The 60,948-nt window shown below is 32.1% G+C and overlaps 1 protein-coding gene across 2 annotated transcripts; it reads right to left on the bottom strand.

Annotated features, from left to right (window-relative positions):
- Window positions 1-24,397: 24,397 nt before the first annotated feature.
- Window positions 24,398-57,177, bottom strand: LOC139510636 (uncharacterized). 2 transcript variants are annotated; one of them, XM_071297186.1, is made up of 5 exons: window positions 57,018-57,177; window positions 28,304-28,400; window positions 26,131-26,200; window positions 25,686-25,793; window positions 24,398-24,706 (listed from the first exon to the last, which is right to left on the bottom strand). In XM_071297186.1, exons 2-5 carry the CDS (start codon window positions 28,392-28,394, stop codon window positions 24,484-24,486), a joined length of 492 nt encoding a protein of 163 aa, XP_071153287.1. In that variant the 5' UTR covers window positions 28,395-28,400; window positions 57,018-57,177; the 3' UTR covers window positions 24,398-24,483. The 2 variants fall into 2 exon arrangements, with proteins under 2 accessions (XP_071153287.1, XP_071153288.1); XM_071297187.1 differs by having other exon boundaries at window positions 25,710-25,793; window positions 57,018-57,176.
- Window positions 57,178-60,948: the final 3,771 nt, after the last annotated feature.

A 60,948-nucleotide genomic window follows, 5' to 3' on the forward strand; every position in this document is an offset into this window, starting at 1 on the left:
GCAGGGCATTGGGGTTGAGAAAATCGCTTCACCTTACCATAATGGTAGAGTTCCATGCATTGAAATCATCTCCACCGCTTTAGATCGGTCGAAGGATCATGCAACTGCATTTTCAACATGGAACCCACTCAAAATTGCATTTGCAGGGCCATTCGAACTGGCGGAGCTTGGGTTCCTCTGTGTCCAGATATTATCTATTTATATTATCTTATACCTCAAAGATCTCATTTAATTTGCATATTTTCCATTTGTCTTGGTGCTTGTAAAATCGATGGTTACAAATCCATACGGCTTGGACCAGCAATGCTTACACAGAGCGTCAAACTGTACTGTTCCTTGATGAGCGCGTCGGATGTGGTCGATATTCTTAGCATTCTGCTGAAAGAGGCAGGGGAAGTTGTCATTCTCCCGGATAGACTGGCGGGGCCGTGTGAAGTAGTTCTGGCACAGGTAGAAACAATCGACGTTGTCTTCACACGTGTTCTGTTTTCTCAGCATCAAGTCGTCGAACACCATGAGGTTCACCATGAGGTTCTTACGGCTGGGATCAAGTTCTCGGGGGTTTGGTACATCGCTCCCTTGATCGAAAAAAAAAGTCTCGATACCACTCGGATGTCGTGGTGGTGATAAGGTGTTGACCACATCGATCAACGAGTAGGGTGACTTGCCTTTGCACTGTAAGAGGTCTCGATATCTTCTTTAGGGATGCTTTTTTCCAGCGCTTGCTCCAAAAGCTGGTAGATAGGTTGGTGAAGCGATTATCCGTAGACGTACAATCGATTGTAGTCGGAGCCATCCATCGCGCAGGAATAGGTTATTCAGCAGCGTCGTCTTACCACAGTCCGATTTCCCAATGATCAACCGTCTTATCGATCGCTGAAATAGGAGGTAGTGATTACTCCTCGTGGGGGCGTTGGCACTGTAGGAAATGTCTTCAACGTTCATTTATTAAAATAACATAGCGATGATTTTCTGCGTGAAAGTCATAGAAAGACGGACACAGTTAACACAAGCGAGGTATTGACCATCAACGGGCGACAGAGAAATGTTGGCAACTGCAAGGTACGCGATGCCAAGAAGTCTCAGTTCGTTGCTACAACCGGTACAGGGTTCATGAACAAACTAATCAACCGATTACCCATGGAAATGCATGTACCCGGACACAACTTCACGAGGGACTAGACTTAGAAAGCGACTACTTCCCGATGGCACCCGAAGGCTAGGTCAAAACCCATTATTCAAGTTGACCAGGCAGCATATCACCACGATCTTTGTTATGCCCAGCACAAGGATGCAACCGCATGCAACACCATCTGTGACGAAGCTATGCTAGCCTCGCTTAACAGTTCGACGTTAGTTTCATAAACGCTGTGTAGCGGTGGGTGGTGTGGATGAGACCTGGGTGGCCGACCTCGTTGATATGAGTGACTTCTTCAGGGACATCAAGGGAAATAAATTTATCCTGAGCATTATCGATGTCTTCTCGAAATATGACTGGCTGATACCACTCAAAAACAGGAAGGGGTGATGGTGCGGGAAGCCTTCAAAGCGGTGTGCCCAAGAAGCTATGTACAGACAAAGGCACTGAGTTTTACAACAAACATGTAAATCAGCTGCTTCAAAAGCATGGTATCGATCTCTACTCCACCGGGAACGAAGATAAGTCGAGTATTGTCAAACGTCGAAACCGCACCATGAAAGAGAAAATGTTCAAATACTTTTCAGCCAACTCCACACGCACCTATATCGATGTCCTGGACGATCTTGATCGCCAGTGCAATACCACCAAGCACCGCTATCAAGATGGCCCCTGTTGCCGCAAGTCATAAGGAGCATGAAAACAAGTTGTATTGGAACCTTTACGGCAGCATACCTCCCATTAAACCACCGCGATATCCAAATCACCAAGAAGAAAGGTACTTTCGAGAAGGAATACACCCCCGCTGGACCAAGGAAGTATTCACCATTTCCCTAGTTTTGTCGGAGGTTCACCGGACAATCTTTTCTACGATCTTTTCATCTATCTCCTCAAGGGTTTCAACCAAGTCCGTGGCCGCGGTGAAAATCTAGTTTCCAGAGTGAAAGTATCTCTCGTTCTCATCATCCGCCTTACCTGTTGGATTAATCTTTTCAAACAAAGGTACAGTGCATGATCACATTGGTTTGCCCCTTACAATGCCCATATTCTATAAGTTCCCCCCGTGACACCCGAGAGACCTCAAGGGAGGTCTGCATAACCATGCTATGATGGGGGTCATATTCCAGGTAGTAAATACATCTTTAAAGGCTTTCTTCGGCGAATGTACCTCAATGTTATCCCCAATGACTTTCCTATCTTCCCAAATCTTTTCCTGCACCTTCTTTAGCAGTCGATCTTTCGACAACCTGCTAACCCCTTTCAACCCAAGTTGTTTTGTCTGGGTGATAATCTCCTTCCTTGTATGGGGTTTGGGACGACGATGAAATTTAAGATTTGTCTTCGTTTCTATCACCTCTCAACCAACTGATCTTTCCTCAACCGGGAATACTCTCGAAGGTGCTTCATTTTGGCTATACCTCTCAGGGCTTTGACATTTTCAACTACTAACTCCATGTTCACTATTGGATTCATGTATTTATCCTAACAATAAAAAAATCAATTTAGGTCACCCCAAAATCACCATCCCCAGTTCACTGGTTTTCAGACCCAGTTTTGGGGCCTACAAAACATATCCTAACACTCTCGATCCTACAATCCTTATGAAAAATAAGAAAGTCGTGAAACGTACCCGGTGTGTCTGGATTTTTTAATCCCATAGCTCACAAATTGCACAGCTCCATCGGTCTCTCTCTTTACCAAGACGGTAGAAAGCTGCTTGTTTAATCTCTCACATTCCCATGTGCGAATAGTTTCCCCTTTCGAGCACAAGGTTATAATTTTGCAGACCTTTACTTCGTGTCAACATCTTTAATGTCTTCGACAATCCATGTTGAGTCCGGCCCTACTCCTTGTCATTTGAGAATTTCCTCATCATTGCAGCGCTGTTCTCGATTGGCCTTAACAGCGTCCACTTTTTTTCAGAATTTCTACCTCTTGCGCCGTATTTTATCTCTGATCAGACATATTTGTAATCGTAAAATCCATTGTGTTTATTCTATTTGTGAATTTTTATTGTCGAGCCTGCAACTTTTGTTGCAGAAAGCTCGACATAGGGATAGTGATCCTGCGGCGGCGGCGGCGGTGTTAGCTTACTTTTTAAAGCTTTATATTTTAGAAGGTAGAAGACCTGGATGCTTCAAACTTTATATATAGATGCCTCATGTTACGAACTTTCCGTCAGCCACATGTCCAATGTCATTGACCTCATTTTCATGGTTCAGTGACTACTTGAAAAAAGTTAAGATTTTTTGTAATGTTAAATTCTCTCTTATTATTAGTAATAAGATAACTATATTTGGTATGTGCATACCTTGTAAGGTCCTCATGCCCGTCAGACAGTTTCACTTGACCTCGACCTTATTTCATGGATCAGTGAACAAAGTTAAGTTTTGGTGGTCAAGTCTATATCTCAGATACTATAAGCAATAGGTCTAATATATTTCGTGTATGCAAGGACTGTAAGTTGTACATGTCCAACTGGCAGGTGTCATCTGACCTTGACCTCATTTTCATGGTTCAGTGGTTATAGTTAAGTTTTTTGTGTTTTGGTCTGTTTTTCTTATACTATATGCAATAGGTCTACTATGTTTGGTGTATGGAATGATTGTAAGGTGTACATATCTAGCTGACAGGTGTCATCTGACCTTGACCTCATTTTCATGGTTCAGTGGTCAAAGTAAAGTTTTTGAATTTTGGTCTATTTTTCTCATACTATATGCAATATGTTTACTATATTTGGTGTATGGAATGGTTGTAAGGTGTACATGTCTAACTGACAGGTGTCATCTGACCTTGACCTCATTTTCATGGTTCAGTGGTCAAAGTTAAGTTTTTGAGTTTTTGTCTATTTTTCTAATACTATATGCATAAGGTCAACTATATTTGGTGTATGGAAATTATTTACATACTTATCTATAATATGTCAGTCGCGCAGGTTTTATTTGACCTTGACCTCATATTCACGGTTCATTGCTAAGTGTTTGTGTTTTGGTCGGTTTTTCTTAATCTATAAGCAATAGGTCAACTATATTTGTTGTATTGAAGAATTGTTAGATGTACATATCTACCTGGCATGGTTCATCTGACCTTGACCTTATTTTCATGGTTAATTGGTCAATGTTTCATTTTCTTGGTTTATGTTGAGTGTATGTGACAGTTGTAATAAAGCTTTATATTTAAGACTATCAAAATAATATCAATGATTAGTAAAGAAGGCGAGACATTTCAGCGTGTGCACTCTTGTTTTTTGTGTGTGTGTTTCTTTCTTCCACAAAAATTGTCTTGATTAGCGACTGAATGGTTGCAGCAGTTAACTCAATTATTCAAAATAAGCTATTTCTTCAAGCGTATTTTAATATTTAGGTCCTTCGTTTCTCCTCTAATATGTGTTGCGGAACATGATGACTATATACATTTTGTTCCTCTCGTAATAAGCTTTCTAATGAGGTATAATGTTTATCTATAATTAAGGGCTAAAGGGTCACAGCATTCCATTCCATTATTCAAAATATCTATTTCATTATTCAAAATTGGCTATTTCTTAATTTTCACGCGTATTTTGGCATTTAGGTCCTCCGTAAACCCTCTAATGGTCATTGCGGCACATATCGTTTATACTCAGTTTATTCCTCAATCAATCAGCTTTAATTTGGTGTATAAATTTTGCCTTGATTAGGGACTGAAGGGTTGCAGCAGTCCATTCCATTATTCAAAATAAGCTATTTCTTAATGTTCAAGCGTATTTCGATATTTAGGTCCTACGTTACTCCTCTAATATGCGTTTCAGAACATGTTGACTATATACATTTTGTTTCTCTCGTAATATGCTTTCTAATAAGGTATAAGGTTTCTCTATAATTAGGGGCTAAATGGTCACAGCATTCCATTCCATTATTTAAAATATCTATTTCATTATTCAAAATTGGCTATTTCTTAATTTTCACGCGTATTTTGGCATTTAGGTCCTCCGTAAACCCTCTAATGGTCATTGCGGCACATATCGTTTATACTCAGTTTATTCCTCAATCAATCAGCTTTAATTTGGTGTATAAATTTTGCCTTGATTAGGGACTGAAGGGTTGCAGCAGTCCATTCCATTATTCAAAATAAGCCATTTCTTAATGTTCAAGCGTATTTCGATATTTAGGTCCTACGTTACTCCTCTAATGTGCGTTGCAAAACATGTTGACTATATACATTTTGTTTCTCTCGTAATATGCTTTCTAATGAGGTATAAGGTTTCTCTATAATTATGGGCTAAATGGTCACAGCATTCCATTCCATTATTCAAAATATCTATTTCATTATATAAAATTGGCTATTTCTTAATTTTCAAGCGTATTTTGGCATGTTAGTCCTCCGTAAACCCTATAATGGTCATTGCAGCACATATCGTTTATACTCAGTTTATTCCTCTATCAATAAGCCTTAATTTGGTGTATAAATTTTGCCTTAAGTAGGGACTGAAGGGTTGCAGCAGTCCATTCCATTATTCAAAATAACCATTTCATTATTCAAAATTGGCTATTTATCAATGTTCAAGAGTAATTCGATATTTAGGTCCTTCGTTACTCCTCTAATATGCGTTGCTGAGCATATTGACTATATACATTTTGTTCCTCTATTAATAAGCTTTCGATCGAGGTATAATATATACCTGTAATTAGGGGCTGAAGGGTCCTGCCAGTCCATTCCATTATTCAAAATTTCCATTTCATTATTCAAAATTTGCTATTTCTCAATGTTGATGCGTATTTCGATATTTAAGTCCTTCGTTACTCCTCTACTATGCGTTGCGGAACACATTGACTATATACCTTTTGTTCCTCTCTTGATAAGCTTTCGATCCAGGTATCATATATATCTGTAATAAGGGGCTGAAGGGTCCTGCCAGTTCATTCCATTATTCAAAATTTCCATTTCATTATTCAAAATTGGCTATTTCTCAATGTTCATGCGTATTTCGATATTTAAGTCCTTCGTTACTCCTCTAATATGCGTTGCGGAATATATTGACTATATACCTTTTGTTCCTCTCTTGATAAGCTTTCGATTGAGGTATAATATATATATCTGATATCAGGGGCTGAAGGGTCATAGCAGTCCATTCCATTATTCAAAATATCCATTTCATTATTCAAAATTGGCTATTTGTCAATGTTCTATACGTATTTCAAAATTTAAGTCCTTCGTTACTCCTCTAATATGCGTTGCGGAACAAATTGACTATATACCTTTTGTTCCTCTCTTGATAAGCTTTCGATTGAGGTATAATATATATATCTGTAATTAGGGGCTGAAGGGTCCTGCCAGTCCATTCCATTATTCAAAATATCCATTTCATTATTCAAAATTGCCTATTTCTCAATGTTCACGCGTAATTCGATCTTTAAGTCCTTCGTTACTCATCTAATATGCGTTGCGGAACAAATTGACTATATAACTTTTGTTCCTCTCTTGATAAGCTTTCGTTTGAGGTATAATTTATATCTGTAATTAGGGGTTGAAGGGTCCTGTCAGTCCATTCCATTATTCAAAATATCCATTTCATTATTCAAAATTGACTATTTCTCAATGTTCACGCATAATTCGATCTTTAAGTCCTTTGTTACTCCTGTTATATGCGTTGCGGAACAAATTGACTATATAACTTTTGTTCCTCTCTTGATAAGCTTTCGATTGAGGTATAATATATATCTGTAATTAGGGGTTGAAGGGTCCTGCCAGTCCATTCTATTATTGAAAATATCCATTTCATTATTCAAAATTGCCTATTTCTGAATTTTCACGCGTAATTCGATCTTTTAGTCCTTCGTTACTCATCTAATATGCGTTGCGGAACAAATTGACTATATACCTTTTGTTCCTCTCTTGATAAGCTTTCGATTGAGGTATAATATATATATCTGTAATTAGGGGCTGAAGGGTCCTGTCAGTCCATTCCATAATTCAAAATATCCATTTCATTATTCAAAATTGGCTATTCCTTAATGTTCACGCGTATTTTGGCATTTAGCTCTTCTAATTTTCGTTGCGGAACATATTGACTATATACATTTTGTTCGTCTTGTCATCAGTTTTCGAATGAGCTATAAGGTTTATCTATAATAGGGGCTAAAGGGTCGCCGCACTCCATTCCATTATTCAAAATATCCATTTCATTATTCAAAATTGACTTTTTCTTAATTTTCACGCGTATTTTGGCAATTAGGTCTTCTAATATTCGTTGCGGAACATATTGACTATAAGCATGTTGTTCCTCTTGTAATCAGCTTTCGAATGAGGTATAAGGTTTGTCTACAATGAGGGGCTAAAGGGTCGCCGCACTCCATTCCATTATTCAAAATATCCATTTCATTATTCAAAATTGGCTACTTCTTAATTTTCACGCGTATTTTGGCATTTAGCTCTTCTAATTTTCGTTGCGGAACATATTGACTATATACATTTTGTTCCTCTTGTAATCAGCTTTTGAATGAGGTATAAGGTTTATCTATAATCAGGGGCTTAAGGGTCGCCGCAGTCCATTCCATTATTCAAAATATCCATTTCATTATTCAAAATTGGCTATTTCTTAATTTTCACGCGTATTTTGGCATTTAGTTCTTCTAATATTCGTTGCGGAACATATTGACTATATACATTTTGTTCCTCTTGTAATCAGCTTTCGAATGAGGTATAAGGTTTATCTATGATTAGGGGCTGAAGGGTCGCCGCAGTCCATTCCATTATTCAAAATATCCATTTCATTATTCAAAATTGACTTTTTCTTATTTTCACGCGTATGTGGCAATTAGGTCTTCTAATATTCGTTGCGGAACATATTGACTATAAGCATGTTGTTCCTCTTGTAATCAGCTTTCGAATGAGTTATAAGGTTTATCTACAATGAGGGGCTAAAAGGTCGCCGCACTCCATTCCATTATTCAAAATATCCATTTCATTATTCAAAATTGGCTATTTTTTATTTTTCACGTGTATGTGGCAATTAGGTCTTCTAATATTCGTTGCGGAACATATTGACTATAAGCATGTTGTTCCTCTTGTAATCAGCTTTCGAATGAGTTATAAGGTTTATCTACAATGAGGGGCTAAAGGGTCGCCGCACTCCATTCCATTATTCAAAATATCCATTTCATTATTCAAAATTGGCTATTTTTTATTTTTCACGTGTATTTTGGCATTTAGTTCTTCTAATATTCGTTGCGGAACATATTGACTATATACATTTTGTTCCTGTTGTTATCAGCTTTCGAACGAGGTATAAGGTTTATCTATGATTAGGGGCTGAAGGGTCGCCGCAGTCCATTCCATTATTCAAAATATCCATTTCATTATTCAAAATTGGCTATTTCTTAATTTTCACGCGTATTTTGGCATTTAGGTCTTCTAATATTCGTTGCGGAACATATTGACTATAAGCATGTTGTTCCTCTTGTAATCAGCTTTCGAATGAGGTTGAAGGTTTATCTACAATGAGGGGCTAAAGGGTCGCCGCACTCCATTCCATTATTCAAAATATCCATTTCATTATTCAAAATTGGCTTTTTCTTAATTTTCACGCGTATTTTGGCATTTAGCTCTTCTAATATTCGTTGCAGAACATATTGACTATATACATTTTGTTCCTCTTGTAATCAGCTTTTGAATGAGGTATAAGGTTTATCTATAATCAGGGGCTTAAGGGTCGCTGCAGTCCATTCCATTATTCAAAATATCCATTTCATTATTCAAAATTGGCTATTTCTTAATTTTCAGGCGTATTTTGGCATTTAGGTCTTCTAATATTCGTTGCGGAACATATTGACTATATACGTTTTGTTCCTCTTGTAATCAGCTTTCGAATGAGGTATAAGGTTTATCTATAATAGGGGCTTAAGGGTCGCCGCAGTCCATTCCATTATTCAAAATATCCATTTCATTATTCAAAATTGGCTATTTCTTAATTTTCACGCGTATTTTGGCATTTAGGTCTTCTAATATTCGTTGCAGAACATATTGACTATATACATTTTGTTCCACTTGTAATCAGCTTTCGAATGAGGTATAAGGTTTATCTATAATAGGGGCTGAAGGGTCAGCATTCCATTCCATTATTCAAAATATTCATTTCATTATTCAAAATTGACTTTTTCTTAATTTTCACGCGTATTTTGGCAATTAGGTCTTCTAATATTCGTTGCGGAACCTTTAATAGCTGACTATGCGGTATGGGCTTTGCTCATTGTTGAAGGATGTACGGTGAGCTATAGTTGTTAATGTCTGTGTCATTGTAGTCTTTCTACATATGTGTCTCATTGGCAATCATACCACATCTTCTTTTTTATATTTCCTCATTTTTATGCATATTGTGGCATTTAGGTCCTCCGTAAACCGTCTTATGGTCATTTCGAATCAAAATATAGCTATAGTGTCACAGTCAATCTTTTTAATATTTTTTTCACTATTCACCGTTTCAATTTGAATAATGAAACATAAACCATTTCATTATTCATTATTCATTGTTTAATATTGAATAGTGAATAGTGAACTATTTCATTATTCATTATTGAATAATGAATAATGAACTATGAATAATGGACGTACTTCAGCGCGGTATATTCGGGGCCATTTATGGTTGACTATGCGGTATGACTTTGTTCATTTTTGTAGGCCGTACGGTGACCTGTAGTTTTTAATTTCTATGTCATTTGGTATCTTGTGAATAGTTATCACATTATCATACCATATCTTCTTTTTATATAATATCTATGTTAGATTTTTATTATTATTTTATTCTCAAAGACTTTAAGTTGTTGAGACTTCAATATTAACACTACTTTAAAGCCTAGTTTTTGACCTACCGAATTAGACTATTTACCGGATTTGTTATAACATATACAACACGACGGGTGCCACATGTGGAACAGGATTTGCTTACCCTTCCGGAGCACATGAGATCACCCCTAGTTTTGGTCGGGTTCGTGTTGCTTATTCTGCTTGTTTTGTCATGTGTACTATTATTTGTCTGTTTGTCTTTTTCATTTTTAGCCATGGCGTTGTCAGTTTATTTTCGATTATAAGTTTGACTGTCCCTCTGGTATCTTTCGTCATTCTTTTGTCGATTTGTCGAGATCATTGGGCAAGTGCATGCACTATCATCGTTGTATCTCATCAGCTTTGTATCTCAGCAGCTTGGAATTTCGATGTGGAAATGGTTCTACAATTTGAAGGTTACAATCTTTTAAGGAGCCTGTGTCGCTCACCTGATATTTTTATTTACAATTGATGCATGAAATAATGCAATCATTATACTTTTGCTTTAGTTTCAGAGATATAAGTAAAAAAAACTGCGTTTTCAACTTTGTTTTATTTTTAGCCATGTCTGCCATGTTGGTTGGCAGGCAGGGTCACCGGACACAATTTAAAACTAAATACCCTAATGCGGATTGTGGCAAAATTTGGTTAAATTTGATTCCGTTGTTTCTTGAGAACACTTTTATAAAAGATTACAAAAATTTACAAAAATATTGTTAATTAGACTTTTAAAGTGTAATAACTTCTTATCGGGTCAATTGACCATTTTGGTCATATTAACTTAATTGTAGATCTTTCTTTGCTGAACATTATGGCTGTGTACAGTTTAGCTCTATCTATAATAGTATTCCAGATTATAACCAAAACATGCCAAATTTTATTAAAATTACTATTTCAGGGGCAGCAACCCAAGTCTTGTCTGATTCATCTGAAAATTTAAGGACTGATTTATAATAACCAGATTAAAAGTTTTGCCTGTTGTCAAATTTGCTCTAAAAACTTTAGTTTCAGAAATATAAGCTAAAAACTGCATTTTACCCGTATGTTCTGTTTCTAGACATGTCTGCAATGTCGTTTGGCAAGCGGGGTCATCGGACACATTTTGTTAACTTAATACCCAAATAATGATTGTGACCATGTTTGGAAGATTACAAAAATTTGTTAATAATTTACTATAAAGGACAATAACTCCTGAAGGAGTCAATTGATCATTTTGGTCATATTGACCTATTTGTAGATCTCACTTTTCAAAACATTATTGCTGTTTACAGTTTATCTCAATCTATATAAATATTCAAGATAATAATCCAATACTGCAAGATTTCCTTAAAATTACAAATACAGGGGCAGCAACCTAACAACAGATTGTTCGATTTGTGTGAAAATTTCAGGGCAGATAGATCTTGACCTCATAAGCAACAGTGATATTTGCTCTAAATGCTTTGTTTTGGAGATATAAGCCAAAATCTACATTTTACCCCTATGATCTATATTTAGCCATGGCGACCATCTTGGTTAACTAGTTTGCCTGGTCGTCGGACAGATTTTACAACGAGATACCCCAATGATGAGCGTGGCCAAGTTTGGTTAAATTTGGCCCCGTAGTTTCAGAGGAGAAGATTTTTGAAAACGTTAACGGAGGACGGTGACGACGGATGACGACGGACGCATAGTGATGAGAAAAGCTCACTTTGCCCATTAGATCAGGTGAGCTTAAAAGGAGAGAGAGACAGATATAGATGATCATTGCATAAAGCTTACTATGCACTGTTGATTTGCTGAAGTTCTTGAGCACCGTACAGTGACCTGTATTTGCTATCTTCATTCGGTCTCTGGTGGAAAATTGTCTCATTGGCAATTATACCACATTTTTTGCTGTCTTGCCTGCAACTGTTACTTTCCGGCAACGTCTGCTTCACTTTTTGCATAAAGCTTTCTTTTCAAAAGTTTGAAGACATGGATGACTCAAAGGAGTTGCCTGTTGTTACATAGTTTCAATCTGTTGTACGTCAATTGTCCTTGATCTTGTTTTCATTGTTTAGAGACAGTTTAAAATAAAATATATTTTTTTTTGTCATATGAAACCCCGCCACATTTTGTCTGTATGTGCTTGTAAATTCAGTGGTTGTTGTCTGTGCGTTACAGATTTTTCTTTCATTTTTTGTTATATTAATTAAGGCTGTTAGTTTTCTTGTTTGATTTGCTCCTTCTATCCAAAAAAAAAAACCCAACCCAAAACACTAATTGAAAATGCAAAAACAGGAACATTAGAAATGTTTAGTTTTGAAAACTGATGCAATAGCTGAACATTTACGACATTTCAAAACTGTGTCATCACAATAAGCAACATAAAACGGAATTTTGGTGGTGGTTTTATATCAGGTGTTCCAATACGGTAACTAAATTATTGAAAGAACTGTACATGATAATGTTTTATTTTACGAAATGATACATTACACTTGTCTTGTAAAGAAAGCTTATATACAGAAGTTGTGTGTGCACTATTACCGAAAGTACCCTGTATAATGATACTATTGAAACAGTTTGTTCGGATAACTGTCATTCTTCGGAATATAAAACTTTGAATTGTTAGGAAAACTAAGGATTTTCTTATCCCAGAAATAAATGATTTTAGCCGTATTTGGCACAACTTTTTGGAAGTTTGGGCCCTCGATGCTCTTCAACTTTGTACTTGTTTAGCTATTTAACTATTTTGATCTGAGCGTCTCTAATGAGTCTTATGTAGACGAAACGCGCGTCTGGCGTATTAAATTATAATCCTTGTACCTTTGATAACTATTTACAAACTAAATAAAATGACGACCCCACCAGTCAAGATAGATATAAGAAAACTCCCTGTTATAGCATTCGATTTATTTAACTTTGTGACCATATAATTTTTTTTAACTTGTTGTATGTTGGTCCCCTTGTAATGTCTACAATGCTACCTACTAAAGTTTTTACAAAGTTACATAGCAATAGAAAGTTCAATATTTTTTCTTTCTTATCTAACATGGTTGAAATTTCATTTAAACATGTTTTAAAAAGTTAATACAATCAAAATTATGTCAATTGTTTTACATTCTAATTGCAGGGCCTTCTTTAGCTGACTATGCGGTATGGGCTTTGCTCAATGTTGAAAGTCCTACGGTGACCTATAGTTGTTCATTTCTGAGTCATTGTGGTCTCTTATGGCGAGTTGTCTCATTGGCAATCATACCACATCTTCTTTTTTATATATGTTGATTGTTATCTCTGTTCTACTAATTATTATTGCATAACTGTTCTGTGTTTGCTATACGACTTCATTGTATTGTTCTATGTTTACTGTCATTATTGTCGACCTATAAATATTATTTTGTTATGGCATTATATTTGCTATTGAAATAGAATATTCATTCATTCATTTATTCATTCAATTATTTTTTTCGAAAATAAGTAACTATTTTAATCAAATCAAAGTGATTGAAACAAACCACATTTCAATACTTCCCCATCAAATATCCATTAGTTCTGTGTCGAGGCGATACAAAATTTCTTCATGCTTAATGTATATTCCTTTGCATGTTTGTATGTTTATAGTTATGGTGTATTGATATCTCTTTTACAAAGTGTTTCTTTTATAATCTGTAAGTTTATCAATATTTGTATGTTGTCTATTCGTATTATGGCCTATTTTACAAATTTCCTAATGTGCTTTATAGTTGTTTAAGTGTTTGCATTATCACACTATTTCAAATAAACTTGTCGAGCAAATCATGACATCATTTGTTATATTTCTTTGCGTTTTATAGTCTTTAATGGATCACCGCCTGCATATATTCTTTGATGCAAGATCAGTTACCGGAACACACATCTAGGAAAGAATTGACCGCTAATTAGTGCTTATCACGAAATAAGGTTTAATCTTTTGTTCCGTGTTTATTACAGTGAAACCTGTTAAAACCGAACCTCTTCTGGACTTAAGATTTTGTTCGGTTTTGGCCGATGTTCGGTTTAATCAGGTTCACAACGCACTTTATTTGATATGACGGTGCTTACGAACATGTTTGGTTTATACAGGTTTTCGGTTTATACAGGATTCGGTTTAGTCAGGTTTCACTGTACATGTACCTAAATTTTTTTTCAAAACCAACATCAATAATCATACATTGAAATTTAGATGATACTTTTTTTGTATGTTTTGTCTCCATTTTGTTACGTTTATATTTGGTTCCTCAATTTCACAATTTTATGACGTCAATTAATACATCATTACACTATTGCCCTAACGTATAAATCAATCAGTATACGTATAAGGATGGATTTATTAAAGAATTTACTTCAAACGAACAATCCAAATTAATAGGTTCGGTTAAATAAAACCAAAACGAATTTTATACCAACTCAATTCAATCAAAATCATCATTATATTATAGTATGGTTTAAAATTATTATACTAGTAATTATTATAGTTTGGCCTCTTATGTATTAATACCAATACACCAACTTGCATCAGGTATATATATTATAATGCACATGCTCATAAAACTAAAGACATCTTTTATGCATACTATATGATTTACAAATTAATACTGATTTATACTTTTTACAGATAAGATGACATTCGTATTTGTCTGCATTGAGGTATCATAATGTTAATTTTCAGTAAAAGTGTTCATAAAATGTTAAATAATCAGAACTGTAAGAATTTTTTACCCCCACGTTAACTTTTTCTGAGTCGTGTAATGCACAACTATTCAGATTGTTTTATCAATAATATTCAACTTAATATTTGATTTGTACTTTTTTTATTCGAGTGTTACCAATGAAGAAAAACAACGCCCATCTGGCGTACCAAACTATCTTTGATGGAAGTATTTACAGTCACTGGGTCGATGCCAATGCTGTTGGGCGTTTCCTTGAGGGCGTTGCATCCCCGAATGATTAACGAGACGATTAGAACATACTCACCCCTTCTCGTCCAATGAAAAGTCAGTTTTTGCCCTCTAATTTTCATATTTCATGCTCTATGAAATGCTATACATGAATGACTTTTCATTGTCAGTTAATTATGAAAGTGAACTCGTAATAGCTGCACTAACAAAGTGTACAATCCCTTAAGGCATTTTCCTTGGGAAAATAGCCTACTGATTAAAGATGAAAGAGCAAAGATTAAAATAAAAACTTTTTGAATTTTGCAAAATTTCATGCATTTTCTAATGGTACACATATATAGAATAAACAACAAAAAAATTGTAAGGATAAATAAAATGATATTTATTTAATTTATATACCTTACATTTGAGGGAATTATTTTCTTTTTCTTTCAAAAAAACACAATGCCAGACTGCTGATATATAAAGCAAAAGATTGTTTTCGGGGAAACACAATACATTTAAATTTATCAATAAAAAGTAAGCATTTAATGTTGAAGGATCTGAATTCAAATATTCATACAGAGAGTTTTATATTTATAAAAAAAAATCAAATTTCAAAAAGCGGATTTATATAACAGATAATTAGTGTTCGTCCAGTGGCATATATAACAATTGTGATGACGAACTACTTCCTTTGTTCGAGAAGAATGTAGGACAGAAAGTCACAGGACAAAAAGTCACAGACAAAAAGTCACGGACAAAAAGTCACAGGACAAAAAGTCACAATTCATTTTTTCTGATTATTTTCTTTGAATAAAAACCGCTTATTTCTACAAAAATATTTTTGTATTTTTCTGGAACTATTGTATAAAAACTAACTTTGTAAACAATATTTATCAAAAAAATTTCAAAGATGATCAAATAATTGTTAAAAAAACAAAATGTCAAAGTGGGTTGTCACTTAAATGGCTTCATAGTGCCAAGAAATATATCTTTTGCATGATTAAAATTAAATAAACCTTGATATTTCAGGTATAATGACACATTTCCTAAACGTTAGTATAAATATATGTATTTAAAAGTAAATATTTCAAGATATTTCTCTTATATATTCAAACAATTGTCAACAAATTATTTGTGACTTTTTGTCCTGTGACTTTTTGTCCTACCAAATTTGTGACTTTATGTCCTGTGACTTTTTGTCCTGTGACTTTCTGTCCGTTTACCTTCGAGAACAATCTTATTGAAATATAAATCTGTGATTTTACTAGGTCCACAGCTTCAATGAACCAAAGCAAAAGTTATACATCGACCTGTATTTAAATCAAATTGGTTCTCTTCTTCTTCTGGTATACAATATAGTCTATCGACATTCGATGATTACATACTGTTGGCATACGTGGACTAGTCTATTTACAACACTTTTACCCCTATTTATTCAAAATATATGTTTTTTTCTTATGTTCAATGTATACATGTATATATTTTAAATTGCGCTATAGTTCCGTAACTTTCTATCCAGTCGTATAAACGAATCGTCGGCAAGTGCGTACATTTTTTTAAATCAATATTTCTGGTCTGTTCCAATCTGTCCTTCACTATTGACAATGACTATATATTACATTTTCCCAAATTCACCCTTGGAAAAAAATATTTAAATAGATTTTAATTTCATCAAATCTTATTTTTTGGGTATTATTTATATGTTTATGAATTATATTCTTTACACCAGAAATGTTATTTATAAACAAGCGTATGAGTTTAGTAATGACAAGTAAGACAGAGTTGTATATTATTCATCTGATAGTTCAAAATGGAAAGTTATAAGTTATAAGTTATCAGCCGTGTACACTGATCAATACCTGCAGAAGTGAAACGATGCATGAACTTGCAAGCCCGACAGGAAATCGCTTGAATACCTGGACGTGTCACCTCACACCCCTCACAATACCTTTGGAAGTAATACCTTTAGCCATGCTGGTGATCAGATGAGGGAAGATCAAAACATATTTGTTTATTACTTTAAAGAATTATGAACAAATTAGATTTTCGAAAACAATTTTCACGGAACACTTATTTATGATTTCAACTTTGACTTTTCACCTAATTCCAATATCAACAGTTTAAAAACAACAGACCATGGTAATTTAAAAAAAGTAAGAATATTTTTCGTATCAAGTTAGTTAGTCGGATAAAACAACCGTACGATTGACAAGATATCGACACGCAATTACGACTACATCGGTTACTGTAGTTTTGTTTCTTTGTGGTTTATAGACATATCGTTTTTATTAATCGGGAAAGAAGACAAAATGGCGGATCGCAGAGAATTGATACTCTGAATTTAAAATCGATGGTGATCGCTTATCTAGCGGAATAAAACTTTAATATCTATGAATTTGAGCATTTTTATACAGAATGAACATAATATCAATTTTTGATTTTTTTGCGAAGTTTCCCTTTAAAACAAAAAAATATCTAAAGATATATAAGTATTAACTTTTACCTGAAGCAGAAGAAAAACAATTTATCCTTCACAAACTATGTCAGTGCTATTTCATTTCATCCATTGAAATGATCATTACCTATGTTTTATATTTAGTTCATTATAAAAAGTGAACTCTTATTTAGGTTTGAATATTACAATGGGAAAGGATAGTTTTGTAAGGTCACTCGAAAGTGTGAATATGTTCTAAATTGGTCAGACAATACTTGGTCATGTTTTATGAAGATTTAAGCCCTCGACTTCGCCTTGGGCTTAAATCTTCATAAAACATGACCAAGTAGTTTCTAACCTATAAAAATACCATGGCAAATTTAACCAATTCTAAATAAATGCTATTCTTATTTGTACTTTATTTAAACAATAATTAATATAGACAACAAAACACACGTTTGTATTGAACTGCAATATGTACATTTTCATATGCATTTGTTATTAAGTGTATTTCATAGCATATATGTATATACCTGCAAATCAAAATGCCGATACACATTTTTCATAGAAATAAGTTATACTAGTGAGCGACAAAATGTAATCGCAATACTACATTCAAATTATATATTGAATGTAAATTTCGTTTTTGGGTAACAAACATTTGCTATTAATAGAAGAGTGCCACAACATAGAAAACTAATGACTAAGCAACACGAACACCACCTAAAACTGGGGTTGATCTCAGGTGTTCCGGAAGAGTAAGCAGATCCTGCTTTACATATGGCACCCGTCATGTTGCTCATGTTATTACAAACCCAGTAAATAGTCTAATTCGGTAAGTATTTACAGTCTTCGTTGTTGTTGTTGTTTTTGTTTTTGTTTTTGTGTTTGTGTTTTTTTATAGTAGTTTTTTATTATTATTTAGCTTTATATGTAATATAAATTGGAAGAATGAAGTAATAATTGGACTGGCGATATTTCGGATTTAGGGATTTGACCACGTACATGCATTTCTTCCGACAACGAAAACTCGCCTGTTTCTGATGGAGCATACATGTGTTAAGATTTTCTTTAACTATATCAGAACAGTAATTCAAAATTCAGCTTGTCATAGACCATTACAAAAAAAAATGAATTGATGGGTGGTCATGACCCATGTACGTTTCCTTCAAAATATCTCGAATATAAAGGAATATCTTTTTTAATATTTGTTATCTTTTCATTGATTAATATAAAAACAAAATATCCAAATGCCTCTATCCAAAAGCAATTTAGTCCGCAATTGACAAATTTAATGTCGTGTTACCGAAGAACATAATATAAAAAATATATAAAAATGGACATTGTTGACAGTAGGAAGAAAATTAATTATTGATTAAACTTTATGATACAATTAACTACTTATCCCAAATAATGTCCGACCCAATAACCCTATGTTACAATTAACTTCTTATTCTCATTTATGTTCAGCTAAATACTGATGACCAAATCAATTTGTGAGAGATTCAAATTACGTCCCGTTGAATTTTCCTCTTCTGGTTTGAATTGTAAATGGATATCAATTGGATCGCTGTAATAATAAAATTACTTTTATATCCTTTGCTTTGTAAAACGTTAAAATATAAACATGTTTCTTGTTTAGGAGAATAAAATTGTCATCGTATCAATGTGTTGCTGCTCAATAGCATTTGTTTTATATTTCCGGAAACTTGCTACGAGCATCCTGTAGTGTTACAATAAACAGCCAGACAATAAGTCATATTGTTTAATCATAGCTGAAATCTTTATTGTTGCAAACGTTTTCCCTTGTTCCTTTCTCATACAGCTTTCATGGAAAATAAAGATCAATTGATTAACGTTTAAAATGTATTATTTCAAATAAACTTAAATCAAAGCCGCGTATGACATCTAAATAGATTATATCGTCTTCGTGGTAGTACTATCTGATCTTAGATATGCACCCAGGGTGTCCGTATGGCCTACTTTTGCGGGAATTACGTCAAACTTTAAATCGTCCGAGTCTAGAAAAGCAGATAATATATTTAACAGATATTATCAAAGATGTGCTAACAAAACCAAAAACCACAATACTTGTCTAAGCGCTTTCTAGATACCAAACTACTAGTATCAAAATAACATGACAGCCTTTGAACAAAGTGGTATGTTTAGGATCTATTGGTTCAAGTGAAAAAACAAAAGTATGAAAAGGAGTCTTCAATATATACTGTCGAACATATAATATGTAAAGCATAAATTGTATTTTTCAACTATTTAACATACACTATAACAATATATCATTTTACAAGACCACGGTTTGCGGAAGTAGTAAAGAAGACAATATTATGTTTTTCAGGGGTTGACAGGATACACGTGATCGTTGTTAGTTTCAACTTCAATATTATTATGCAAGCAGATGTAATAAACAATGATTTCATACATTATTTTTTTTTGGTTTACACTTTATATAGGGCTTTATTTATGATCTTATTCCAGAGTGCACAATTCTTATTCTACATATTTCACCTTTATCAAAATTAGGAAATCTGTTTGGACGTCCCATTTTGTGTTAGGGATGTTTAGATTAAGTGTCGAGTTAATATGTATATTATTTTGTGTTGTCTGCGAGAAACAAATCATTTTTCTGATCTAGTAACTAAATTCAAAACCAATATAGATAATGTTAACATATATATTTTATTGAACTGTGTAAATTAATCGGAATGCGAATGACAACATGCACCTTCAATTCTTTTGTGTGTTTCCCGTTTCGGTAACACATGACATTTGCGCGGGAACTTCTTACATAAACATCGTTTTTGGATTATTGAAACATGTGAAATGTACTGTAACAGTTATTGATTTTTGGAGGTAATGTGATATTATTTATTATTCAATATTACATAATTTTACGTCAGGTTTGTACACATTAAGTCTCTGGTCAGTGGCGGATCTAGGGGAGGGGGGATTCCGGAGGTTGAACCTCCCTTTTTTGTTGACGATCAATTCATTTGGATAGGGATATCAGTTGGAACTGACCCTTTATCCTGGGTTAGGATCCCCTTTTAAAAATGGCTGGATCTGTCTCAGCTAGTCAAGTCAGAACCGAAACACATCAGTGGCAGATCTAGCCATTTTGAAAGGGGGGTCCAACCATGTCCCCATTCTGAAAATGCATATAAGGCACAAAATGTGCACCATAATTCAGTTACCTTGTTCTTTCAAAATATATATTATGAAAATTATAGAACTTCATTTGAAAGTAAGAAATACAAAGGTAAATAACAGGTACAAAAACAATTTTTCTTTTTGGAATCTGTGTTATTTGATGCTATAACCATGGCAACTAATGCCACCATAATATTTGAAATATAAGGAACATATCGATGACAAAAAAATGAGAATGAACTTAGGTGAACAACAAATACTTAACTAAGAAATGTCTCGGTATTGGAAAGGCAGAGTTTTATCAAGGAATAACAGGAGATTTGATTCTAATTTACCAGAAACACCAAGTAAACATTTACCCGATAATGACTGGGTTTTAAACGTCAGTACATGTATAACTATTTTGCTTCGGAAACATTAACATTTCTTTCTGACTGTACAATCTGTAAAGAGGGTATCTACATCTACTTTGGTAATCTGTGAAGATAAGGTTGAATCATCACACTTATGTACACACCGTACTCACGTGAAGCAAGAATCCTTGATTATACATGTCTACTCAAGAAAGGAAGATTTACTATTCGGAAGCTAAAATTATAACATTTGTCACACAGATTTGTGTTGAAGCGTCTTTTGTTGTCTGTTGATAGTTCAGGATCTAGATATGAAGCAGTTTCTGTGTTTTTAAGCAGTGTTATTATTTTTTCTTTTGCTCACTTGGAAAGATGAAACTAAGGAAATGAGCAAGATTGATGACTTAAAAAATCGGGATATAGTATTTAAGAACGAGAAGGATAAAAAAAAGAAGCCAAGACCAATAAGTGTTCCAACGAAGTATTTGTATTAAACAAGTAGAGACAAGTTCTTAAAAACACAGGTAATAGATGCTAATTACAATCTGTACTCACGTGAATGTATTAAGAAGTAAAGTGAAAAAAATGCTGCTTATATTTTAACTATTTAAATAAAGAACATCTTCTGGGATGTTCTTATCCCAGGCAGATAACCTTAGGCGTATCAGGCACATTTTTTTGGAGTTTTTGGCCTAAATGCTCTTCAACTTTGTACTTGTTTTGGATTTTGAACGTTTTTGATCTAAGCGGTGCGCCTGGCGTATTTAATTATAAAAATGGGACCTTTTGATAGCTATTATTTGTGTGTTTATAATTCCTATATGTTCTCCTATTTATTTGCATTGTAGTCCTGTTATGCAATGTTGTCATTTTAATTTTTATTTAACATTGCCATAAAAGCGGGAGGTTTGACTAGCCTAAAGACCTGGTTCAACCCACCAATTTGTTTCTTTAAAATGTTCTGTACCAAGTCAGGAAAATGTCCATTGTTATATTATAGTTCGTTTCTGTGTGTGTTACGTTCTAGTGTTGTATTTTTGTTGTGTCGTAGTTGTAACACGGATTTGTTTTTTTCTCAATCGATTTATGAATTTTGAACATCGGTATACTACTGTTGCCTTTATTTATGATTCTATCAAAATGTTAGAATTAAAAACAGTAATCTTAAAGGCATAGAAGTTGACTTGTGTAAGAAACATAAGATAAGCATCCTTTATTCTAAATACCATTCAAGCGTTGTTTTTTTTTTTATTATAAGAGACAGTTAAACACATGACATCCCACCAAAAGTGGCATTTTGCAGGAATTTGAACGCTTGCAAGTCACACCAATATTGAACATCCTTGAAACTGTAGCTGCTGCCCTTAACATCTGAAAATGTGAATTAATTCAGGTGACAGTCAGATCTGCTATTAATTTGTTAAAGGTTACTTAGGCTTAGAAAATTTTATAACTGAAAAATTATATTTTTTTCATCAATTTGTTGTATGTATATGAAAAAATGTCAAGTTCTAATACTGTGGTTACTTTTATATAAGTGGTACAAATTTTCGTGGAATGAGGAAAAGTTGCATTTTTTGTGGATATTTGATTTTTAGGGTTTTGCCAAAGACTGCATACTGGCCTATATAAAGTTTGTTGTTCGTTGAACACTTTAATTCTTGGTTTACCAGTACCCACGAAAACAACGAAAATTGGTATCCCACGAATAATAATGAATCCACAGCACACAATTGTATGCAAAATTACTGAATATTCTAAAAATAATATATATATTTCCAGAGCAGATCTGACGTTTGACAACATATGAACACAGAATAATTTACAAAGATCTTACAGAATTTCTTAGATATTAATTTTGGCAAAACCATAAAAATCAATGTCTTCCAGCATTACCGAACTGAACAAAGAAATAACACGACGGGTGCCATTTACGGTGCAGGAAATGCTTACCTTTCCGGAGCACCTGATTTCACTCCCGATTTTTAGTGAAGTTCGTGTTGTTTCTTATTTATTACATTTTTAAAACTGTTGATGTAAATGTCCTTTGGTTTTGTGGGTCTTTGCTTACTCCTTGGTTTTGATTGTAATTGTCTTCTTCCTGGCTATATTAGAATTATAAATACATGATTTATTTGCCGCTTCGAAGGGCTAACTGGGATATAAACTCGTCTTAGGTTGGAAGTAAACCCTGTACTCAGGAGATAGACGTTTGCATAAACTCCAGTCAAATTTCAATGCCAATTGCAGGAGCGTGGAACGCTTTCTCTGTCTTTGCGTAAATCACATTTGTAATACATACAACGCTTCAAGGGTTCGTTGGTAACGTTATACAAGAGAAAAATACAGCTTCATAATATGCCATTTTTGCAAGTTTCAGGGTGAAAACTTGATACCCACCCTCCAGGTCAACCAATTTTTTCGGACACGCCGATTTGACACATTTTAATGTTTGTTATCGTTCTGAATAGGCCATTACTGTTTGTAATTGAATACTTATTAAATATCTATAACCAAATATATCTCATTTGTGTATTAGAGGCCAAATAAAAAGCAGTTAATTCCCTGACATCGTCTTTCATGCATTTAAACATTCACACTTTGAATTTCCAAGTTAAAGAACCTCAATTATATTAAAAAAAAAAATGGGTTTTCATTTTTGATTGAGTAGAAGTAAGTCATTTTGATAGAATTTTTGTGGAGAAATTTGCAATATTTATATGTAATGATGCTTTTAAGAACACAAATACATATTGGGAATCTAATGGAGTGAGAGAAGAAACTCTATTCATAATCTCACGTTGATATTCCAAAAGAACATAAAACTTTAATGGTGTTCGTTATTGTTTGTCTGTATGTGTTAATTCAAAAACAAATTCAAATCGGAAGATTCCTTATCAAGTGGCAAAACAAAAGCTCAAACACATGAAACGAATGAAAAACAATTGTTATATGTTTTACTTCGTGCATGCATTTTTGGCGATTCTGATCACTGAAAAATTAATAGGAAATTCCTATAAAAAAGCGTATGCTTTTATATTGAATTGCCTAGTGAACTGTAAATTATTTTTAAATAATACGACATATTTACATAAAGGAAAAGTATCTTAATATAATCATGAATTTAAGACAGGTGTTTTATAATATTTGGGGTTTCTGGAAGGTAGATGCTGCAAAATGATTATAGACTCATTAAATGTTTTAAATTATTCTACTATGTATTAAAGATCTCACACCAAAATACTAGTTGAAAAGTTTCTACGTCTTCTATTTGTACATCTGAAAAATTTCTGATCGCCTAATTATTTGACGTATACATACTTTTTTTATTAGTTATAATTATTCCTAAGGTTTTGTATAAATTATAGATTAGAATCGTGATATATTGATTGTTTGGCAAACGAATTTCTTATGGTAGTATCATTGAAAATGTTCAAGTGTCGCCTCAAAGATTATAATAATTTGTTTTTAAACAAGTCATCACAAACACTGCTTAACTGTCATTTTGTCTACAAAAACATGTTTATTATATTCACCCCAACCCCAAAAAAGTCAATCAGTTTGATGAAATAAAGTGTAATATTATATACATCATGGCTAAACAAATATGTTTGACTTGTCAATTTCAAGTAAAATTGAACAAAGCATATAAAAGAAATAAATCATTTATTAAATGAATAAGTACAAATGCAATGATTAGTGTCACAGCTTTGGTTTGATTTACTTCGAAACATTTTAGTTCTTGCAAGAGTTACTCCTTTTGTCGCAAACCGGAAATCTTTCACAGCAGTCAGCATTTCTTGTGCATGGATAACCGTACCAGCAGTCGATGCAACGTTTTGCGCTAGGATCACAAATATTGTGTTTTCTACAGCAATCGTTTGTTGAAGAACATGGACGCCTGTAACACCACATGTTGGGTAGTTTCATCCATGGCTTGTCACGATTTTGACTATAACTGAAACAAAAACAAAACAAGAAATATAAAATGACTGTCATCAAATTAATCGTGACCTGTAATAAGATGTACATATGTCATGCATAGTATAATTGTAAGAAGTGCCTATGAAGACCACGAGTAATGCAAAACTTTTTGATATTGAAAAAAAATACATCCGAATAAAAAAAAAACGTAAATATTCATTAACATTCTGAGTACATGTATAAACATTTACTACTTTATGAATAACACGATTTAATATGAATAAAAATTTGATATACGTCTATGAGCCAGTAACGTAAAAACTTTACACAGTTCAAGAATTTATACACGTAATTTGATAGCTCATCTATAAAACAACAAATATTTTAAAGTAAAAAGATAGATTTATAAGAAAAATAAGACTACAAATATGTCTATAGTTATAAGAAAATGAAAAACTGAATCAAGAATTCACATGAAAAAAACAGCAACATGCAAAACTCAAAAATTCTTATTGCATTATTTGGATAATTCTTCGTATAATCATTTTTTTCTACAGTAACTCCAAAACTCTTCAGCAATATATGCTTTCACTGATAGATTTTAGTCCTGGTATCTATGATGAGTTTATATGCAACTTAATTGAATTAACATTTGTATATATGTTGATTTGCAAAAAAAAAAAAAAAAAATAATCAGGTTATTCTAAAAAACATCTTTCTTTTGTGTAACGATGCATTTCACAGATTCTATTATATTCTATGTTTCCATATGCGAGTTTCATTTTGTATATAGATTCAAAAGGTGAAAAGTGAGAGAAAAAATGTATATGTTTGTAGATAAACACGACGTATATTCTGGTTCATGCACATGCACATGCATAGTAAACAAAGTAAATTATAATATAATTGCGACTTTCATGTTTCCGAAAGTTTTATTTGATAAAAGCAAAGATATCACCAAAAGGAGTACCGAAAGAAATGTGTAGATGATGCTATTTGGTGTTTGTACATACTTGTTAGAATACTTGTAAATGTACCTATAATGTTTTCGATATGGCCGGTATCTTCTTCGTGATCCGTATCGGCTTCTTGGTCTGAAGCTGTACGATAACATGGCGTATCTAAAGAAAAAAAGAGTGTAGATGTAACCTACGATAGTCGATTATCGATGTATATATCATTTTATGTTCAATAGTTTAATATTGAACTTTCTTTATATTTTGTGGTTTGTTATTTTTTTCTCAATAATTAGAAAAGGAAAATCAAAATTGGAGCATCAAAACCGAGCCTTAAATGTGACGCCTTTGGATAAAACAAAAGTATTTAAAAATTTGTTCATATGATTAATACTATATTTATAATAAACTGTACAAAATGAATAATAGTAATTATCTACTGCATGAATTCAAATTTTAACATAAAATATTTAAATTTAAGACAATTCAATCAAAGATATACCTTTTGTCTGTCGGTAGAGATTCTGTTTCCTGTTGGTCTGGCAAGTAATTATCGTAGCTACTCTGATATGCTGCAACAAAGCAATAGCAGATAAATAGGAAATTTCAAGTAAAAGTCAAATGAAGTAATATTTGAAATTTTATAGATAAGAGTATACACATGGTCAATCAGACAGTTTGGTTGTAGGACCAATGATTTGTAACGTACGACAAAACTATGTTTGCACCAATACATGTTTTCATTTATTTCGTTATCTCTTCAACTTTGTACTTGTTTGGCTTTTTAACTATTTTGATCTGAGCGTCACTGATGAGTCTTATGCATACGAAAAGCGCGTCTAGCGTATTAAATTATAAGCCTGGTACCTTTGATAACTATTTACTGTAAAATGGTTAGAAAGGCGAACTGTATTAATTTAATGGTGATTATACGACGATAGTTTTAGATTAATGGCATTTTAGCGTGATACATATAGAAAAAAACGTGTGTTTTTGTACGTAGAGTTTAAAACAAACATAGGGAGCATGATTAATCTTGACATGTCTGGAATGGAAAGATGATCGTGTCTTAATGTCAAAGTATTCTTAGAAGAATCTTGTCTATACAATTATACTTATAATCAAAAACATATATCCGTGCACTTCAATTAGTACATACAAATTAGTCTCTAAAGAAGAGTTTTCTCAGTGGCAATCATACCACATCTTCTTGTCTTTATATTTTATGTATAAGGTGGTACGTTAATCCGAGGCGTTATATTCCGGCCGCTCACTATCACTTACTTCGTGACAAGGAGTGGATGAAGGCGCTGTTAACTTAGGGTTTTAAATTCATGTTTTATATGATTTTTCTTTAAAAAAAAAGCTACATGAGAGCATAGTTTAAGTTATTCTTCAACCGAAGCAGTTTTTAAAAGTGAGTAATAATAATAAAAAAAATGCTATTTAGCATTAGATATTATTATTCTAACATTATTTCATAAAGGAAGGCTATTTTTTTTTTCATTTTCATTCTAAAATAAGTATAAAATGAAGATGTCATCATTGATTGATAAATAATTTTGCTGATCAAAAGTAAAAATGGATAGGTTTACAGTTGTTGCATTGGCAATCAAACATTGTCTTTGTATTGTTATATTCATGAACGTTTAAATTAAATGATGGGAATTGGCAATTGTTAAGTGTGATATGCTAATGACAGCAAACATCCACTGTTAAAATCATGACTTTTATGCGAGTAATTGGAAGACAAGTAATACTTAGTTCAAAACAGGCTTTTCAATGACAAACCTTCTATGTGTATGACTTTCTTTAAGGGTTATCTCAACGCTTATTAGTGGGTAGCCTTACGGCAAAACAATCAACATGATCTATGTTCCTAATTGCAATTACAAACAATTGCTATTGTTATCAGCAGATGTGTGTCTACTATTCCTATTGCTGTTGCAAACCAATGGATTTTATACTCATATCATGTGCAGCAGATAACCGAAAGCGGACAAAATGATGTGGATTAAGTCGTTGTGTGTGTCGTCCAGTATAACGAATTGCAATTTTTTTTTACAAGGTGCATTATAGCAAAGATACAGTAAAACAGTTTTATTGTAGTACGTTCACGTGCAAGTAAAACTCATGAACAGGTAAACATGTTTTACTTAAGTGCCTTCAAATAATAGTTTGTTTCTTTCTCTTTTGACCTTTAGAATAAGTTATTTCGCCAATCACGATAAAATGGGATAGATTCAGTACATTTAGACTAACTAGAACTTCGGATACTATGCATGATGAGTGTGTTATAAATTATATTACAACACAACAGTTTATTAAGGAAGAAACTAAAGATAAGGTAGATTTTTAATATTTATTAGATTGGTCATATGTTAGTGTCCGCCTTAGAATTTACAACATATTTATATAAATACATTATGAGTAAAGTTAACATGAATGTCTGTTTCTTGACAAAAGGAAAAACAAAGAATTTAACAAGGAAAATGCTTGAAATATTGTCTCTGATTTGAATATTAATTACTGGTATTTATTTGATAATTGTGCAAAAGGGGATACACGAAAAGCTTCAAAATAAGAGTTCCTTTTAAACAATCAAGACTGTGACAAAAAATCCCTTCAAAAATGTGTAATAGTAATGAATGCAACTACGACGTATTAAAACATACCTGTAATGAAATCATTGACTAAAAGAATTATGATCCCTATTACTCCAAAAATATAAGTCGGCGTATAGTTTCTCATGAACGGCAACTTCATCGTGATCTACAATAGAAATGAAATTATTTTTCGATCAGAATGCTATAAATCTATATTGATTTTATTTTTAAACTTAATATTTCCCTCGGTGCCACCTATTACATTAATAATGGAATACAAACTTCGGCAGATAGTATTATATTCACGAAATCAGCAGAAGATTTAAACGTATTTGGTTTTCTCAATCAATATAAATAAAACAAATGTTGAATCATAAGACTGAAATTTAGACTCAGTAATTTGAATATTTCATAATGCTATTTCGTATTCTTTTCCACCTCCACTGTTTCTTAATAGATGTTTTACGATGTAGCGTGTTCGATGAATTCTCTCAAAAGTGCCATAAATTATGTTTATATCCAATATCACTTAAACGAATAAATGAAAACAACAATTCACTTTTTGCTTTGTTTCCATGGCAATAGGTTAAGTTTTGATACTTAATTTGTCAAACAATACCAATTCAAAAATGGGTGGCGGTGATCTTAAAGTGGTCATCATTTGGAACATAAAAAAGTTATCTTTTTTATTCGAAATCGATACTTCAGTGTGTAAACTGTCACTTGGACGTTTTACTTTCGGATTCTTAATGTTAAAATAGATCTTTTGAAATCTGTGAATATAAGAATAAAATGCGTGTTTTTTTTTTAAAATTTATTCGAAATGAAAACAAGTCACTTGCTATCATTTCTTATACAGTTTATAAAAACCGCAGCTTGCGATTATATAATATTTATTTTGTCACCACTATGCGTACGTAAATATACATTTAAACGTTCAATCTTAATACGAAGACGTGGTAGGAGGGCCACTTAGACCGTATATCCATTCAATTCACACAATGTATAAACAGTAACTATAGGTCAAAGTATGGACTTCAACACGGTGCCATAGCTCCCACCGAACAGCAATCTATAAGGGCCCCAAAATGAATAGCGTAAAACAAATCAAACAGGAAAAACAACGGTCTAATCTATATATATATATAACAAAATGGCTATGGATCATACCAACAAACGACATCACTTGTGCATTAAAATGCAGCGGGTTTAAACGTTTAAACAGGCGTCAACTTTCACTCTTACCTTAGACAGAAGTGTAACATTACCCTTCAAAAGACACACGAAGATAACCACTGAAAGAGCTTAACTCGACCAAACAGACGTGTGAACAAAACAAGTACATTGTAAACATACATTGAACCAATAAGTTTGATCTATGACACAATATAGAAAAAAGATTAAAACATAGGCGCCTGTGTAACACAGACGTCAGAGGTAGTAAAAAGTTGTAAGGAGAGTGACAAAATACAACTGTAACATAGGACAAAATGATATTAAATAAAACAAAGTACATAGGTAAATTCAAATATAACAATTTTGTTGTTAACAGTGCGGAAGTAAACATTTTTAACAAGATAAATACATTTATTGTTCAGTGTACAGAAGTGAAAGTTTATCGTCATACTAAATATTTATCAAAGGGGGTTCATATTAAAACTAGTGAGATGAATTATAACAAAAAATAAAAAATCATGAATAATTGAAATGCTATACAAATTGTGTCAACAGGTCAAATTAGCACGAAAGAACGATTTCAGAGTTCTCGTAGTTACTGAAAACTTGTTAAAAACCAAAAACAATTAAAGATTAAAAATCATCCATCAGAGACTTGAATCTATTAAAATTCATATCAAGGATTTGTATTTTAACGTCATGGACAGTCAAAGAAAACATGACTTGTGCAAGGTCAATATAAAAGCATCGACAAGCAGTAGGAACTTTCGGATTTAACATTATGATAAATACGCATCATGTTATCTACAATACTAAAATAACGAGGTCCAATTTGTCAGCCGTCATGGGGTAAAAACGACAAATAAAAAAATTCATCTTCATATACAGATAATAAAGGACAATGGTGTAGATTAAAAATTACACACCTTCAGACCCTTTTGTTTTCCACATAATTAATGTTGCCAATAATTAACAAGTTCGAGTCCGATACCGATACCAATAGTATATTCACTTGTTACCAATTACCTTATCTGTACGTTCCGCATCTGATAGGCGCACCACCAAACGGTGTATTTAGGATTTTGCTATATACACGGGTCATAATCACAGGGTTGACCCTTCTAAATTCAATCATTGTCAAATTGTTCCCTATTGTAGTATTTTTACCAGTAAGACTTTCTAAGATAACAATACGAATACGAATCTGGACTTTAAATAAGGCGTATAGGTACAGTTTTCAATTTGTTAGCGAGCATGCCGTAAAACAGCGAATAAAAGAATTCAACTTTATTTATAACTAATATAGGACAATGCTGTTGATTAAGAAATACTCAATTCCAGGACCTTTTGTTTTCCAAATAATTAATATTACCAATAATTGATAAGTTCCAGGTCGAAGGGTTCAAACAGAAAGATTTTGAAAGCAGAAACTGTGCATCTTATAATCGGCATGACTTTATCAGATGACAATGCCAGTACTAAAATAAGCCTTACGCATAGTTATATACTTTAATTCAGTCACGGACCCGCGATATCACGGGTGTGTTCTAGTATATATAGATAAATACAAAAACGTGAATGGATATTTATACATCACAAAAGCAATTCAAAAAAAATATTAAAAATAGTTATGTTTTAATTTGTTGATGACAAAATCGATGTTAATGCCAATGTTAACAATATTCAAAGATCGTATTATAACATTACTTAGATAACCTTTACTAATAAGTTTGTTTAAAGGTTCGATGAGTTTCCACGGATCTGATTTCCGCGCTTTTAGTACAAAAGAGGGTCAAAAGATACCAGAGGGATAGTCAAACTCATAGATAGAAAATAAACTGACAACGCCATGGCTAAAAAAATAAAAGACAAACAGACACATAATAGTATAAAAGACACAACATAGAAAACTAAAGACTAAGCAACACAAACCCCACCAAAACTGGGGGTGATCTCAGGTGCCTTGAAAGGGTTAGCAGATCCTGATCCGCATGTGGCATTCGTTGCAATATCACATTAAGATTTAGAATGTGAAATACCAGTTTTATACAGACAGCCAAATTTAATAATGAAATATTTCGTCTATGAGAGATTTCACTAATTGTTTTAACCACGGATTTAATAATTTACTAATGATGCATTGATATGTTCGTTTAAATTTATGACATCACTATACACACAAATACAAAGGCACTTGAATGAATATCCCTTAATGTTACAATACGTGAAACAATACTATACTAAACCTTTTCCTGAAAGGCTATTTGAGATAGAGATAGATAATAAGCATAACCTTTCGTTGAATTTTTGTAAAGTTATCATTTTGAAATAACAATGTACACTTTACTACATTAAAGAAAGACTCATCGATTATAACAATGATGAAGTTATTGAAGTAATGTGGAAAACAGTGACACCGCGAGTGGGCAGTTATACCACACTGAGACAACTATAGAACTATACAACCCTCTTGGTCATACAACATAATAATTGTTTTCTCCTTTACTTTAATTTGTCGATTACTAAAAGACTGCTCTCCATTATGGAAATTGTCTTAATGTCAATCACATTTCAGATTTATCTATTAAGAAAAGAAGGAATCATGTTCAAATACAACAATAACACGAATACTTTCTAAATTACATTACAAGTATAAAGTAATAGCTTGAATGTTTATGTAACTGTTCGCTGTTGTGTCTATTGAACTTTACATTACATGCAGGCTTGTTTAACTCAGATTTTACATAGCTTATATACCTAAATGGAAATAACAATTGTAATATATCATAACATCACATTCCCGAAAGTGAATATGATTATATAAAAGAGTAAAACTCAAAAATAACGAGTCGAGGAAAATTGAAAACGGAAAGTCCTTAATCAGATGTCAAAATCCAAAGCTCAAAACATCAAACGATTGAATAACAAATGTCTTAATCATAACTTGGTTCAGGCATTTTTTTTTATGTAAAAGATGATGGATTAAACCCGATTGTATAGGTAGTTTTTGGTAAATTAATATATTAACCACTTGTATGACAGATTCATAAAATTCCATTGTATTGACAACAATGTGTGAACAAAACAAACAGATATCATAGGTAAAAATGTCACAGAGTGGCAAAAGATATTGGAGCGAAATTCAAAATTAAATCTATAGCATTATGCATCTAAAGTATTAATAAATGAAAACTAAGGTAAGAAGCCAACCTCAGTAATATGATAATGATCTAAAACTAATTATACCAGCAGATCTCAAGCATTGTCATCACAACTTTAAAGTATAGATAAATACAGTATCGAGCTGTTCATTTGCATGCAAGTTCTAATTTTCAACTGCCTAAAAAAACCAACTCCATCAAGATCTAATTATAAAACTGCAATAATTCTAGGATCATTAAATTGTTTGGCGACGTACAGATCTTCACTTCAGAAGTTCACACAAAAATTGAAACTAACAATGCTTAATATTTGCTCTCAGAATCTATAAAAGTCATGACAAATCCCTGGCTTTTATTGTCTGTATTTCACATGGGAAATCAGCTTGAGATATATATTAGCGTGAAATGTGCAGGACTTAATGGTATTGCAAAGTATCTTTACCATTTGTTGACCCATTCATAACATTTTTCTTCAATGTCATTTATTTCTGTTGTCAGTTCAGTTAAATTGCTATTAAGCCTTCAAGCTGCGCTTAAGCAAACATTGTTCTGCTTGAAATGGATATTGACAAATGTGTACTTTAAGTATCTAGTTTTATGAGAAGATGTCAATGGATATAAAACTTAAGATCTGTTTGCTTTATCGACGTTTTTTCCCCATAAGTACAAATACAAAGAGAGAAGAAAATAACCAATGCAACAGCAACGGTACATCAAAAAAGCATGTATGCTAGAATGCATTTTAAATATATAGAAATGAAAACATCGGCAAGTATGTATCATTAATTTTACTGAGCATGTTACGGAATATTGAAACAATCTTCAAGATAAAATTGAAAATACTAATATACATTTAAGATTTATATAAGAAGCATTAAACAGTTGATACTGTTTTCAAACTAGAAATTGCACGTTTTACCTTAGGACTAGAGACATTTTGTCCATTATGTCAGTGATGATACAATTACGACCAAGTTCGTGATGTGTCACCAAGCCTAAGTGTATACATGTATATAGTATTGCACTTTTCAAGACTCGTGTAATATATCATAGGCAAAACATCAAGTTAAATCATTGGTTGGCATAATACATGTACATTCTGATCTGAGCATGAAAACCAAATGACATCTTTAAAAAAGCTGTTTTTGTCTAAAGGAAGTAAAACATTGGTTTGAATACTAGCAACAAATGGCAATTCTTTAAGGTAAAAAAGATACTTTAGCAAAGAAAAATTATCATATGTACCAATTATGAAATGGTAAGTGAAAACACAACGTATTTTTTAGGCATCGTTGAGGAGGAAATCTTACTTAAACGAGATAATCTATAATTAAATGACTAATTTTGCTGAATTAAAAAGATAAGTTGAATTATGTTCACTATTTCATTGTACACGGTGCATGAACACATCATACAAAGCAAACGCAATGGCACATCTAAAATGAACCGTACATCTTTTGATTTTCTAGGGAAAGGATCCGTAACTGAGGATGCTGCAGTCACAAATTTAAGATTTATACTTTTAATGTTATCTATTAATTAAACGATTAAGCAATTTCAAAAATGTCTTTTTTATTCATGTGTTTCATGTTGGATATCATATTTCATTGATTACGGCAATGCTGAATTTCAAATCAGTGCCACAATTACAAATTTCATAAATGGTAACGCCATATTATCATCAATGCATGATATATTTTTTGTTCTTGGTATAAAAGTAGAACATCATTTTCATTTCGGATAAAAAAAAACTTTGTCCTAAATAGAATACGAGATCATTATAAATTCAAAGATTAATAATGCAAAAGATTCGCTGATATTCGTATTAAATTCTCTCATCGCATATAGTCAAATGTCTGTTCAAATTGCGCAGTCAGTCTGAAAATCATTCTAATAGCTCTATTCGATTTCATTGCTTCCGTTTCATCAAAGTTTCCAGATTGTCTCTTCGTTGACAAGACATTTAATAAAACAAAAACAAAAAATCACGCCACTAAAATACATGCGATCACTGCATGTAATATCTAATAATTCCATTTTTTTTTTCAACATTTAAAGGTTGTCTATCAGTTGAAAAAGTTTTGACACTAAGAAAACATGTCGTCAGAGCATGTTTTCCTACGTCATATGAATTCGTTCTGTGCATGATTTTTCAATGAAAATTGTGACGTCACAATTAATTCTTAATAGTACGAAAACCAATGCGCCGAGGATACATGTCATTTAAATGCATGCCTCCGCGAAAAAATAAAGTCAATATTTGTATCTTTTGAAACTGATTAAGCTCATACGTAAATACCCAATACTTTTGTACTAAACAAGAATACCTTGGCGTTTTTTTTATTTAATTCTTTTTATTTTTGGCAGTGTGAAAGCTGCATTTGTGCCCTTTTATAATCCTATATCTTCATGGCGTATTTCTGAACAAAATGACCAAATTGTAAATTGCTAAACATGCATGTAAACTGCAATTTTGATAGAACTTTGCCCAAGAATTTGTTGAAAAGTGAAATTGAAAATTTTATCATTATTTTCTTAATGTCCTAATTCATGTATGTATCTAAACAATGAGATTTCAGTTATGAGAGTGAAACCGACAGGATGGAAGTTGACTATTTATACCTCTTTCAATTATGATTGTTTTAACACTGACACACTGACTGATGCCATTGCCCCACAATATCAGTTTGATGTGGGTTGCATCGACATAAACGAATATATAATTTCGAGACACGTATGCTATGAATAAACAAGTACTACCAACAATATTTTTAACATTTATATTTTTGGGCGATAACATGACGTTATTTAAACGTCATATATCAAATAAAAGCATTGTTCTATACTTTGATAGCAATCGATATCCATTGAATGAAAACATTAAATATTTAATATCTTCATGAGTTGGAAGCAATCTTAAAACATAAATTTTAACTTTAGCAACAAAAAAATCGAAAAAAAATCAGCACAACGCATAATACGATAACAATCTCGTCGATATAAAAAGAAAAAAATTCCTTTTGAGACAGTTACTAGTAGATCAAAAAAAAAAAAAAACTCATCCGTTAAAATGAAATTTATAATAAAAAATTATAAAGTAACATGATCCATGATTTTATTCAGAAGCTGGTCATCATTTCGATTTGTTCAATTTGATTATTTGACGATAAGATATTGTTAACCATGACTTTGAATTCGAAAAGTTGTTAAAAGATGATCTTTTAAATGTATGAATGTAACTTCAGACGTTTGTTCGAATGTTAGCATTGTAGATAATTTAATCATTAGGGGTGTTTTTGTCCACAAAAATAGACACTGTTAGAACAATTACTTCAATTTTAGGGATGCCATCACGAGTTGGTTGACCGTTATGGAATAACCGTTTCACATATGATATCGGATATGTTCATTATGTCGTAACTACAATATCCGTCACTTTTCACGAATGTGACCTACCGAATAAAACTATTTACCGGATTTATAATAACATAAGCAACACGACGGGTGCACATGTGGAGCAAGATCTGCTTACCCTTCCGGAGCACATGAGATCACCCCCAGTTTTTGGTGGGGTTCGTGTTGCTTAGTCTTTAGTTTTCTATGTTTTGTCTGCTGTACTTTTATTTGTCTGTTGTTCTTTTTATTTTTAGTCATGGCGTTGTCAGTTTATTTTCAATCTATGAGTTTGACTGACCCTTTTAGTATCTTTCGTCCCTCTTTTATAGTTATCCGACTATTTTGTTCATTTGAAGATCGGAATAAGGGAAAGAACAAACTAACGATTAGGAGAAACAGAATATAAATATGACAAAAAAATATAAAGCTTTTGTATTAAATATTCTTCATAGTAAAGTTGGACTCCAACATTTCGTCAGTACCTAGAATGACTCTTTGTTTCATAGATATGACCAGATCGTGAGATTTGAAATTGGTAACCGCGCATATGCAAAAAGTTCTCGTAATGTGAAACAAAACGTAGCACCTTTTATTTGTTTTTGTCCTTTTGATACATTATTAAACAATATGCATTTCTAATGATATTGATTTATCACTTAGGTGCTGATAACTTGTAATAAAAGGTGATACAACAACGTTTTCTTATTATAGTATTGAAGTATCATATTTGCCTGTGTAGGTGTGTATGTTTGATTTTAATACATTTTTATTTCATCAGGTGTTTAGTTAGCAACAGCAAAGTGCAAGAATTAGAACGATTAAATTTTTGATATTCATAGCATTTATTTGAAAGCATTCATTTATCAGTTTAAAAAACTCTTGCTAACGCTCAGGGTAAAATAATCGAGTATAAATGCTCAACCCATGGTTAAATGAAAACAAATCTACAGCTGCCATGAATATTTTCTTAATTAGGGGCAAATACATCTAGTTATTCTGCTATTATATGTCTCACTGTTTTTCCTTATTCAGATATCGGTGCAAATCCAAACAGTCATTGTAAAAACGTACACCATACTTATATGTCTATTATATTGACCTTGACATTAAACAACAACCATCAGTACATAGTAGCATGCGATACAATATTACAATATTGAACAGTCTTTAGTTAATCCTGTTATTGCATCCTTTTATGTTTAGATTATATGTATTTGCTTTTACACAATGGTGGTGCTATAGTATCTTGAGAGGGAATATTGTGAATAATCTACTAGTTTTGTCAACGAGGTGTGGTATATTGCCAATGATACGACTATCTATTGAGACAAAAAGACCAAAGATGTGAACAAAAACTCCTGTTATTCCTTATTAAAAAAAACATTAAATAAAGGCAACAGCTGTATACCGGTGATAAAAAGTCATAAACCGATTGAAAGAAAAAAAATCCGGGTAACAAACTAAAACTCAGGGAACAAGACTTTAAAGAACCTGTTGTTAAGCTGTTGCCCTGATACTGAATTGAATGGACATGATATCTTAAAAGTCATTACTCAAAATCGTAACTGTATTCTTGGGAATAAAAAGATGTCAGAAGATATGTAAAGGAAATAAAAACCACAAGACGGCGATGAACATACAACATGGTTAAATAAAAACTATACTGACAAAAACACAGAAATCCACAAAATACTTAGGTAGAAAAATTTATCAGTACACTTTTTACTAAAAAGCTGATGTTTAACAAAACACTATCATGTTTCACACTAAACAGGCCAGTCAGGAATTTTGAAATTACTTCTGTTTGGGTCATACCCATTAAGATATGAGTTTAGGTTATCCCTCCACGGAAACCTCAAAACGACATTATCTTCAAGATGCATGCCTTTATTTCAACTTTGGTTTCTAGAGCTTGTATTCTGAATAGCACAAGTTCAAAGGAACCACATCTACACTGCAGCATTGTACGAATACAATAATTACATTTACTCTCAGATATGGATTTCAATGAGAATGTAAATTATTCAGAATGGAAATAATTTATACATGTTTTATTTTACATTGTTGTCTCTTTGACATATTCCCAATTTCTATTCTCAATATGACCTTTTTTATGAGTTTTAAATGTATTGTCTTATTCAGTAAAACGCATGTTGTATTGATATATGATAAAAACAAACAGATATATTAGATAAAAATGTCAAAATTGGGATACAAACTGTGTGACTGAAAAGAAAGCCTTTCAACGATAGTTATTATTTGTTATTTATATGAAATTGGGGGAAAGTAACAATTTCAAAATTTTCTCCTTTTTCAAAAAATCTGGTATTGAGATGATCACCTATGTCAAACTTAAAACTCTATGAATGAGGCAGGGCAGACGAAGCCTGTTGTTTCTTTAATATTCTAGTTCTAGAGAATATATGAGTGGAACCCAATCATAAAAGTTGGGAGTTAATGCAAAGAACATCATCAATATTTTTGAATTTGAAATCAAATGATCTGTCTTTTTTTAATTGGTTTTTGACAAGTGCCTGAAGTAACTTCTACTAATATGAAAGTAAGACGAGATCAGCAAGGAGAGGAACACAGCTCTTTCCCATAGAAATGCAGATAGTATTTTAATGTTGAAAAGTCTTCCTCCAAATTCAACAAATATGTTGTTGTTAAGAAACTCCAGCATACTGATCACTTGTTTCTCTGTATAGCATGTTTAAACGTTTTGTTCACCAGTAAAAACAGTATATGCTCTATGTTATCCAGAGTACATTCTTGGTAAACTATTCATTTTTTGGAACCTGTCGGGGTACTTTTGGAGTTCTTCTTATTCAAAAAATTTGTTTGTTACTTTGATTGTCTTAATAATTGATTTGTGAGGTTTAGCATCGGTTTATTTTTCTAATAGTGCCATCAAGACTCAACAGACTTAATTATACACAATACAAGACCCTAAATTCCAAAGGGAACTAATAATTAAATTGACAAGAAACACAATGTGACAATTGATGATAAGTTCATGGTTTAAAGTTTTTATGATTTTATTATCATGAAATTTAAGATTTTAATCTTAAAACAAAACAAAAATTCCGGAATCAAATTGGATAGACTTTGTGTGTGTCAACTATGTCGTTTTTCAATTTGTAAGTCAATAACTAACTTTGAAATCGGCTGTTTAGAAATACAGTATTTTACAAATATTCAAAACTATTTCTTATTCAAAATCTATTCTACAAAAATTTGTATTCAGAATAAAGATAATTAAAAAGTAAAATCACAAAAATACTGATCTCAGAGGAAAATCTAATCGGAAAGTCAAATGACAAAACACATCAAAAACGAATGGACAAGAACTGTCATATATGACTTGGTACAGGCATTTTCAAATGTAGAAAATGGTGGATTAAACCTGGTTTTAAAGCGCTAAACCTCTCACTTTGATGACAGTCTCATCAAATTCCGTAATATTTACAATGATGCGTGAACTAAACAGACATAATAAATAAAATAGTCAAAATATGGATACAAGGCAATTTATCATTGTGTAATGCAGTTACGAAAGTCAATGAATAGAATTGCAAAGAACTTACTCTTTGTGTATTGAAAATGTCAAGAAATACATGGTAAATGGGAGGGGATTTCAATTATTCTAACTGATGGACAAAGAGATATTTAAGTTAAACATGCGGTAGAACAGTAGATACATCGGACTAGCGGTTTCTGAGATCTTCCGCGGACAAGTTCAAGTGGGACAAACTTGAAAAGGAGAGAGAACAAGATTAATAAGATTAAAGGGGCACTAGCAACGAGATAGATAAAAAATAGTATGATTTTTTGGTTCAATCTTTAATGAAAGTGTAAAAGTGAACTAATAATTCGCTTTAAGAATCCAGTATGGTTCAATTTTGTAAAATTAATCTAAAAAACATTAATGCAACTTAAATGTGAATAATTCAGCCTTATTTGATCCATATACAATTATATCAATTTAACCCCTTTGCTAGAGATGAATAACTCATGCATTGTGCGTTTTAAGTTATTTAAAAGAAAAGAATGTCAACATTGAAAGTTAAACAAAGGTAAATCATTTGATTTACTAATTCAATCCACGAAAAAATCATTCTCATAATGGTAAAACGGTGATTGACATTTATTTTGAACGGACCTAAAAAAATCCATTTACACGAGTTCACTTTCCATTTATATCCACAATTATGTTTATATCGCTTATATGACCATCGGAGATTTTCGGAGGTCAACTTAAGTTAATTAGATGGCGTCAAAACTGAAATACACACGAAACGAAGCTACATATTATAGAACCCATGTCCTGTAAATAGTTTATTTCAAACTTTTTATTATTTGGATAAATGTTTCACATGGTTATAACTCGAATATAAGATTTTGAGTAAATCGGTGAACATGAATTTTACAGCTAGTGCCCCTTTAAAGAACTGAGGAAAACAATGTCTCCAAAATTCGTTGTCGAGGGATGATATGCATATGCTTCATATTATCTTAAAAATTATCAAATGAAGAAGAAGAGAAAACTCTGACCAATATTGTATATGCGAGACTAAATGATCCTTTGACAGTTAACAACCCACATGGATACTAAGTCTGACAAAACGTATGGTATGTCAGCACCAGTGGTTGCCTAAATCTTCTACTTCCACTATAATTGTAGAATCAAGAATAATCCATGTTTCCATTGTTAGCTTCACCCTACTCAACTCTTCATAAAAGTACGTAGGTGTTGCAGGTTTATGATTCAAAATACGTTAACCCTGCCTGAATAGCTTTGCCCGGAAATAACCGACGCATAAATAAACCAACCAACGTTGATAAGTTTAAACTGAACTTATCAAGTCATCTTCCGGTTTTATGATGAAACAAAGAAAAAACAATTGTTTCTATTCTGCAGAATACACAAATAAAACCCCAAAAAATCGATTATCAGATTGTAATTGACAGATCAACTTGTAGATGATATTTTACAATGTCAATATATAGACAACCTGCTTATTTAATATATAATCGTTAATGGTCCCAATACATGTAAATATGTCCAGAGAATAAAAAAGCTGCCGTTATCTATGAACTTATTTGTTCCAATAGATATGGTAATCCACTTAATCTGGCTTTGTACTCTCATAATCGACTGAACAAATCCCTACTGGCCTTGCTACAGCTTTCAGGCTCTTAATTTAATTGTATGAAAGCATAAGAGGATACAAGTACAATAAAATAATGATGACATACTTAAGTTTAAACATATTTTATTGTCAAAACTTTCAAAAATGACAGTTTATAAAATACTTACATGGTGTTCTCCAAGAATGGGAGGTGATTTTTCTGACTTTTTTAAAAAAAAAATACGCATCGACCTGGGTTTTTTGTAAGATGAAAATAAGCCTAAAATATTATTTCAATGTGTTTTTTTTTATATATAAAGGTCAATGTTACATAGAGTAATAGACTGTTATAAGCACGTAGTTTTTATGCACTTATCACAAACAAATGACACATTTCAGTTGTTCTTTGAAATGTATGTCATTTGAAAAATGTTCTGTTTAGCACAAATAAATCAGAAAAAACGTTATACGTTTGCAATATAACCTATTTCCTAAATGAAACTTTGGCAATTTCCGTTTACATTTCAGGAATTTGATCAGGTGTGTTATCACTCATTATTTCTCTTGGCTGCAGGTGAAGACTTTTTATAATGTTTTGTGTTCTTCTTCCGTCCTATAAATGTGTATAAAAATTAAAAGTCGATGTGTTTTATTTGTTTTCATACAAGTATAGGATCATAAGATCTTACATCAAACGTTTGACATTTTCACAACTCTTTCTATGACAACCATTTACTTGCAACAAATTTCCGGTAATGAAAGACATTAAATGCAATTATAAGCCGTGCTGCGAAAATGACGCAACACAATTAAAACCCCTAGTGATTAAAATCAATATTGAGTTACGTAACTAAATTCATAAGTCCTAACTGAAGATTTTGTATTTCTATTTGTCTTCTGAGAATAAAAGGACTAGTTCATGGAATATTAACGGAATAATTTCATAGGATTTTCCATTATTGTATGTTATTTTCTACTATAGTTCAATCGAATACGATTTCTTTTTCAAAATAAGATAAAACGAGAATAGAACTACCACTTCTCTAAAGCTTGACTTAAAATTTATATCTGACTGTCTGTTTAAAAGCAGGCGGAAGATAAAGCTGTTTGGTAATACCGGAAAGAAGCAAATATTGTTTTCTGAGTAAAAACAAAATGGATGAAACGTTTATGTTTTCTACCAGGTAGCAAACGGTTAAATTGAAATTGTTTTATGAAATGCAAGCCCTAGAATACTATATAAACCAGAACATATGTAACTGTAAATATAGGTTATGTTGGAATGCTTCCACATAGAAATGGCAGGCTCACAAGGAAAAATATAATTATATATGAGTTAAGAACTTATAAAGAGGCAATCAAAGGATTAAGACTAAAATTCGTCATCACCACGCACTAGCCGTTTCAATTTTAGCTGCAATAAATATGACATGAGTATTAGATATGATTGGACTGACTTATAATTAAAGCAGGGAGTATTTTGTTTTCGTCTGTGTTAAGAATAAATGTTTCTTCTAAAATTATTGGCCCACTCAATCCGTGGTGTGTGTATTTATTTAGTATTTTTCCGGGAAAATATAATTTATTATAATTATTTCTTGTTTTGGCCTGGATTTCTGTATCTCCGAGTACCAATATATCGTTTTTATATCATTATGCTATTTCACTATTCTCCCATTTAAGGGGAGGTTTGGTCGCTCACAATCATGTGTTGCTAGCCGAATTTCATATTTGCATGTCCCAAGTTAGAAACCTGTAGTTCAGTGGTTGACCTTTTGTTATTGTCTGTTATATTTGTTTCTCGGATATTGTTTTACATAACTTGTGTCCTTTATTTTTTTTTAATTATTGCTTACATATTGACAATCATTTCACAATTCATAACTTTCATTCTTCATGATTTCAAACAAAATATTTGTATGCATTGTTTCAGCAACGGACATTATGGCTCCATATTATTTCAAAAGCAATGTTTATTATAACTATTATTAAACTACCAGTTTCATTAATACATAATGTATTGACCATACACCTAATGACCATGGTTGTATTCCTTTATGGCTGATCTGAGTAACATATTGTTTTGATAAATTATGTTATCAACTGATTTGATTCATGATTAGTGACGGTAACAGAAACCCTTTTATGCATTAATCAATTAGATGAACGAAATACAAAAGCTTAACTTTGGTCCCGTATGTTTAATGATGGACATCATGTAGGGAAATACTTAATACAGTCTTTTTTCTAAAATCAGAATCATTGCACTGTTTAATATTTATATAATAAAATACCATGTCTACAGTATTTGACAGTTTTAACCTTCTTATGTAATATCATCTTTCGAAATGTTCATGAAGAACACACAAAGAACTGACCACTACAACATGTTTTGTAAATATCAAACTCAAAAGATATTAATATCATTTTGAAAATAATGAATGTAAAGGCGGCCGATTTGTTTTACTTTTTTGTCTTTTAACATGAAACTAATTTGAATTTCTATCGTATTTCAATATAATATCAAATGCATATAAAGTGGGACTGATCTAATTTGTTTTGTAAAATTATAATAAAGTAGACATCAATGATTTTTATGCTTTTACACGTAACAATTTTGAAAAGGAGATTAATCAGACAGACAAAGGGCACCTGCTTCCACTTTATATAATACGACTTTTTCGTAACTGGAAAACAGTGTTTTATTAATTGGTTTTCATGCAAGATTCCTGGAAAATATCAGACTTAAAATTGTTTCCTGATATTGCTAGACAAGAGAACACTGTTGACTTATAGTCTATAAAGATGAACAAAAATCAAAAAAAGAATTCCGGAAATGGTCGCAACAAATGCAGTTTGAATGGTTTTACACTAGTAATTTTTGGGGCCCTTTATAGCTTGCTGTTCTGTGTGAGCCAAGGCTCCGTGTTGAAGGCTGTGCATTGACCCATAATGGTTTACTTTTATAAATTGTTATTTGGATGGAGAGTTGTTTAATTGGCACTCATACCACATCTTCCTATATCTAGTTGAGTCTGTGACGGGATTTATAATGTGTATGAACGTTTTCATCTAACCTAAAATACTGGTATAACAGGGGGAAATAATTTAAGAAACTTAAAAACATCCAGCATGTGGGCTCAAAATAATTTGTCAGTAGATAAGCAATATTGTTTAACAGTAACAGTTTACGGTAGTATCTTAAAATCAAGCTAATCGTCCATATGGAGTGTTCAACTGTGATATTGAGCTAGAACATTTTGATATCTTTTTTAGTCATTTTATACTGGATTTGCTGTATATTTATCTTAGCTTTCATCGTGCTGAAATGTACGTGTGTCTGTTTGTGTTTAATTGAGATAGGCGTATCAAGGAGAGAAAAACAGGTTTTACAATTATTTTCTACCACTAAATAGATACCACTTTATATGACCCGTGGACAGCCCACGAAAAATGACTGAATTGTTACACTGTCAACACTTTCATTAATTACTTTAACTCATAAAGGGATAACCGGGCTTATAAATTATTAACATCAGACTATAGCATGACGATGTTACTAAAATTAGCGACAAGAAACGTTATTACACTTATTGTATGCGTTGTTGTAATTACAGCAAAGTTTTCGTAGATTTAATAGATATCTTCATTTTTATTAAATATTTCGTATATAATTAGTTATGGTTATATCAATTATCTCACTTTCTGCTTTTAAAAATATTTTTGTCTTATAAAAGATATTAGTAGACATTTTAAAGTTATAATTTGTTTCCAAAATCAGACTGAATTGGAAACAGAAATTGTGTCGTGTGGATGAATACATGTATATATGTATGAACCACATCCATAAGTTTACACACACATTTAAGAAAATTAGATCTGAAGAATGTTCCAAAAGGATGACAAAAACAATAAAACAGGCGTATATAACAGGCTGTTGTGTAGCTCATCGTTACTGATGATAGTTCAAATTTGGTAATAAGTCCCATTCGGGGATGACACAACCGAACAAAATCGAAAACACAAATATTCCATAAAGGGCAACCAAATAATGATGGCGACCATAAAACGTTTGAAAGAACACTTCTACTTCACTGATATTATCTCCATGTTAAACATTGTTCCTATAAGCAACAACACTATCAGTATAGTCGTGTGCTCTGTAATTCTACCGATTGTGTCTTATTTCCGATTAAAACAACTTGCATCAGCGGGACGTCGCTTGTCAGGTGAGTCATGCAAATGACTTTAACTTTAATCGGAAATTGAAGGAATCAGATGCAATATCAATCCAGTTCTGTAGAATACTTGTTCAGAAATGCACTCTTTTTTATGTCAGGCATTTCTCTCATTATACTCACTGGTCATTCAAGTATTCAACTGCAAATACAAAACATTGCCCTTATTATCGATTTTACATGCTATATCACTTCAAAAAAAAAATTCCAACGACATGGATATACATGGCGAAAAGGTTTAATAAAAATTGCATATCTTACTTAACACTTTTATACCAACGTTGATATGTATCTTTAATATTTTTTTTCAAGGCCAAATATAAAGTAACAGAAGGTATTGCATTGGACATGAATTATTATACTGTGCAAATCTCATAATTTTGAAATATGATTTTAAATCTATAAAATTCAATCAAAATCCGCAGTAGTGTTGTTTGCATTTCACATGGGAAATTAAAGTGATCTATAGTGAAGCAACAATATTGTAAATCCTGCCGATTGCAAACCTATTAATCATATCATAGCTACTGTAAAATTTACTTCCGATCAATTTAATTGCAATTACACCTCCAAGTCATGATTAACTACAAACAACTATTGATACTCCTGAATTGGGAATTGACAAATTGGTTCTTTTATTGTGTTTTTTATGAACAGAAGACTCTAAAGTGTTTCAAAGTGTTTCTTAAAATTTAAATTCAGTCTGAAACTGAACAAAGTGGAATTAGTATCAATACATTTTTGTATGTATGGCATTATAAAAGATAGGTTAAAGATGCCCAGAGGAACATCCAAACTCGAACGTGGTAAATAAACTGACAAGGTCATGGCTAAAACAAGAAAAAGACCAATAGCCAAACAATAGTAAACAAGACACAACAAAGAAATCTAAAGACAGAGCAACCCGAACCCTATGAAAACATTGGGTTACCGCAGGTGCTCATGAAGGGTAAGCAGATCCTAGTCCACATGTGACAGCCGTCGTGTTGGCTGGGAATCTGAAATCATCTGTTTTGTCTTAAAGTTTTATTTATCAAACGACCTTCATGGTCAATTTCTAGATGTTTTTCAAGATATGAGGCAGACTTAACTGTATCTGTTGTATCCTTTATCTCTAATTCTTTAAGTTTTATGGGATATAAAATAGTTTTTGGTGTTTTTATAAACCATATGGGGAAAAAGGTAACTTCTTTCTTTGCTATTGATAGTTTATTTTTACTGTATTTTCTGTTCCATATTATAAGCATGTATTTCAAATAAAATAGCATAGAGCAATTCCTATGCGTTGTCAATTTATGCTCAGATATGGATATTGTCTGTTGTAATAGAATAGTTTTCAAAATGTCAGTGGCAGATATGTTTTATTCAATCATCGTAGAGAAACCGCATTAAGATGTAAATCCACATTAAATCTAAATTAAAAACACGCGATATTATTAACTTTGAAGAAAGATAAAAGAATAAAATGGTATTGATATTAATATGAATGCTTTAAATAAATAAAATAGAATCTTATAGTTTATATCACTATACAAGATTTACACACCAATCCCAGATGATTTCTGCTTCTAAGCAAATTGGAAGTAAAAACATCGTGAATAAGTTTTATGCATTGACACCAAAAGTTAGAAATAACAACAATTGATTAAACATGTATTCATGTGCATACAAACATTTATTTTTGTATTTATGAATGACAGAACACAATAAGTTACAAGAAGGACTTAAAATCGCTTGGCGCGCATGAAAATAAAACACAAATCCCCTAACCTCACAACTCACTGTAAATACAATGCAGTGTATACAATACAAATACACCGACCGTTTTAACAAACAAGAAAGGATAAACAAATTGAATATAATTACTTATCATTTTACTTAATTTTGATTACTGATTGCATTAGAATTTATGCATGCCCAGACATACTTTCCGAGCGCTATTTTCTATATTTTCTTTTTCTATTTTAAAAATATTATTCAACTCAACTGATTATGATTATAAACATTGCACAAAGTCGTTAATGTTAAGACTTTACAAAGTTACAGTTTAATAGAAATGACTTTTGAAACCACTTCAAATTATCTTGAAAATTGTGATTCAATAGTAATCAAAGGTACCAGGATTATAATTAAGCACGCCAGACGCGCGTTTCGTCTACAAAAGACTCATCACTGACGCTCATATCATAATAGTTATAAAGCCAAACAAGAACAAATTTTAACAGCATTTAGGACCCAAATTCCAAAAAGTTGTGTCAAATATGGGTTAGGTAATCAATCCTGGGATAAGAAAAGTTTTTCGAAAAAGTCAAAGTTTTGTAACAGGAAATTTATAAAAATGACCAAATAATTGATATTCAGGTCAACACCGAAGTGCTGACTACTGGACTGGTGATACCTTCGACTCAGTGGTGTTATTAGTTATCAAAAGTAGCAGGATTATAATTTAGTACGCCAAACGCGAGTTTCGTCTACACAAGACTCATCAGTGACACTCAGATCAAAATTAATATTTAGCCAAATAGTTATCAAAGGTACCAGGATTATAATTTAGTACGCCAGACGCGCGTTTCGTCTACATAAGACTCATCAGTGACGCTCATATCAAATTATTTATAAAGCCAAACAAGTACAAAGTTGAAGAGCATTGAGGATCCAAAATTCCAAATAGTTGTGCCAAATACATCTAAGGTAATATATGCCTGGGATAAGAAAATCCTTAGTTTTTCGAAAAATTCAAAGTTTTGTAAACAGGAAATTTATAAAAATAGAAATTTATAAAAATAGAAATTCCAAACAAGTACCAAGTTAAAGAGCACTTTGGACCCAAAATTTTAAAAAGTAGTGCCAAATACGGCTAAGGTAATCTATTCCTTATTACATAAATTTCATCGGTGACGCACAACAGTGCCATGTAATTTTTGTTCTAAAGAGTAGATTGTTTCTTATTCTTTGAAATTTAAATGAAGGTCATAATAAATTGTAGGAGTGTGAGAAAGGAAACTATATCAAATATTTACGCTCATGACGAATGATTGTTGGCAAACAAAAGGCCACTATAGTTAAACACTATTGCAACAATCAAATTGACATTTGATAACAGCGGTTTTCAGATAATTGCAACAAGAATGTTAATATAGTTTGTCAACACTTTTCTTTATAGAGCTATGCAATTCGAACACCAATTACACAAGGAAACCCGTTAGTTTTATTTGTAAAACAAGAAGAAGGCTGAAATGATTTAAGATGAACAATTAAATCATGTCATGCAGTTGAAGATATAATTCTGGTGTAGATTGCTGTAACTTGTCAGTGCAATACCAACCAGAAAACATAATTTAAAGAAATTTGTTTCAAACTGGAATACTTTATTCTTTGCTGTTAGTGAGTTACATGTTCTATTCTAGTGAAACTCAATAAATGCATTGTCAAAGTTGATATTATAATCATTTCCATTGCAAGTTTTGTTTATGAGTCTAAAAAATTATAAAACAAAAGGTCAAAAGCGAACGGCTTTATTAATTTGAATGATGGAAATCAAACTACAATTGCAAAGAAATATTTTGAAATCTGTATAAACCAATTGTAAACTCATATTTTCTTTTTATTTAGAACTAGATTTTGGGCGCAAGTTTAAGTCCGAGTTTAGTTTACTGAAAAAGTATAACTAATAAATATTTGACATAAAATATTAGAAACCAGTAAATTAGTAGAACGTGTTATAGTTGAAGTTTGAATTCAATGTTAAGTATTAATTTAATTTGATCTCCAGTTTGGGCAATACTGAGTTTAAATTCAAATCTGTTTAGAACAAAGTAAAGAGATTAGATTTAACTGTAATTCAGGTAGTTCAATATAAAAGTCAAGTTAAAGAAATTTAAAGTTCCAGTAATGAATAGTAGAATATCACTTTCTTAGTAAATTGAGTAAATGCAAGTGTTTCAAAAGCACACGTTCGAAAGCGCGATAATATTTGACTTCCAGCTGAATTAAGATCTATTCAACTGTTATGTCTATTTGCATTTCTTGCCCAATTTTTCAAATTGCACGAAACTGTAAAAATTGTCATACAAATGGGAGGTTTGGCTTGACATAAAACCAGGCTTAATCTACCATTATCTCCGGAAAATGCAAGTTTAAGAACATTACATTTGTTCCTATGATTGATTCTGGACATAGTATATTTTGAATAGATGTAATTTATTATCATACGATAACGATTATAACTGAACACAAAAAGGGGAGATTTTGCTTATTAATATTAATCCCCCTTTCCCGCCATTTGCAAATTATTCTTACACATTTTGTTTTCGACTGTGTCAATTTCAGGGTGGTAATGTTGTGTGAACTAGACCCCAGTGTACACATAAATCAAATAGTGAAAAGAAAATGCATTAAATACTTATAAAAAAGAAAATGCATTAAATATTTATAAATGTTAACTTTTTTTGTAATTTTTTGTATCGCATCAATATAGCCTTCTTGTGCTGATGTGGCATAAAGCAACCACCAATCAATCAAGCACATACTGTCATCCGTTCCATTGATTTTTAGTACGCCTGAATATAGAGTTTAACCATCACAAGTTTAAAAGTAATCTCACGATCAAAGTCAATAGATGAATAACTGTTCAAACAAATATCACAGAAAGCCGTTTAAACAATCACAGTGAAACATAAGTTATTAAGCAAATCATATGTTAATCATTGTACTATATTTTGTTGTAATGATATTATACATCGTCATCTATTTGAAATTTCAAGGTTCTGCTGTTAGCAAATACATTAATAATAATAATAGTAATAATTAAAATGTCAATTGTTTTTGAACAATTGAGAGGTCTTTCCTTTTCGAAATGTAAAGTACATGTTCCAATAGGCGTAGAATGCATTGAAAAGCTCTCAAACACACATAAAACCGTTAAAAAATGACAAAAACAACAATTCGATAATTTGGGCATGACCTTGACTTTTGACGTTGTAACCTTTGTGAAGGTCATTGGTCCACAATGTCATTGTAAAAGACCCCATGGGTCTAGGACTTTTCGTTCAAGAGTTAAAGCTAATTTTACCATTTCAGAAACCGCTATCAGCGGTTATGCCCCTTAAGAATATGTCAAATCCTTTCGGTCAAAATGTAAAAAAGTTGTGCCTCAGTCACCTAAACATTTTTCACTGTTTACTATTTCCGTAAGATTAACCGTTTTTGAGATATCGACTAAAAAGTTGAAAGGTCAAAGGTCAAGGTCAACCTTAAAAACATTTTATAAAGGTCAAGGTCAACATACATATTTGACCTTGAGGTATTTTTCAAAGTCACATGAATTGATGATGAATGGTGAAGATCCTAGGTGTCTACGACTTACGGTTTCTGAGTTTTGGTGGCCAACCGACACCGGTTAATTTTCATAGGGGCATAACCCTACCAATGAGTCGTTGAATCCTTTCGATCCAAATGTGACGAAGAACCAGGGTCTGGTCCTGAACAAATTTCACCCTTCGTTTTATCTACCTATTACGGTTACGGTAACAAGGTTTTTGGGTTTCGGAGGGATTACTCCGAACCGACAAAATATTTCGACTCACAGGGTGAGTTCCGGATAGGTATTCATGACACCGATACAAAGTGTGAACATGAAAGCGACACTTCTTACGGTTAACGCGGATAAATTTGTCAAAGTTTGGCGGAAAAATAAGAAATTTTACGTTCCATTTTGTTCTACATTTCAATTATAACATATGATTAGAAGAATAGAAAAAAATATATGGATGGCTGCATTCATTTGTATATCTGGTGGAAAATTTATTAACAAAATGGTAAGATGCTCTAATTTCTAGATGGAAACTGTCAACATAGGTATTGATTTTACTAATTCAATAAATGGATAACCAGACCTATATTGTCAATATCAGACTAAAAGATGACAAGGATAATGTCCCTAATGCTAAGACTAAAGACAGATAGTGAATGTGTCAAATTGAAAACATAATTTTGCACTAGTAATCCGATAATAAAAATGATCAAAATCTAAATCACTTTTCATTCCATCACGACAGACTAATCAGCGGATTTTAAAAAGTCTCATTTATTGATAAGAGACAAGATATCTGATTAATTGTTACTTAAAGTAAAATAACGAAAACACCAGACTCCATACTCCATGGAAAATTCAAAACAGAAAGTCCCTTAACAAAAGGCAATATCGAAAGCCCAAAAACATCAAATAAGTGGTAAACAACTGTCACATTCATGACTTGGTACAGTTATTTTCTTCTGTTAAACAATTGTAGATTAAACCTGGTTTTATAGCTAGCCAAACCTCTAACTTGTTAGAAAATCGCATAAAATTCCTTGTATTTACGACTGCAAATAGTAATTATGTTTTTGAACACAAGTTACATTTTATGATGAATACATGTAAATGTTGGCATACAGAAAAGCGCTTAGGAAGCGTTGAATTAGTAACGTGATGTTTTCAAATTTTACAGTCACCGATAAAGGTGGCACGGTAGTATTTGCATTCCAGAATTTAGGTTGCTCTTTTGTGTACCCTACTTAGGTAAATGTATCTAAACAGTGTGATTGGACAAAAAATACAGTATCAACTGAACATACTTTTCCAAACTGAGGGATGAATCAGGTGTAGAAAAATATGAAATAATTTTACATACAGATGAAAATGAATTTTTGAGAATTTTTTTAAATTTTGTATTCACTGCACCGTAAAAGACCTAAAAGTACTAGTGGCCTTAGGTTTTTAAAAATAGCAAAAAAAGCAAACGGTCATGATACATATTCAAATTCATTTCTGAATAGTAAAATGAAAGTACTTCAGTTAACTGTGAATGTAGAATTTTTTGCAGTGTTAGAAAGTGGTGAAAATTCTAAAAAGGCTATCATTATCCCTTATGGGCCAGGAAATACTACCGTGCCACCTTAAGGGGGATATATATTTTTACACTAAATCAATAAAGGAGCTTTTTTTACCTATGCAATTTGTAAGTTTATCAATAAAAAGTTGTTTAAGGGCAACTATGATAAAAACAAGCCTTAAATTCCACCCTTTAGAGTAAAAATTGCTGATTCAGCAAATTTTGCCTGATCTGTAGGTAATAATGTAAAAATTTACCTAGAAAGTAGAACTTCATTATTTTTATGTAACTTGCAATACTTTTTTAATTATATATGCTCGCTTTAACTTTTCGCAGTGTCTGACACATGTGCAACCACTGAAATTTGAGACGCGACATTCTTCGGTTGCATGTACATCCTATTATTTTCACCGAAATAAATAAATTGCATAATTTCTTATTTTTTTCAACACAAGTACAGCTATACTAGTTTTCTTGAGGTTTAATTTGTAGTTCTGATGTAACATGACACCAGTAGGAGCTTTTGGGGAACCAGTAAGTGGTTAAGGGGTCCTTACTTATCCATTTAGCTCTCATATTGGTCTGAAATAGAGATAGAAATAGGGGTTTCTATACATTGGCTAGACATTATTTTTGACAAAGAATGTATTTATTATGTTATATCAGCAAGATTAAATGGTTTATTCATTTTCCATGCAAATACCATTAGTTGTTAAGATTTTCTGACAGTGAAAAGCCCAATAAAGGCAAATTGATTATGTAAGGGGACATAATTTAACTTAATGCATACATGAGAAATAGACAAACAGTCAACTTAGAGATGTATTCTAGTACATGTATTGTCAAACAGATTTTGGAATAATAGTTAACTGCAATCTAAAGACTCTTGTTGTATTGCTCTCATAATCTGGAAATGTTTAAAGTAATATAAGGCATGCTGTAAAATGTGGAATGGACTTTAATATCAGTTTTCATGATTTGGTGCTTAAACTATTTCTTTCAGTCAGATTAACCATAAACAGAGTTGGCAATCCAACAATTCCTCCTGAATCACCATGTTTGACTTCTGTGTTGATTTAAAACATCATATATTTGGGTTTTGTTCACTCCTTAAGTAAAAATGGTAAGATGAAAAAAAAGTGAAAATCTGCCAGATGGGGTAGGGATGTAATGTTTCATTTTTTTTGGGGTAACAAATGAGTGCAGACTAGTATTCTTTATTGTAATATGTTCCAAAGTAAGAAGTCTATGCATCATAGGTGTCATGACTGGTTTCAAGTTTGTTATGTCTTGGTTAAGGTGGCACGGTAGTATTTGCATTCCAGAATTTAGGTTGCTCTTTTGTGTACCCTACTTAGGTAAATGTATCTAAACAGTGTGATTGGACAAAAAATACAGTATCAACTGAACATACTTTTCCAAACTGAGGGATGAATCAGGTGTAGAAAAATATGAAATAATTTTACATACAGATGAAAATGAATTTTTGAGAATTTTTTTAAATTTTGTATTCACTGCACCGTAAAAGACCTAAAAGTACTAGTGGCCTTAGGTTTTTAAAAATAGCAAAAAAAGCAAACGGTCATGATACATATTCAAATTCATTTCTGAATAGTAAAATGAAAGTACTTCAGTTAACTGTGAATGTAGAATTTTTTGCAGTGTTAGAAAGTGGTGAAAATTCTAAAAAGGCTATCATTATCCCTTATGGGCCAGGAAATACTACCGTGCCACCTAAAAGCTATACGTTTTTAACCTGCTCAAATGAAAGCTTGTCACCCAATGTTTTGAAATGCAGACTTAAAGCAGTGACAACAATTGAGAAGATATTTTATAAAGTCATGTCATTAACATTGAATGGGTATATGGTCTTGCTTATCCAAATTTGTACAGAATTTCAATTCTGAAAAAAAGCAATCAAAGACATATTTCACTTTTGTTTCAAGCTCAAAATAAAACAATTAACGTTAGTTTCATCTCACATTTACATTTACGTCGCGATCATTTAACAATATAACAATAGCCCTTATCATCAATCTACGTTGAAAGGGCCAAGTAACTACGAAGGTGAAGACAGATTTACAATGTCTTATCTATTCGAAGGGACTACAAAGTGTACAATTGTTCTAAGTTATTAAAATAATATAAGTAAAAATAAATAAAAATCAAATATTGTGTGCTAACAAATTGTGTTTCATTTAAAATAGTTAATTGCAGGAATGGGATATTTCAATTCATGAAAAGGTTGAATGAATAATTTGTATAATGCTAATTTGCATTTTTTTTGTGCGGTTTCAGTCTCCAAATGATTTTTTTTTATAAGATTTGATTGTGACTAAAATACAACTTAAAGCTATAATTCGTCGTTTAATCATCTGCATGAAATATTGTTTAACGTTATAATTATGTCATTACATTAGTTGGCAAACTCACGAATAAATTGTCATAGTAATGTGACATTGACACAAAAAACAAATGAATTGTTTCATCCATTCAGCTGTTATATGTATGACTAGTTAAGAACCCATTTGATCGACTATATTAAGTTCCACTTATTACCTTTGATTGAATTGCAACCAACAACTGCTGTTTTTATTAATTATTGAAAGGCATACAACACGATTTCATGATGTTATATAACAAAGATTGCTTATGTGCCTAATGTGGTGGAATCAAATGAGTAATAATTTCCATTTATGATCGTAGAATGGCTTTTTTTAATTGCAGTAACACTATTGTGTTACGTAAAATAGTATTGCTTTTGGAATAATAGTCCTAATGACTGAAAGGTAGAATTACACGTTGCACATTACGTATATGAAGAGAAACAGAGTCTCTGACAAACTGTAACAAATGACTATTTTGGAACTTATATACAACAGTGACAACTGAAAATTGCCTGACATCTATGCACTTTTAGTACATTTTCAAACAAGCTTACAAATACTAAAGTCAGATTTAGTATTAGTATTTCAGAAATACAAGGACGAATTGATAGCAACTAAATTATATGAATATCAAACCCATTATAAAACAAGTATCACTATGAGAAAGTCAGGATTCGCAAGCAGTAAATGTGATAACATATTAATCTTGATTTTTTTAACAGAACCTTCAAAGGGTTTAGCATCCAGCCATTTTTTACACTAACATATCCATATACGGGAGAGAGTTAGTGTCAAAAGTGTCATGGCAGCTAGCTATCCACCTTTGTTACTTAAATACGTTTTTAACCAGGTTTTCTCCATCAGTACTGTGCTTTAAAGGCTAAACGGAATTAACATGAATATTAAAGAGTACCAAACCAATAACCACCGACTGCTCCGAGAAAAGAGATGAATACAGACTAACATATGGTTATGATAATGCAATTTGAAAGTCTCGAAATATGATATTAAAACAGTTTTAAATGGGTAAATTCTTATCTTTTATAAACCATATGTCTTGAAGGTATGTTTATAATAAAATAACTACACAGTCCAGTTTACAACAGAACTGAAACGTTACATTGCATGGGTTTGATATCAAGACGTTCGAATAGATAAACCCCTTGCGCTTTTTTCAGTGTTTTGTAAACCGCAAAGGTGAGTGAAAAGTGGAAAGTTAAATATATCAATCCGGAACAGTCTCGAAATGTTTGTCAAAACGTCAAGCGAGAGCAAATAGTGCCAACTAAATCTGGATCGAAAATGATGTGAAATGAATATTTTTGTGTGAAAACTTTCGAAGATTGTAAAAGTCCTTGCACGTCATTTTAGCTATTTACAGAATATAACTAAAATAACATCGACAATAGAATCGTATGGGATAACTCAAGGGATCAATGCGCATACATTATTAATGAGGTATGCGAGAAACTTGTTGAAAATCATTATCTATAAAAAAAAATCACTTTACTTTTATTCGTTTGTTTTTAATTAACACAAGAAAACTTAAAACATGCAAAAAGAAAGGATCAGCAGTGGTATAACTCTCACCCAGGAATTATGTAGAAATTTTAAATAAAACCAATATCTATCAGAAAATCAAGAAAAAAACTGATAAAAGAGCAACAAAAAACTTAAATATGTGTTAAAAATTTTGTAAAAAAAATCTACAAATAAGTCAAAAGTCATGTCTCCAATAATCTTCGATAATTATGAACTGACGTTACAATTTGTCGTGCGAATGTTAAATGTTTTGCACTATTCCCTTCTGAAGAACATGCAAACATTTACATATTCTGTTGCGCATATATATTTGAATAGTTTAGATATAAGTACTGAAAAATTTACTAAAATAGTTCAGTACGATTACATAACTGTTATACAATTTAAGCACTTTAATTTTTCAAAACAAGATTTACAAAATTTTAAAATATCGGTAAGATACTTCGCAGTATTATAAAGGTACAATAAATACAGAACCTTTTTACTGCTATAATTCGATAGAAAAATTAGCGATAAAAGTACAAACTGTTAGTTTTACCTTTTTCTAACGATTTCAAATCTTCCATTGGATCATTTTAAAACATGATTGCACAATAATTCTGGTTCCTGGAATTTTTTCCCCCTTCATTTAAGACTTTTATTTGCAACTGCCTTTTTTGTATGCAGTTCATTTTTCAAAACAATTGAACTATGCGCCGTTTATAAAGACCTAGATGACTTCTTATTTAAGCATACTACAATCTTTTAATTTTACTTAAGCATTACAGTTAATTTATGCAAAAAAATGTGTGCATATTCTTTTCAGAGTATTCAATAAAATCACCAACTTTAAACGTCTAAATTAAGGCTAAAAGCTATAAAATAAACTAGACACCTTACCTGTTGGTGTTGACAATCCAGAGTTTTGTATTCATTGATTGGAATGACAGGTCGTAATGTGTTTTAATTCTCCATCATCCTGAATAAATCTGCAACCTACAGAAATCTATTGGATAATACAACTAAAATAATTGTCATTAATCACGCTTACAAAGAAGCATCATAGCTGATTGTACAGATATATTATTCCAATCAAATGTCATTCAAAAATATTAATTGCAAATGTCAAACAATATCAAAGATAACATGGCAAATTTAAACAAATAAAACAAGAGTAAGTGGGAAACATAGAACTGGCAGCGTTATCTTTTTCATTTTTGGCCATGGGGTTGTCAGTTTATTTTCGATTAATGCGTTTGACTGTCCCTCTGGTATCTCTCATCCCTCTTTAATAATTTAACTAGATATTTCTCTGATATAGTTTAAATCATAAAAGAAACGAAGAAAATATAAAAAATAAAAACATTTGATAAATGGTCAATTTCGACATTAAATAAAAAGTGTCATCACAACAGAGGTGAGATATTTGCAGAAGGAGTTTCTCGTACCTAACCAATGGCAAGTTGTACGTTAAATAAAAAAAAAAATCTATAAGGAAAAAGTGAAAACAGTTATTTTCTATATTTTGTAATTGCTTTTCTTTCTAATTTACCAAATACATCTTGTGGTGATAGTGTAGATGGACAGACGATATAACTTTGATATTTTATTGTTTCTGGTCGCAAATTATCGGAATTACCTCTATTATTGCATCATGTTATTACTGTCAAGGTGTGGCGTTTAATGTATTATCTGCCTACTGTTGCATGTAAGTTGTAGGAGTAAGCTTTGTAACATGAAATTGACATTTACACAACCTTGAATGAATCGCAGAGTACAGTTAATTAAGCTCATTGTTATAACTGAAGTCCTCAGCCACGTACCCGGAACTGATCAAAGTTAGATTATTGATGGAGAAACAAAATTCATTTGCTGTCACTAGACCATATACAACAGAGTCTATGATCTATTCAATGTTAGATATAGCAATAGTTTTAATGTTTTTTTTTTGTTATTGTTTACGCCTTGAATTCTATCTGAAATTGATTCATAGTGCATGGCCTGAATTGTTGAGTACAATACAAAAGGTTAACAAGTAGAATACGTTTTGTGACTCATTCGATGGGTTTTAATTGGTTCTATTGTTCCGGTACTCACGCGAAAATCGCAATCTAAAGACTAAATCATGCATGAGCGTCACTGATGAGTCTTTTGTAAATTCTACGAAACATGCGTCTGTCGTACTTTGTATCTTTTCCAAATTAGTATGATGTGTTATATTCTTCGAGAGGAATTTCGTAATTAACAACTATTATGATTGAAGAATGTTTTATCAGAATTGTTTCGAAATTTTGCCACTGACTTAACTATAAATTTTTATCATACGTATTGTCATTTTGATATTTATAAGTGCTTCAGCATGTTAGTTGAATAAGTTGATGATTGAAATCCATTTTCATCATGACACAGTCAACTGTGTATCTATTAAAATCAAAATAATGACCAGGGTTCAATTTTGACAAAAATGCCTTGATTGTTGACAAGAAAGAAGTAATTTTGTATTTAAAATAGTTATATAATACGACAATTCTTCTATGAAACATATGTAGTATTTTTGACTGAATTAAAAAAACACTTAAATTGTTGGGCCAATTGTAACCCTTTGTAAAACTTTGGACTTGTTTGTATTAGAATCATGTCCTGACATCTGTTTTAAATGCCTCTATCTTCAAAATTGTCTGGATATGTGAATATTTGCATTGGTAAATGTCAAACATTGTCTTCAAGTTGCTGTCGTGCTGAATTTTGCATTATATCTTCATAATAAGAAATTCTCCCAAAAACGTTCATCTTTATTTGTCATTTGAAAGCTTCTTTAATCAGAAATAACACGATGTTTTGACTTATATCAATTATATAAATCAAAACATAAAGGTTATTCTGATTAATTTTTCGAATTATTTTATAATTAAAGGCGTTAAGAAACCTTTGGTGATCCCACAGTTTAAATGTCTATCGTAGGTACGTCGTGAACAGTGGTCGTTACAGACAAACGTTCACGTAAGTTGTCTCAGTCAATGGATGAATTTAATGTGTCAATCAATGGCCACAGCCACACTGTTTTGAATTTCATTCTATTTGACTTGGTTGGCATATATCATATTTTGATAATTTCTAATTAAATTTAATAATTGATTTTTATATTCTTCTATCATTCAAAACTTCCGATTTAATATTGTGTTCTCCGAAATATTTTAACTTGACTAGTTTCTCGTCAGCTATGTTTCATAATCAAAGCACATATCTCAAGACAAAGGCATCCTAATGGCTCATTTTTGCTATGCTTTAACAACCACTGCACACACAACAAGCTTATTTGTCAAAGGAAACACTTATTACATTTCTTAAATATGGCCATTAATTTCAAATGTATCATATTTATCGAAAATTTAAAATTTTAATTTTAATTGGATCTTTTGCAGATCTTTATGCGTAGTAGAAAAAAAATATTCATAAAAGTACAATGTAGGCTCCAAAGTCTGATTAAGTTCACGAACGGTTATGATTTGCCTATGACTTTGATGTTTTTTAATCAGGCCAAAAAATACAAATTTCACATGTGGTATTACTTAAAATACATAATAACTTCATTTTGGCCAATTTTGGCCTGAAGTGAACCTTCTCAAAAATGGTTGATGTGCCTTTTCCGATCTTATTATCTTTTGGTATCTTTGGCCCCAACCTACGATCCAAAAAAATCTTTCTGAATCAGGTCTTGCAGCCAAAGTTAACTTTTCCAAAAACTGTTCTATATTATTGAAAAGTTGAACAAAACTGACACTAGAACACATATAATGCACAATCGAGCGGCCAGAACTACGTACATATCTATTTTATAAAGTGATTTGTGAACAAGAAGATACGTTGTATTAAAAGCTATATCCCATCTAGTTCTTTCTAAATTTTGTAGCCTTTGGCCAGATTTTGAAAATATCAAATCTTAAGGCCAGTTTATATTCACGGGAAAAGAAACATATAATTGCTGGTAGAGAGATGAGACAAAGTTTTAACAAACACACATTACATATGAATAATACGACATTCCAAATTTATTTTAAATCATCTTGATATTCCAGCAGCACCTGCATACGGTGTATGTATCTCCCAATTGATACGATATTCCCGTGCTTCCATTTCCTATCATGATTTTTTTTTATAGAGGGCTGCTGCTCACAAGGAAGCTATTAAACCAAGAGTTCCAAATGGTGAAATCGAAATCATCAATTCGTAAATTTTATGGACGCCATCACTAGTTGGTTGACCGTAATTGAATAACCGTTTCACAAATGATATCGGATATTTTCCTTACGTCGCAACAACAATCCCCTTCTCTTTCATGAATTTGACTTACTGAATTAAACTAATTACCGGATTTGTAATCACATAAGCAACACGACGGGTGCCACATGTGGAGCAGGATCTGCTTTCCCTTCCTGAGCACTTGAAATCACCCCTAGTTTTTGGTAGAGTTTTTGTTTATTCTTAAGTTTTCTATGTTGTGTCATGTGTACTATTGTTTGTCTGTTTTTTTCATTTTTAGCCATAGCGTTGTCAGTCTATGTTCGATTTATGAGTTTGACTGTCCCTCTGGTATCTTTCGTCCCTTTTATGATACAAATAAATATATGATAATCTTACATCAATTGATCATTTAGACAATGAAATTATAAAACTATACTGAATATCATGTTCGAATACAGTTTTTAAAATGAAGTACAAAATGAATAAATAAAGCGTCGACAAAGCTAAATACAATTATGTAAATAGCATAAATAATGTCAAAAAGATTTGTTTTTTAAATTTGAAAGTCTACTGTGTTTTAATTTAGAAT

The sequence above is a fragment of the Mytilus edulis genome, chromosome 2 (assembly GCF_963676685.1).
Source record: "Mytilus edulis chromosome 2, xbMytEdul2.2, whole genome shotgun sequence".
Classification (NCBI taxonomy): Eukaryota; Metazoa; Mollusca; class Bivalvia; order Mytilida; family Mytilidae; genus Mytilus; species Mytilus edulis.

Bases quoted from the DNA above. Each gene is read 5' to 3' on its own strand.
- LOC139510636 (XM_071297186.1), bottom strand. From the start codon at position 28,394: ATGAAGTTGCCGTTCATGAGAAACTATACGCCGACTTATATTTTTGGA. The intron at 26,201-28,303 runs GTATGTTTTAAT...GCTTTGTTGCAG, and splicing joins AGTCAATGATTTCATTACAG to CATATCAGAGTAGCTACGAT. The intron at 24,707-25,685 runs GTATGTACAAAC...TTTTTGTTTCAG, and splicing joins ATTTACAAGTATTCTAACAA to TTATAGTCAAAATCGTGACA.